The 72,089-nt window shown below is 23.2% G+C and overlaps 11 protein-coding genes across 11 annotated transcripts in view; 7 read left to right on the top strand and 4 right to left on the bottom strand.

Annotated features, from left to right (window-relative positions):
- The window catches only part of LOC128956432 (short-chain dehydrogenase/reductase family 16C member 6-like), an 18,498-nt gene extending 11,976 nt beyond the window's left edge, over nucleotides 1-6,522 (top strand). The window contains exons 2-4 of the mRNA XM_054302173.1: nucleotides 32-306; nucleotides 1,160-1,276; nucleotides 6,388-6,522. Coding sequence (XP_054158148.1) covers nucleotides 32-306; nucleotides 1,160-1,276; nucleotides 6,388-6,478 — 483 coding nt within the window. The 3' untranslated portion in view covers nucleotides 6,479-6,522. The remainder of the gene's footprint in view (nucleotides 1-31; nucleotides 307-1,159; nucleotides 1,277-6,387) is intronic.
- Nucleotides 6,523-14,669: 8,147 nt separating this feature from the next.
- On the bottom strand, nucleotides 14,670-16,331 carry LOC128955416 (flotillin-1-like). Its single transcript, XM_054301084.1, has 4 exons — nucleotides 16,202-16,331; nucleotides 16,012-16,090; nucleotides 15,268-15,922; nucleotides 14,670-15,185 (listed from the first exon to the last, which is right to left on the bottom strand). Exons 1-4 carry the CDS (start codon nucleotides 16,251-16,253, stop codon nucleotides 14,700-14,702), a joined length of 1,272 nt encoding a protein of 423 aa, XP_054157059.1. The 5' UTR covers nucleotides 16,254-16,331; the 3' UTR covers nucleotides 14,670-14,699.
- Nucleotides 16,332-17,143: 812 nt separating this feature from the next.
- LOC128955371 (peptidyl-tRNA hydrolase 2, mitochondrial-like) lies at nucleotides 17,144-18,280 on the top strand. The gene has a single exon (XM_054301036.1). The coding sequence runs from the start codon at nucleotides 17,208-17,210 to the stop codon at nucleotides 18,000-18,002; it is 795 nt and encodes a 264-aa protein (XP_054157011.1). The 5' UTR covers nucleotides 17,144-17,207; the 3' UTR covers nucleotides 18,003-18,280.
- Nucleotides 18,281-19,591: 1,311 nt separating this feature from the next.
- LOC128954963 (putative mitogen-activated protein kinase kinase kinase 7-like) lies at nucleotides 19,592-20,935 on the top strand. Its single transcript, XM_054300584.1, has 3 exons — nucleotides 19,592-19,709; nucleotides 20,075-20,618; nucleotides 20,692-20,935. The coding sequence occupies exons 2-3, from the start codon at nucleotides 20,191-20,193 to the stop codon at nucleotides 20,933-20,935; spliced, it is 672 nt and encodes a 223-aa protein (XP_054156559.1). The 5' UTR covers nucleotides 19,592-19,709; nucleotides 20,075-20,190.
- Nucleotides 20,936-21,727: 792 nt separating this feature from the next.
- LOC128954889 (acylamino-acid-releasing enzyme-like) lies at nucleotides 21,728-25,036 on the bottom strand. The gene is made up of 6 exons (XM_054300494.1): nucleotides 24,900-25,036; nucleotides 24,766-24,806; nucleotides 24,383-24,678; nucleotides 23,915-24,286; nucleotides 22,800-23,842; nucleotides 21,728-22,381 (listed from the first exon to the last, which is right to left on the bottom strand). The coding sequence occupies exons 1-6, from the start codon at nucleotides 24,937-24,939 to the stop codon at nucleotides 21,744-21,746; spliced, it is 2,430 nt and encodes an 809-aa protein (XP_054156469.1). The 5' UTR covers nucleotides 24,940-25,036; the 3' UTR covers nucleotides 21,728-21,743.
- Nucleotides 25,037-27,632: 2,596 nt separating this feature from the next.
- LOC128955308 (splicing factor 3B subunit 6-like) lies at nucleotides 27,633-28,918 on the bottom strand. The gene is made up of 4 exons (XM_054300970.1): nucleotides 28,660-28,918; nucleotides 28,419-28,537; nucleotides 28,124-28,262; nucleotides 27,633-27,829 (listed from the first exon to the last, which is right to left on the bottom strand). Exons 1-4 carry the CDS (start codon nucleotides 28,690-28,692, stop codon nucleotides 27,755-27,757), a joined length of 366 nt encoding a protein of 121 aa, XP_054156945.1. The 5' UTR covers nucleotides 28,693-28,918; the 3' UTR covers nucleotides 27,633-27,754.
- Nucleotides 28,919-31,052: 2,134 nt separating this feature from the next.
- On the top strand, nucleotides 31,053-39,964 carry LOC128954962 (E3 ubiquitin-protein ligase LRSAM1-like). The gene is made up of 8 exons (XM_054300582.1): nucleotides 31,053-31,178; nucleotides 31,518-31,760; nucleotides 32,275-32,727; nucleotides 35,090-35,131; nucleotides 35,291-35,543; nucleotides 35,984-36,243; nucleotides 37,678-38,511; nucleotides 39,845-39,964. The coding sequence occupies exons 1-8, from the start codon at nucleotides 31,056-31,058 to the stop codon at nucleotides 39,962-39,964; spliced, it is 2,328 nt and encodes a 775-aa protein (XP_054156557.1). The 5' UTR covers nucleotides 31,053-31,055.
- A 12,644-nt stretch (nucleotides 39,965-52,608) lies between these two features.
- Nucleotides 52,609-54,188, top strand: LOC128955418 (uncharacterized). Its single transcript, XM_054301085.1, has 4 exons — nucleotides 52,609-52,701; nucleotides 52,960-53,056; nucleotides 53,130-53,488; nucleotides 53,579-54,188. Exons 1-4 carry the CDS (start codon nucleotides 52,698-52,700, stop codon nucleotides 53,986-53,988), a joined length of 870 nt encoding a protein of 289 aa, XP_054157060.1. The 5' UTR covers nucleotides 52,609-52,697; the 3' UTR covers nucleotides 53,989-54,188.
- A 762-nt stretch (nucleotides 54,189-54,950) lies between these two features.
- Nucleotides 54,951-56,093, top strand: LOC128955470 (uncharacterized). The gene is made up of 3 exons (XM_054301144.1): nucleotides 54,951-55,120; nucleotides 55,194-55,594; nucleotides 55,705-56,093. The coding sequence occupies exons 1-3, from the start codon at nucleotides 55,062-55,064 to the stop codon at nucleotides 55,950-55,952; spliced, it is 708 nt and encodes a 235-aa protein (XP_054157119.1). The 5' UTR covers nucleotides 54,951-55,061; the 3' UTR covers nucleotides 55,953-56,093.
- A 1,149-nt stretch (nucleotides 56,094-57,242) lies between these two features.
- On the top strand, nucleotides 57,243-58,311 carry LOC128955472 (uncharacterized). The gene is made up of 3 exons (XM_054301147.1): nucleotides 57,243-57,413; nucleotides 57,509-57,891; nucleotides 57,978-58,311. The coding sequence occupies exons 1-3, from the start codon at nucleotides 57,355-57,357 to the stop codon at nucleotides 58,241-58,243; spliced, it is 708 nt and encodes a 235-aa protein (XP_054157122.1). The 5' UTR covers nucleotides 57,243-57,354; the 3' UTR covers nucleotides 58,244-58,311.
- Nucleotides 58,312-69,610: 11,299 nt separating this feature from the next.
- The window catches only part of LOC128956219 (chorion peroxidase-like), a gene marked incomplete at its 5' end in the record, with an annotated part of 4,142 nt that continues 1,663 nt past the window's right edge, over nucleotides 69,611-72,089 (bottom strand). Inside the window, 1 exon segment of the mRNA XM_054301909.1 lies at nucleotides 69,611-69,638. Within this exon segment, the coding sequence (XP_054157884.1) occupies nucleotides 69,611-69,638 (28 nt within the window).

The raw sequence follows: 72,089 nt of genomic DNA, 5'->3' as shown, positions 1-72,089 counted from the left end.
TAATTAATTTTTTTGTATTTGATTTGTATAGACAATCAAAGCGTTTTTACCCGATATGATGACCAGCACCCGTAACGGCAACAACAACAACAACAAAGGTTACGGCCACTTGGTATCGGTAGCCTCGGTTGCCGGCCTAAGCGGTACTGTCCGTCTGACCGACTATTGTGCCTCAAAATTTGCGGCCGTAGGTCTGGACGAGTCCCTGAGGCTGGAGCTCCAGTGCGACGGCTATACGGGTATTAAGTCGACAGTTGTTTGTCCCTATTTTATCAACACTGGTATGTTTGACGGTGTCAGCTCCAGGTATGTCCTCTCAAAATAAATAAATAAATTTTTTTTAACATTATTTTTGTAAATTACTATTTGTTTAAATATATTTACATTATTATATATATATACTGTAGTATTGGGGGTGAAAAATATATACAGATTTCAATATTTTTTAATAACTAATAATATCAGTAATAATAGTATTTTAATAGTATTTTAATATTATTATATTAAATGTTAATATGTTTTATATATATCATCAGTAAAAAAAATTTTAACATTATTTTTTAAAAATTATTTGTTTGAACTAATATTTACTTTAGTATATAGTATTGGGGGTGAAAAATATATACAGATTTCAATATTTATTTTTTATTATAATAACAACTATAATATCAGTAATAATCAGTATTTTCTAATTGTATTTAATATTATTATATTAAATGTTGATATGTTTTATATATATTATCAGTAAAAAAATTTTAACATTATTTTTGTTAATTATTTGTTTGATATTTATTTTAGTATATAGTATTGCGGGTGAAAAATATATACAGATTTCAATTTATTTTTTTATTATTATAAAAACTAATAATACTATCGGTACTAATCGTATTTAATATTATATTAAATGTTAATATGTTTTATATCAAAAAAAAAAAATTATATATATCTATAAAAATTATCTATATATTTTGAAAAACATGTTTGAATTGAATGATAAATTTATATTTTAGTTTTTTTTAGATAAAAAAAACTATATTATATAAATGTGTTATAGATTTTTATTTAGCTAATTATTACTAATGATGTATTTGTTTTTTTTGTCTAATATTTTTTCAGATTTTTTGTTATTATAACAATTATTATATTTTTATTTATACAGTATAATACCTATACTGGAGCCCACCTACGTGGCCGATGAGATAATGTCGGCCATACTAACCAATCAGGAGGTGCTGGTTATACCCAAACTATTTTATACATTGTTGAGCTTGAAATCGTATGTATTAACTAATATTATTAATAAAATTAGATTTTATATATATATATATATATATATATAATATAAACATTATTTAAAAAAACACTTTTATCGCTAATTATTTGCTGCTAAATATTTTTGCAAAAAAATAAATCACAAAATTGTTGTCATTATAATAATAAAAACTTATTATTAGTTGCAATATATGTGCGCAAACTTTGCCTATCATTTACAATATAAATGTTATGTTATATGTTATGTTGTTATGCAATGTCAAGCATTTATGTATCGCTTATAATAATAATAATAATAATAATTATTATTATTATTATTATTATTGCTATAAAAGTAAAAAAAATTTTGCGCTTAATTAACGCTTTGAAAAAAATATCTTAATTTTGTTGATATATCAATATATAAATATTTATATAAATTTAAAAATTACTTTAATATGTTTTTTTACTTTTTATATACAAAAAATATATATATATACAAAAATAATTTTGTTAAAAATGTAATATACAGTATATAATATCATATTTAACATAGTTTTGAAAATTGATTTTTTTTATTATAAATTATTTTGTTGTTGTTGTTGTGTTATTTGATATATATATATATATATATATATATATATAATGTTATTTTTAAATGAAAAATTTTGTTGGAAAAACATATTTTTCCAGTAATTTTAATATTATTAAATTAAGTATCAAATATACTGTATATATATATATATAATATAATATAAAATATATTATCAACTAAAATATCAATTTTATGGTGTGTAAATTATAGTGTAATGTTGCAAATATTATTATTAATAATTGTTATTATATATCATTATATACTTAATATATATATACTGTATATATATATACAGTACTTTCCACTTTGATATATAATATGATAATAAATTTTTATAATATTTTTATACATTTTATTTCTGTAGTAAAAAATAAACAAAATAACAATTTTTAAGTGAATTTAGTTTTTTTTATTAGAAAAATGAAAATAATTTTCTAGTGATAAATTGTAAACAAATTTTTTTTAATAAACAAAAAATTTATATTACATTAGATAAATATTACAATAATTTATAGTAATATTTTTGATGATTTAGCTGAAAATTATGAAAAATATGTTAATAAGTTTTTTATTATTATAATATATTTTTTAAAACTATTTATAATGCTATAAGTATCCCATAATTTATTATTTTTTTTTTTGAAAAAATTATATAAAACTTAAAATGTAAGTAAAGTACTGAAGATAATAATAATAGTAAAAAACTGTATATTTTTTGTGAAAATTAAATTTTATTTTTTTTAAATAACTTTTACATGTTATAACATTTATGATATCAAAAAAAAATATATATATATTATTCAATATATAAAATTATATCAATTTTTTACAATTATGCAAAAAAAATATATTTTATAGAAAACTAATACTTAGAAAACCCAATTTTTTTTATTTGATAATATATTTAACTTAAAGTTTTTTTAAATTTATAAAAATCAATAATAATAAAATAATAAATAAATTTTATAATATTAACTTGTCAATTTTTTGTTATTGTTGGTTAAGTTTATCATATAGTTTTTAAAAAAATTTGCAAAAAAATATATTATTGAATATTATATACATTAATAATAATACAAAAAATATTATATATTAATATACATGTATATCAGGGTTAAGTAAGGGGGGGGGGGGGGGGGGTAAGGCCAAAATACCCCCCCCCCCCTAAGATCGAGAAATTGGGATTTTACCCCCCCCAGACTTTTTGACCAAATTGAAAAAATTGTCGCTTAAAAACGAGGAGAAATGACCCCCCCTCCCTAAAATTTCGGCGCCTTCGGCGCCGAAAATTTTTTTGAAATTTATAAAAATTTTAATTTTAGTTGATACTATTTTAGTAAGTGTTTTTATGTTTTTAATATTTATAAAAATCTAATTATTGATTAAAAATAGTTAAAATAACGTTAAGTCATCAAAAAATAACATTATTTTAATTAAAATAAACTAAAAAATTAAAAATTACCTATTTGTTGAAAAGAGTAATCATATTACAATTTAAATATAAGTTTAAGAAGTTAATAAAACAATAAATACTTATGTTTTTATTAATAATTTTTAAATTTTAAATAAAAAATTTAAAAATATTTTCAATTTTGTACTTAATATAATTAAACTTTAACGAAATTTGAGTTAAATAAGTAGTATTCAGTCAGTATTTGTATAAAAATAAAAATATATAACAAACTATTAACATTAAGTATTGTTTAAAAAATTAATTATGTTAAAAGTTAAAAATTATTAAAATACTAAAAATAACTCATAGTGTATCATTAATGCTTTTATCAACTATTTTTAAATCTTAAATACATTATTTTATTTTTTTTGTTAAAATTTAAGTTTTTATTAATTTTAAAAAATTTTTTTAAAAAATATTTATTTTTTGTTAAAATTTAAATTTTTGTTAATTTTTAAGTTTTTTAAGTTTTTTTTATATTTTTGGAAATTTTACTATTTTCCCGGGAATTTATGCGGGAACTTGTGGGAATTTTATCCTACCAACCAATGTGATGATTTAGGCATCATCAGCTCCTCTAGCGTTACCAATTGCACACTACAAAATATACTTTGTAGTGGCAAGCCTATTATTAACCATTTAAATTATAAAAATTTATTAATTTTGATTATGTTCTATTTGTTTTCGACTAATTTTGTATAAACTATAAGTTACCTAATATTATATCGAATTATATAAATTGTAAATTGACACATTATTATAAGTCGAAAATAACTTAATTAATTATAAATAGTTAAAATATACTGTAACTAATTATACATGTGTTTTATCGACATATGCTATTTATTTTGAATAAAAATTAGAGTTTAAAACTGAAACATTTGACTACTTATTATTAGTTAAGTGCAAGCTTTAGGTGTAACAGAGTTGGGCTATAATTCCGTAATTTTGCGGACGAGTCCTTCCGAGTTCCGATACAAAGCTTCCGTTAAAAACTAGAGTCGACTCTCAAAAAGGGTTTTGTTTTAAAGTATATTTTAAAAACCATACGATTCAATAACAAGTTAGTACCCAAACCAGTCTCTATTGTCTTAACCCTATATAAAACCTATGCATAGTTTCTTTAAAGTATATTTTAAAGAGCTATTTGACGGGTAAACGCTTATTTCCCGTCACAATATAATTAAACTTTAACGAAATTTGAGTTAAATAAGTAGTATTCAGTCAGTATTTGTATAAAAATAAAAATATATAACAAACTATAAACATTAAGTATTGTTTAAAAAATTAATTATGTTAAAAGTTAAAAATTATTAAAATACTAAAAATAACTCATAGTGTATCATTAATGCTTTTATCAACTATTTTTAAATCTTAAATACATTATTTTATTTTTTTTGTTAAAATTTAAGTTTTTATTAATTTTAAAAAATTTTTTTAAAAAATATTTATTTTTTGTTAAAATTTAAATTTTTGTTAATTTTTAAGTTTTTTAAGTTTTTTTTTATATTTTTGGAAATTTTACCTATTTTCCCGGGAATTTATGCGGGAACTTGTGGGAATTTTATTGAATTTACATGGGAATATTCGGGAACTTAAGGAATTTTTAGGGAATTTTCTCTAGACCCCCCCCCCCCCCCCCTTGATTTTGGATTTTTGAAAAAATTGCCGTTTAAAAATGCAATAAAAATCTTACCCCACCCAATACCCCCCCCCCCCAAGATTTTTTGAGAATTTTGTAAATTTTACCCCGGTCTACCCCCCCCCCCCCTAATCCAAAACCTTGCTTAACCCTGATGTATATATATATATATACGGTATATATAACTCATTTAATATGAATATCACATACAAAAAAATAGTTAATTTTTTTTATATATATATAAAAAACATTTATTTATTTTTTCTACACCAAACATCAACTATCACTTATGCCTAATATATATATATAATATATATAGTAATATACACTATGGGGTATAAAAAACTAATATAATTTAAAACTAATATAAAATCAATTTAACTCTTAAAAAATAAAGTTTTATGAGTAGTTTTTATAGTTTATAAAACATTGAAATATCATTAACTTTAAATACATATCTATTTAAATAAAAACTATTTTTTTTGGTTTTCAAATCTAATACTGTTTTATAGTTTAATAAAGTTTTTATTTACTTAAATATAATTTTCAATTTAAAACTATTGTTTAAAACTATAAATTATTATACAATATATAACTGTATAATAATTTATGTTTTAAATTATTAATATATTTTTCATAATAAAAATATTTCATAATCAGATAATACAAGTTATAATTATTACAATAATTTATTATATTTTAATTGTAGAAACAGTTTTAAAAAAATAATATGTTTCTAACTTTATAATGAAAATTAATTACTTTATATATATATGATATATAATTTATATTAATAATTAAAACTAATATAATAATAATTATTATTATATGATTAATTGACCAAATAATTTGTTTATATACAGTATATATATATATATATATATCATATATCATATATGTGTGGCTTATGTTTGCGCTTTTTGTGAAATGCTTTTGTATTAAACAAATTAATATTAATTAACTATTTGTTTTTTATTTAAATAATAAATTAATATATCTAACATTTTAATTTAATTAACACACATGTTATACATGTAATAATTTATCTCATTGTATAGTATTGTTTTAAAAAATAATAATATAATACTTTAGTAACTTTATATATATATAGTTAAACTTTATTTTTTTCAAAAAAAAAATTGTTTTAATATATAAAAAAATATTATAGACTTGAAAAAATAAAAATAAAATAGTTTAGTAACTAAAAACTTAATATTAAAAAATAATAATAAATACAATGAGATATTTATATATCTATGTATACATTGCATGTCTATTTGAGGCTATTATAAAAAAAACATTGCATTTTTCTTATATCATATTATCTATTAATCTAATATTATTTATATATTATTTCTATATCTATCTATATTTTTTTTATTTACTATAAGTTTTAGATATATATAATATATATATATATATAACACAAAAAAAACTTTTTTATAGTTTACTTCCAACGAAAGCCTCATTTATTACATTGAATAACACATTTGGTTTCACAAAAACGATGACTGAATTTAAAGGCCATTCAAAATGAATATATTTTGAGATATATATATATACAGTATATATATATCCGATCAAAATAAATTTAATATATATATATATAAAGAAATAAAATAAATACGATATTACATATACACAAACATAATAATAATAATAAGACAATGTTTTTTATATTATAGCCAATATATATATATATATATATATATATATATGTTATAGTTTTGGTGGTATATTATTATTATTATTATTATTATTATTTTGGTGTCCACTTAAATATATCCGGATATTATTGTTTACGTGTGTTTTACTTGAAATTAGATTTTATATATCTATATATATATATTATATTTATCTATACATATATAAACTTTTTTTATTTTGTTTGGCATTATAAAGCTCATGGATCTAAATAGCTGGTAGTGGTGGTGGTCTAAAAAACATATATATATATAGTAAATACATATAAATTTTATATTACATACAATGCCTACATATAATTGCATGGATTATCATATAAAAAAAATATATTGTTTCTACAATTTTTTTTTGGTGATATATATTAAACTTTGGGACACATTATCTGGTTTTATATGAGTATTTGTTTTTATGTTGCAAATAAAAATACGCAATATATATATATATATCACCCACAAAAAAATGTGACACAATTTCCGGTAAAATACATTTGTTAATATTGTATATATATATATATATATATATATATATATACAATATTAACAAATTATCCAAACATTGGGGGACTAAACAATAATGGGATTGTACTGTATAATAGTCTAGTATATATTAATTGAATATTTATTATTATTTTTGGTCAATATAAAATTTATTAAATATAATAATAATAAATTATCAATGTCCTAATTTTTATTAAAAACAAAAAAAACAATCAGCAAATAAAATGATGATAATGATAATAATAGTAATAAAATAAAAATTACAAATATATATATTAATATATATATGTAATAATATATATATAAATCAATTTTTAATTCAATTTATATATATATATATATTTAATTAAATTGATTTCAACATACCGATAGAAAATTGTGAAAACATTTTTATATTATTATTATTATTATTATTATATAATCAGTTAAATATATTACATATGATATATATACTGTATTATTTTAATCAATAGTTTTTTTATATTTAAATTTTTTAGTTTTAGTTTTGTTGTTGAGACTAAATCCCATGGATTATGCCATTCACATAAATTGCCTGAATTTACAGTACAATAAAAATTGTGGCCATATTTTACATATCCTATTATATATATATATATCTCTTTTATATAAAAATTTATATATATATATATATATATATATATATATTATCCACAAAAAATTGCAATAAAACTACGTGTGTGTATGTGTGTGTATGTGTGTGTATGTGTGTGTATGTGTGTGTATGTGTGTGTATGTGTGTGTATGTGTGTGTATGTGTGTGTATGTGTGTGTATGTGTGTGTATGTATGTGTATGTGTGTGTATGTGTGTGTATGTGTGTGTATGTGTGTGTATGTGTGTGTATGTGTGTGTATGTGTGTGTATGTGTGTGTATGTGTGTGTATGTATGTGTGTGTATGTATGTGTATGTATGTGTATGTATGTGTATGTATGTGTATGTATGTGTATGTATGTGTTTGTGTTGTCCATTGTTTCTAGCACATGTAGTAATGGTCAGTAAAAAATAGTAATAGTAAATAAAAAAACAAAATAATAAAACATTTTTTTATATAAAAAACATTTTTAAAAATGTATATTGTAATTGTTTTTGTTTGTTTTTTTTAGTTTATAATAATGGATAAAATGTTATTCAATTTAATATATATATATATATATATATATATATATATATATTGTCTATATATACATTGCATGTCTATTTGAGACTATTAAGAAAACGTTATATTATTTTTTTATATTATCTATTAATCTAATATTATATATATATATATATTATAAGTTTTATATATAAAAACACTTTAGTATAAAGTTTTTTTTTGAGCAAATTTTATACTTTTGTTACAATAATTGTATGATTAGAAAATGTATTTTATTTTGTATGAAATTTAATAGATATATAATATATATATAATTTGATAACAAATTTAATCACTATTGTTATTAAAAAATTGTTTTTAATGAAAAACAAAATTAGTTATATAATTATAATTGTTATTGAATTAAATGATAATATAATTTATCTAACAATTGATGTTTTGAAAATATTATTAAATGATATCACATTATATAAATTGATATATTTATATATATTTGTTAATTGATATTAGAGTTTACTATTATAATCAAATAGACTTAAATATATTTATGATATTTATAATGATATTTCAAATTGTGATATAATAGTGAAATTATTTTTTTAAGATTATATAAATCATTTGATTTTTTAAAAAAAATGTTTTAATACGTAATTCAATACTTTATAGAGTTATATAAATCTATAAATTATATATAAATTTAAAAATTATTATTAAATTTATTTACTAAAATAAATATAAATTATATATTTATATAATATAACATGGGATATAATTTATATATATATATATTGTTATATGTAAATTGAGATTTATTATTTTATTATTTACATAAAACTTTTAGTCAACTGTTCATTTTATTTATAAAATATTTAATAAATAAATAAATAATTTTTTTTTAAAAATAAAATATTTCTAAAAACTTTTGAATAATTGAATTGAATTAAATAAAAATATTAAATAAAAAATATTTATACATAGTATAAAACTTTTTTTTTAATTTTTCAGTAAATAGTAATATTGTATTTTTATTATTATTATTATTATTAACTAAAAAATATTCAAATAGTTTTTAAATAATAAATATACAGTAAATATATTAAAAATATCTATGAATTTAATATTTCTATTTAAATAAAAATAATATGTTTTATATATAAATATATATTTTATTCAAATATAATTGCTTAACATATTTTTAGTATTGTTTATATAGTATACTGTATTAAGATTATGAGATTATATTTATATATATACATAAAAAAAATTAATTAAAAAGATATAATACTGTTATATACTATTATATAATATTAATAATATTATGTATAATACAGTATCTATAAACTGTTTTAATTCAATTAATAATACATTAAAATATTTTATTAATATTTAAGTTTAGAAATATTTAGGAAATTTCAAAAATTTTTGTTTCAAAAAATTATAAATTAAAGTTGTTTTATTGAAAAATGTGTTACTTATATATATACAGTATTTTTGACAATAAATATTTGTTTAAATTTTAATAATAAACTATATCTACAGTATATAATGTTTATTTATTATATAAGTAAGTAATATATTATATATATATATATTGTTTGCAATCATATATAGATTTTATAGTTTTTAGACAACATTTTAAGTGATTTTTGAAAAATATATTTTTCAATATAAAGTTGTTGTTAAATATATTGAGAAACATTTTTTTTTTATATTTGATACTATAATATATATATATATATAGTATACATATTTGATATTATTATTTTATCGATTTATATACAGTATATACTGTATATCAATATATATTTTTTTGATTTAAAATAATACTTTAATACAATAATAATAAAACAATAAATGATTAGATATTTTTGATATATGGTTATTGTTATTTAAATATTATTATTTTATGTTAAAATAAAAAAAAACATGATATTACATGGATGATATATTATATGTATTAAATTTAAATAAAGTTTACATATATATATATATATATATTTATGTAAAAAAATTTATTATGATTTTGTTTAAATGCTAATCAATTTTAATTTTTTTTTGTCGATAACAATATATTCAATCATAATTCAATATATAACAAAAAAAATAGATAAAAATATTTATCAATAAATAATATAATATAATATATATAAATACTTTTTTTTTTAAAAATTAATTTTATGACAATGACAACAATATTTGTTTTGTTTTTATTAATCGAGCAGGGTAAAATTAAAATATTTTTAAAAGTTATTTATGTAGATTAATATTTTTTATTATATTTAATTTAATTATTATTTTTTATTTATTTATCCCAATCCCTCCCCACCCCCACCCCAAAAAAAATCCCATAACACTTACCCACACTAATAACTACCCAAACTCCTAATCCTATACACCCCCATATATACCCCGCACACATAAATATCAAAATAAATAGGTTAATACCACGCGCGTGCAGCAATCAGGCACAGTTACTATTGACAACGCACGTGTCGATGACCGATTTTAAGGGACGGGTGCCGTCCACCGATAATTTAATGGCCAATAATCGGGATGATGATGATGACCTGGATAATAATTTAGTACCAAATAATAGTAGACAACTAAAGCGTCCGATTTGTCCGATAGATATTTGCAATGATAATAGTGTCCGAAAATTATAAAATAATTAAATTAATTAATTAATTAATTAAAAGCTAATATATAAATAGTAATATATATAAAGTATATATAAATTAATCTCAATTTTTTATATAATTACTAACAATTATTGCTAATTTTTAAGCAATATTTTTAACAAAATAATCAGATTTTTTTTATATATACAGTATATACTCATTATATTAGAATATGTTTTTTACTTATTATTATTATTTTTATATTTAATTATTTTAGATTTGTTTTAATTTTTTTATTTTAATCAATAATCAATTTGTTTATTAATAATTATTTAATAATTTACTAGAATTTTTACTATACATGTATAGTATATATATAAAAATTTTGCAGCTAAAAATTTAATTTATTTTATATATATATTGAAATATATATTAATATTTTATGTTGACATTCAAAGTGTGATTGAAAATTTATTTGACATTTTATTTTATAAATTTTAAATATTAACATATAGTACAGTAATATACATATAATATTAGATTATTTTATATTGAATATATCATAAAACTATATATATATAACAAAATAAAAATGTATGTAATGTTTATGTTGAACACTGTATATTATATTATGGAAAAAAAATTGAATTTAATAATAATAATAATAAAAATAATATATAAATATATATTTGAATATCATGTGTCAGTTCAATATTATCAATATTTTAATATATATTTTATTTTTTACTGGGAAACAAAAATGTCAACAATATTTTTTAACAATGTTTCAATTGATATAAATATATATATCAGTATATATTAATATTTAAATATTTTTTTTTAGACACTATATCTATTGATATGTCATGAAATATAGTAATGCAATATAAAATATAGTATATAAAGTAAATAAAATAAATTATATTATAAAATGGTTTAGTATATGGTTTTAAGCGAAAATAAATATTTAAATTAAATAAATAATATATATATATAATATGTAATATCAATTATTATCATGTTAAAATTAACTAGGTAAGTTATTAGTTTTTTTTTGAGAAAAAATAATTTAATATTATTGTGATTTTTTAATACTAATACAAATAATAATAATAAGTAGTTTTTTTAATATAATAAAATTTTAATAAATGCAATTATCCAATAAATTTAATATAAATATTTTTTTTAAAAAATAAATAAAATATATACATTAATAATGTATTTTAAATATTATTATTATTACTATAATTTGTTTTAATGGTTTAATAGTTGTGAAACAATTGTAATAACAATTAATAAATTTTTTTAAGCATCTTATTATTATTATTATTATTATAGATAATTATTATACTAACCATAATCACTATTTCAAAAATAATAATAATAATAATAATTGTTTTGAAAAAAAGCTTACGATTTTAGTCGTAGAGATTATTATTATATTATATTTTTATTTGATTTAGTTTTAATGGTTTATATCACACAATATATTCATTTAATAATACAGTGAATAATAAAAATAATAATATAATAAAATAATATTTTTCTACTCTAATCATAAACTTTAAGCAAAAAAATATTTTTATTAAATATATATATATATATATCATATATAAATAATTTTTATATTAAATCTTTATCTATCTATCTATTTGTCTAAAAAAATAATAGTTATTTGTAAAGCTATAGAGTAATAATAATACCAATAATAATAATATTAAAATAATAATAATAATATTAAAGTATTAAAATAATCATAAAACAAAATATTAGTTTTGAACAATAAATTTATTATTATTATTATTATTATTAAATCTATATATAATATTATAATGTATTATATATACACTGTATATAAATTGTGTGGTTTATTGAGTGTGAATTAATAATTAATAAATTTATAATAATAATAATAATAAAAAATCTGTTTTATTAAGATTATTATTATTATTAATAATATCTTTCTATTCAATAAATAACAAAATATAATAATAATAACAATAATGTAATAAATGGATAATCATAGACACACCCAAATTGCACGCATCCTAACCATACATATATACACTATTAATACTGTCATAATCATCATCATCATCACCACAATCACTACCACCACCTAAAAAAAAACCTAACTGTCCGCACCCAACTAGTGTATAATTATACTAAATTAACTAAAATATATTGTATATATATATATATATATATAAAATAATAACTATTAATTAGCAATGTTATAATTTTTTATGTACAGTATCTAATTAATGATAACAAATATTTATTATTATTATAATTATTTATCTATTTTTAAAAAAAAAAACAAATTTCTACTATAAATAATAATACATGTATATTATATTTATTTATTTATTTTTATATTACATTTTTAAAATAATAATTAGTATTAAGTAAGTTTAGCTATAATTTTGTTATTATTATTATTATTATTATTTAATTTATTTTGTATAATAAAATCATTAAGTTTTATTGACTTGTATTAATTTTTTTTAAACAATATGATATATATAAATTTATTTTTAAAATATTATATTTAATTTATTATTATTATTATTATTTTATTAATTAAATATATATATAGATTATTGCCATCGCAAGCGTTTAGCCAAATGTATGGCACACTGGGCGGCAATACCTGTATGAATGGATTTCATGGCCACCACAACCACACCGACAAACAAACTGATAGTGTGGTCGGCGACAGCACCGGTAGATCAGCATAAAGACAACCACACACACACCCACCCCACCTAAGCTTCAACACATCATTGTCATCGTATATACTGTTAATTATTATGAGTGTGCGGTTAACATTATTCATCCCTATCCCTACACATCAATAGATGTATTACACTTGATTATACACACATAGATACACATACACATACACATACACATACACATACACATACACATACACATACACATACACATACACATACACATACACATACACATACACATACACATACACATACACATACACATACACATACACATACACATACACATACACATACACATACACATACACATACACATACACATACACATACACATACACATACACATACAATTAGCATATTATAATATTACCTGAATTAAAGTACAATAATATTGGGATCTCATTAAAATAAAAATTATTATTATTATTATTGGTATTTTTTTTAATTAATTTCAATAATTTAGGTTTAAGTTATAAATTTTAAAAAAACAACATCAGCTAATTTAATTTTTTAAACATAACTCTCTCTCTCTCTATATATATATATATATATTTGATGTAATAATTAGATTATAAGTAATAGTATGTAAATTATAATTATTACATAAAATTATATAACTCTAATAACTTATGTTTATCTAATATGAAATATTAATTTTAAACATTTATTTTATAAAAAATAGGAAATGTTTTTTTTAATATATAAAATTATTTTTATATAATATACTATTTTCTGGTCTAAATTATTGTATTGTTTTTTGTAAAAAAAAAATTGTAATGCAATAATAAATTGTATTACACAATAAGTTATTAAATTTTTTTAAAAAAAAAGTTTATAACTTTAACAAAATCTAATTATAATAATATTCAAATTAAAATTTGATTTTAAATAAAAAAAATAATAATATTATAAACGTTTCAAACAATTTGTTTGTTAATTAAATTTTTTTATATATATATAACATTTACGTATATAAAGTATATAACCGTTTATTATAATAGACTTATAATATATAATTATAATATATATATATATATTTATAGCACCTGGTATCTAACCAAAAAAAAAGTTATATCATTTATGTTGCACTGGTAGTAGTAGTAGTAGTACCGGTAGTATATTGTTTTGACATAACAGTGCTATCGACGGTATTAGTATTCATCGGCACAGTTGCTGTTAGCAAACAAATAGTAGCCGAAAAAAAATTGGACATAAAAATTGTCGACAATAGACACACCATCATTGATAGCCATCTAATTATTGTTGAGTATATGGTTTTGTGGACAACCAGTTGTTTAGTAGCACCTGTAGTAGTACTAGTAGTGGTAACAGTGTTGGCCATAGCAGCTGACCTGCGATTGTGGGCATCGGTAAGCACCTGGAGTGCACTGGCCGTTGCTTCGGCAACCCGTATAATAGCATTACTACGGCTGGCGGCCATAGTTTCCGTCAGCAGTTTATCGGCTTCGGCCTGTTTACGGACAGTCGACTCCAGTTCCCATTGTTTTCGGCTCAACTCTCGCTGCCATAGCTTGATCTCCATATCCTTTTCAATGAGTTTAGACTATATATAGATAAATAAAATAATAGTTAATATACTGTATATATATAGCACAGGTATGCTGTAAATTACACGACAAACAAACCTCCCATTCCTCGGCAACAACCCGTTGCTGCCGTTTAGCCCTAACCAACCGATAGACACTGTCGACCATTGCTCGCCTGGCCATCAATTTGGCCTCGCATTCGGCTTTTCGTAGCTCAAACTCCCGGTGCACTTGAATGACATTCGTGAGTCGGGTATAGTAATCACGGGCGCACTGTTCCCGCTGGACAGCCTCGGCACTGATGGCCTGTAGTTTAGCTCGACTATCGGCCAATCGGGCCTCACATTTGACGCGTGCAATGACCGGCTCACCTAACGATCTAATATAACCGACATTATTGTCGTCTCCGATATCGGTAACCATCAGCGACTGTACGGTAAATCCTAACTGTTTGAAATCCGGGGCCACTCGCTGTCTGACCGATTCGCCGAACTGGTGGCGTCTAAAACATAAATCTTCGACACTGTGCCCGCCGACGGCTGACCTCACGTGTGCGTCCAGTATCTCACTGACCAGTTGTCTGATTTCATCCGCCGATTTGCTGCCGCCTAACAGATGCTGGCCATCACTGCCGCCGATACCGTCGATGATGTCCACTTTGATCAGTGCCGTAACTCTAACGGTAACTGGTATGGCCTGTTGGGTATAGGTGGGTGCTGTCTCAATGGTCACGACTATAGGTGACAGTGATATACTATAGTGAAATGGGTGGGTGTGGGGGTGGGGTTTATTAGTTAGTAACTAACTGTGCTATATATATAGTTAACTTTTAAACACCATTACCGGCTAACCGTTTCAATTAATGGCCAAACAAATACACGACCGGCCAGTGAAACACGTGGTGGCCTACGATTACGGCAACCTATTTATAATAGTAATAATAATAATAATTTAGCATGCTAAAATAATAAATTAGCTAGCAACAAAATAAATCATTAGATAATATATATATATATATAGTGGAGACATATACCTCCTGTAACTACCAGTGCTTGGTTTGGCCGACACTTATATAGGATAACCATATTTTTATAAATATTTTTTATAGCAATTACTATAATCACAATATAAGTATTATTATAATTTAGTTTACAGTTTAAATGTCAATATATTTATAATGTTTCCTATGTATGCTTATATAATACCAGTGCTATTTACACACCTCCACCTATTATACAGTACTACAGTGTATTAAATACCTACCAGTGCTTTAAAAATGTGATGTTTAGGTTTTAAGTGTTGCCATCAATCGACTAGTTTTTCATTTAATTTATTGTATTTATTATTATATTGTTGTTGTTTTATATACGGTATTTAATAAGCAGTACTTAAAATAATAAAACAATTTAAAAAAAAAAAAATATTTATAATCATCTCATAATTATTTGTTAAAAAAATTTTGTTGTTTGTGTGTATATCAAACATATGTTACTTAATTTATTTATAAAAAATTAATTTTAATAAAAATTTAATTTTATTAAAATTATTATTATTTACTTATTGCCTGTATACATTAATATACTATATTAATATAATATAATTAGTATACTAATTGTATCCAGCTGGTTTAAAAAAATTAAATTTTTAAATAATATACAATAATAAAAACTACATTATCCAGGTAAATTTATTCAATATATATATATATATTGTTTTCTAATTTTAATTAAAATAAAAAATCTAACTTGATTAAATTATTTATTTTAAACAAAATTTAATACCTTTAATATAATTTTTTTTTGAGCAGGTGCATACTAAAAAATAAATCACACACACCCTCCAAGCCATCCCTCCAAACCCCCACACGTGTGTGTGTGTGTGTGTGGGAACACAATTTAATAAGGGCACATATAGTCTACTCTAACCCCCGCAACCCCATCCACCCCCCCCCCCCCCAATCACCCATACTTACCGGGCAACTAGTCTACTACTACTACTACTACTACTGCTAACCGGGTGTTTGCGGTGGACATACATATATGACTACAAGTACTACTACTACCACTGCTTCAGCAGCAGCGGCGGCGGCTACTACTACACCGTGGCGGCCAAACCCCGAACTGATGACCCAATTAACCGATATGGGTATCAGTGCGGTAGCGGCCAAAAAAGCACTGTACTATACGGATAACCAATCGATAGAATTGGCCACCAATTGGATATTTGACGGCAACAGAAGCGGTACTCACGATTTGGACACACCGTTAGAACTGGAATTGGGTGTCGAAACTGTGGTCACACCTACTGCTACTACTACTACTGCCAGCAGTGCCGCCGCAGCCGCCGGTAGTCGAGGAGGAATCGGTATACGCGGCGAACCAGTGGGCGCTCCGTCCGCTGCCGACAGCGATTCACGGACTGCTACTACCATCGGCTCCGGTGGTGGAGGTGTAGGAGGAGGAGGTGGTGGTCAAGAGGTCTACAAAATGGTATTCATTGTAAACTCATCCCTACAGATGGGTGTCGGCAAAATTGCTGCACAGGTAGCTCATGCAGCACTCGGTATGCATGGGCTACTCCTACAGGACGAACCCAAGTTCGGTGTATCCTTAATCCGATGGTCAGAGTTTGGCGAAACCAAGATTGTACTCAAAGGCGAATCCACTCAACATCTGGTCGAACTGGAAAAACGGGCCTTGAGTTCGGGTTTACCAACATATCTGGTCCAGGATGCGGGTAAAACACAGGTCAATGCCGGCTCTACGACTGTCCTCTGTCTGTACGGTAGTACCGATACGGTTGACTCGGTGTCCGGCGATTTGCGGCTTCTGTGAGACCGCGAGTGAGAGAGAGAGAGAGAGAGAGAGATAAGTCTCGGCCAACCTTACCGTAGGAAAGGGTTGTTTTTTTTATTGTGTATGTTATCCCCAAACTAGAGTGTTGTTTAGGTTTTGTTTATAGTTTCGGTTATTTAATGATAGAGAGAGAGAGAGAGAGGAAAGAGAGAGAGAGAGAGAGAGGAAAGAGAGATAGAGAGAGAGAGAGAGAGAGAGTCCGAATATATATATAACACTCTATGTCTATACAGTTATCCATTTATTAAAAAATAATTACCGACAAAATACAAAATTAATATTTATTTTTAGTTATTTATTTATAATAATTATTATTATAAAAAATTTTGTAAAATATTGTTTGTTTTGTTAGTTTCGGTAATTATTAGTTTTTAATTATTGATATTATTATAAATGTAACTTAAATTTGTAATAATTTTTTATTTTTAAATTATTTAATATTAATATAAAATTTATATATTATATATAATTCATTAATCCATTTAATAATAGACAGTATTTTTTATATGTATTGAATTTTGTTTGAATTTTGATTTTATACATTCATATAATCATTTAAATAATAGTTATTATTATTATTATTAAGTTATTGTTTGTTTATTTAAAAATAATTTTCAATTGTTTATATACAACAAAATGTTTATATAAATTGTTTATTAATTATAATAATTATTATTATTGTTAGTAATTTAACTAAAAAAACATGTAAATCTCATAGTAATTGACAGCTAATTAATTAATATTTTTATTATAACTACCGGTAATTACTGTATTTTAATTGAATTGTGATATATATCTATAAAAAAATTAATACTAAATTTTTTGTGTGTATATATATATACAGTAATTGTAACGTTTTTATTGTTTTGCTAACTAATTGTATTAATCGGTATTTATTAATATTTTGAATTAAAAAACTTATTATTAAATAAAATGTTTTAGTTAAAAAAAAATAATTTTTATTGTCTAATAATATTAAATTTTTTCAAACTTACTAAAATTAATTTAATTAATTTATTTAATAATAAATTTAAATATCAATATATATTTAACTAGAGTTAGTTATATATTATGCAATATAATCTTCAATATGATAATAACTATAGATATATTTTAATCAAAATTTTTTTATGTTTTCAAAAAAATACATAATAAATATCAAATATATATAAAATAATAATAATAATAGTAAACACAATAAAAAAAAAAGATAATTGCTATGTAATTATAATTAAAATTATTGTATTTTTTGTAGTACGCCATTACTAACTAACAAAAATTATTTTAATTAAATTAATAAATAAATAAATATATCAAATGTTTATAATTGTGTTATTTTTAAAAACAATGTGTATAATTGTTTTATAAACTTAACTGGATAAATTAAATTAAAATATATTTATTTTTAAAAAAAATCAAATTTTAATATGTAATATATCATGAGTAAGTTTTTTTTATTTATTTAAAAATATATAATTAAAGCATAAATATCAATAAATAAAATTAATTTTAATATTTTTTAAAAAATAGATGATAATTTTAATTTGGAATTAACTAGTTATAATTATTCTAATTTTAATCAAATAAAACTATTTGGTTCGGGTGCTTTTGGCAATGTTTATAAGGTTCAGGAAAAAACTAGCAATAAACAATTTGCTATTAAAATTATCAACAACAACAACAATGGCAAATGATAATAATTTTTTAAAAAAATATATATTTAAATTTATTTTTATTATTGCAAAAATTATAATTTATTAATAAACTAAATATTTATTTATTAATATCTTATTATTTAACTTATTAATAGATTATTATTTAATATATTAATAAATTAATATTTAGTTTATTAATAAATTAATATTTAGTTTATTAATAAATTAAATAATAATAAATAAATTAATTAATATTTAGTTTATTGATTAATTAATATTTAGTTTATTGATAAATTAAATAATAATAAATAAATAAATTATTATTTAATTTATTAGTTATTATTTAATTTATTAGTTATTATTTAATTTATTAATAAATTATTTTTATTATTTCAGATAAAACTATTGAATCAAAATGTAAAGAGTTTGAACTATTGTTGAAACTTCGGTCACCATATGTTGTCCACTGTTATAATGCATGGTTTGATTGTACTAATAGACTATACATACAAATGGAATTATGTTCGCAAAATCTTCAAAATATTATTGCAGTTAAGGGACAGGTATTTGATAGACAACCAGAAACACCAATGGATTGTATAGAATATTACATTAGTAGCCAATTGATGGTTGAATTGACGGAATGTGTTGAATATTTGCATACAAGTCGACCACCGGTTATTCATCGGGATCTTAAACCGTCAAACATACTGATCATTGATAGGCCAGTAATTGGCAATAAATTTCTAAAATTAGGTGATTTTGGTTTAGCTACCGATCATAATCGTAATGCTGATCAAATATCGGACAGTCATTCAGTAGGGAAAGGTACTTCCGAATATATGGCCCCTGAAGTCTATAGACGAATATATAATGTAAAATGTGATATCTATAGTTTGGCAATTATCTATCAGGATATGTTTGATATTGATATAGATGAGTAAGTTATGTATATAACCCAATAATTAATAATAATTAATAATAATTAATAATAATTAATAATTTGTTTTTAGTTACAATAACTATCGAAATAGTTCATTATATGACTATGTAGAAAATTTATCAAGCTTAATCATTTCGATGATGTGTCCTGTATATTCACAACGACCCAGTTGTACTGATATTCTTAACAAGTCTAGCGATTGGCTAATCGATAGAAACTTTATTGAACAAAATACATCAAATCTAAAACAGACTATCAAACGAATTGGTAGGAAACAATTTTTTGGCAACTATTTGTTTTATAAAACAATGTAATTAATTAATTTTTATTTTTTTAATTTAAAATATAATTTATATATATATTTATATATTTTTTACTAATAATTTTATTTATTTTTTTTTAAAAGGAGAAACAAAACAATTAAAAATAATATTGCTACAAAAATTACTATTAGTATCATTTCCGATATTAATTATGATTATGAACATAGACAAACTAATAGAGCATGTCAATACGATTCTAATAATAAATGTGTTAGTGTATATAATGGTCAATGTCATTGTCAGCATAGTAAACTATTAAAAGAAACTAATCAAGCTAGATATGATGATTTTAATCATTATGATGATTTTATAATTGATGAATCATCTAGAATAGAATGTTATAGAATTGACAATGACCATGAATCATTTGAAAATCTAATGTCTATCATGCATGAAGATCGAATTTCAATGGAATTTTTCGAAGATAATTCAGCTAGATGCTATTATTGTTCGACTAAAAAGTTTATTACTAATAATAATCAATACAATTGTGATTTGTCTAAAAATATTATGTTTGGCTAAATAAATAAAATAAAAAAATTAATTTTCTTAAAAATTTTTTTAATACAAATATATGTCTTATAAATAACAAATAAATTTATTTTCTAATAATTATTTATATTTAAAATGAATTAATTTTATTAACTTTATTATTATTATTATTAATTTTTTATTGTTGAAAATACATTTAAATTGTATAAAATATTTATATTATCAATAAAAAAAAATAAGACAAAAATTTCAATTATTTTTTTTTTTTGAAATTTATATAACAATTATCGCTATTATAAGTAAAACATTAATTCAAATGTTTGAGTATCCAAACAGCTGTATGTATGAACACATCCGAGTCGACATCAACCTTACCGAGTGAATGACAATCATCGTATAGGTGGCACCGGGTGGTCACACCACGGGCTCGCAATAGCTGATACCAACGCATACCCTGCGTGTACGGTACCCGTCGATCGCGGCGTCCGAGTAGCAAAAGTGTCGGCGCACGTACACTGGCCACCCATCGAATCGGTGATCGATCGAACATTACACGCAACTGGTCACCGGTTGGCGGCTGTTTAGCAAAATCGTGGTCACCGTCGGCAGCGGCGGCGGCGGCGGTGTCGGTACCAAACGATTCGCAGTAACACCAGTCGGGAATATCGCTGATATCTTTCATAACCGATATATCGATGACGGGATTTCTGGTAACACACGACCGGAAATTCCAGTCATTCGAGTATTGACCGCTTAGATGAGTGACCAGAAAACCGCCGTGAGATCCGCCAAATAGGACGAGACCATTGATGTCGACTAGCGATTGTTTTTCGTCGGATAAGTATTCCAGACATTTGATACAATCTTTGACATCATTGTCGCCGACATTACCGGTCAGGTCGTCGACATACTGTCGATCAACTCCTAGAGATCCTCTATAGTTGACTGAATAATAATAATAATAATAAAAATTTTTGTTTTTAATTATAACATCAATTATCTCTCTATCACACACTCACTCACTAACTCACTAACTCACTAACTCACTAACTCACTCACTCACTCACTCACCCACTCTTTCTCTCTCACTCTGACTCTCTCTCTCTCAATCTCTCTCTCTCTCTCACTCTGACTCTCTCTCTGACTCTCTCTCTCTCAATCTCTCTCTCTCTCTCACTCTGACTCTCTCTCTCTCTCTCTCTCTCCCTCACTCTCTCTCTCTCTCTCACTGACTCTCTCTCTCACTCTGACTCTCTCTCTCTCTCTCACACTCTCTCTCTCTCCCTCTCTCACTGACTCTCTCTCTCTCTCACTCTGACTCTCACTCACTCTGACTCTCACTCACTCACTCTCGAGGACAGACCTAATAATGTCTTGAATCCAAGTCTGGCGAATAGTAACGGATATATTGCAAAACAATTATAGATCACAGAATGAGGGCCGCCGTGCGGCCAAAGTATAGTCGGCGCGGGTTTCGTTGCCACTGCAATAGGACTGACCAGAATAGCGGTAATCAATTTGGACGGATCGTCAGCACTGGGCAGCCAGTAGTTGTTGTACGTTAACTCAGTGGCCAACGATTTTCTATTATCCGATTCATCGGTCAATTCTAGCCATTGGACGGTAACTGAATTTTTAACGCCAACATTGAGTCGGCCGACAAATACATTGGGCCTAACGTTGACCGCCGAACCGACAACAACCGAGATATCATGGCTTAGGTCAATGAGTTCGGCCGATGGCAGCGGAAATTGAATTGGCGTCCACTGTTTGGTAGCGATATCTACCAAACAGAGTACTAAGTTTAGTTCGGTTAAACAGTTGACCACTAAATGTTTGCCCGATTCGAAGAAGCATTTTACGGGCAGTGCGTTCAAAAATAGTGCCGCCAATTGATCGCTATATCGACGATTACCGTCGTCATCGGTGTCCGTGACTATCTCGCGTTTACCGTTGTCGTCGATTATAGTTTCGATCGATTCGGTTAGAAAATCGTAGCGCCGTAATCGAGTGGCCGTATGATGTGGACCGCCGCTGTCGTTCTCCAAGTAGACAAACGATTGGCCGTCGGGTGCGATACGCGGATCTTTGACACACAGTTTATTCAGACCGCAAATCAGTTCAGGTTTTGCATCAATAGTAGTTCCGTCAGTAGTAGTAGTGGCCGTCAGATCAACAGTAAATATACCGCTCAACCGATTCGGACAATAGGTTAGACCCAATCGTCGCGGCTGTTCAACCCATCCGACAAATCCGATCCTATCGTCGCCAGTGTTTCCGATCCAAAATGGCTGACCCAGAGAATAGCCGTCCATTTGGATGACACGTATCTTATAGTCGGCATCCGTGTCCAGAATGGCTACAACCGTATGACTGACCCCATCGTACAGTTCTCCCCAGTCGTCTCTGTGGACAATAAAAAAATAATTAGAGGAGTTAGAGGACAGGTATTAATTAATAAGAGATCCCAAAAAAAACCTGTAGACAAACTCCTGACCCCTGGTATCGGTAGACACTTTACTGCCGGCGGCGGAATCGTCACTCTTAGGCTTCGCCGCCAACTTCTTGTAGAACGACTGGGCTTTCGGCGGCTTATATTGAGCCGTATATAGTAGTCGGCGACCAGTTGGCGACCATTGAAAACTTGTAAACTCTTGGCCGGAAACAATTGACAAATGTTCGTCCACTTCGTTCAGATCCAATGACTTCAGTCTAGTCGACTGATCCCAGATTTCAAGCCATTGTTTCGGTTTTGTCGGCGATTGTGGATCTTTGGCACCGTTGCGTATAACTGCCCGAAGACGACGACGACTACTCGGGTCGCCACTAGTGGCCAATACGGTCGCCGCTCTAAACACAACAACAAAATAATTATCGGTTATAAACAACATGTGTCCGCACGCGTGTATACTGACTACAAGTGCTAGTAGTAGTAGTAGTTCTTACTCATTGGTCACGTCTACGGGTTGGCCGATAGCTGGTGTCAATCGTTTACAGTGTTGGCCATCGGCTGTCAATTTCAATAAATGTTGGGTCGCGTGTCGGGTCGGTTCCATGCGATCCAAATCACGTACTTTCCAGTCAATAGTCAACGATAGTTGTTGTTGTTGTTGTTGTCGGTTGAGACTACTATTATCGGTCGGCTGCTGCTGCTGACCATCACCTGCTAGGCTGCTAAGCCGACCGGCAACGGGAATCGGTTTGCTTGCCTCCGACCGATACAAATCGGCCAATTGGTCCAACTATTTAACAGATCGGTAAAAATTTTTGGTCAACAATTCATATATATATATATATATATATAGGATATATATGATATAAACTATTACCTCAAGAGTACGTCCATCGGCAGTGATTACCGAAGTAGTGTCTAATCAATCAATCAATCAAATGAGAGGACATCACAATATGAAATCACGCGGGAGTGTTGGCCAACATAACCAACCGCTATAAACACACTTACCGTTAACATATTGGTCGCCGATAACTGCAGTGGTGGACATTGTCGTTTTACCGATTGTTTTTAACCGCCCGAATGGCCAGTACTTAATAGACGCGAAATAATTTTCGGTAAATAATAATAACTTAAACAAACAGTGTATTCAATAATAATAATAATAATAATAATAATAATAATAATAATAATAATAATGTTTTGTTTTTTTTTGTTTGTTATTACAGTTTATTACAGTATTATTATTATTATTATATTATAATACTATTGCAATGCAAACAATAGATTTGCCAATAGATTAATGGTATTAATTAATTAATTATAATTTAATTATTAATAGTAACTACAAGTATATACAATATGTAGTAGTGATTGATATTAATTAATGTATATATATTTTTTTAAAATTTATATTAATATATAATTTTTTTTATAAATATTTATATTTTAAAAAAAATATCCACTTATAATTTGATATAATTTTTTTTTATTTAAAAAAAAAGTTATTATCATTTAGTTATAAATTATAAATATATGTTTATAACTATTTTTGTTTGTTTGGTTTTATTAAAATGTTGAACAAAAAAAAATATTTTTTTTAATAAAAAAAAGTTATCACTAAAAAATGTCTAATGACCAGGGTTTTAAAAATGGCAGGCATAAACAATAGATGCCAATTTTGCCAAATGCCTGCCCTGCGTCTGCCATGCCCTGGGCATCTATTTTCAGGTGGTGACACCTATAATTTTAATTTTATATTATTAATTTATTTATAAAACATTGTTTTTATAATATATTTGCTTGTATTTTTGTTTTGTATACCTTTAATTAAAAGGTAATATCAATGAAAATAAGTAAATTAATTGTAAATTTAATTAACACGTTAAAACACTAAATTACATTATTTTTATAAATATAGTAGCTTTTTAGCAATTTAAATTGGCAGGCAAATAAAATAGATGCCCAAAATGCCAGGCATTTATGGCATCTATATGGGCATTTCCAGGGCAGGCATTTATTTTCTTAAAACCCTGCTAATGACTTGAGTCTATATATAAGTCTATAGACACCAATATATCACTAACCAATCAGACAGGCGTTGATTTTACCTCTACATCTGACGTCACTTTATACACAATAAAGCTACACTAGCTTTGACAGTGCTAAGTATTAAAAAAAGAGTGGCCAACTAAACAAAATTAAACTACTGTAATATAAAATGAAAAATTTTATAAAGAAATAAATAAACATATATTAAGTAATGTAGATAACAACAATAATAAAACTATATATAAAATAATTGAAAATAACATTATTTTTATATTAAAACTTAAATAATATGCAAATAGTAAATATAAAAATAAAAATTACTTTTTTACATATAATTTAAATTATTCAAAAATAGTTTATAAAATATATGTATTAAATAATAAAATTTTATATGTTCTATTAATATGCCATCATAATGTCTATTTTTAACTATAAACAAAATTTAAAATATTTATTATCAGATCTTAAGTTAATTTTACTTTTCAATTATAAATAATTATGTAAATTGCATTTTTAAAAATACTTTTGTTATTTCTTAATAATTGTCAATTATTTTACTTTTAAACTAAATGATTTCTATAAAATTTTATAGTAAAATTTTTTAATTAATAATGATTTATTATCTTATTAACAATTATATATTTTAAATCTAATTTTAAGAAACGTAAATTAATGTTCTTTGATAAAAATGTGATTTTTTACAAAAATATCAAAAAACTTAAAAACTAAAATTAAAATATTAATATTTTTTAAAATAAATAAAATATTTGATTAAAATTACATTATATAATAAATTATAATTCAGCATCATAGTTTATTTAAAATTTAATAGAAATGATTTTTTCCGATTTTTATATTTTTTCTGATTTTTTTATTTTTTTTTATTTTAAAGGTAATGTTTTCCTATTATTGTTATAATAGTTATTAGATTTTTTTTAGATTATTATTATTAAAATTTGTATGTCTTTATTAATTTCTTAATAATTTTTTAATTATGATTACTATTTATTAATACAGTTTATTTTTTATTGGTTTTGGTAATGCTATTTTGTTTATGTCTAATTCAACGCTACCCTTACTATTACATGATATACTGATAGACACACAAAAAATAAGTTTTTAATCACTGTATGTATAATAAGTTTTAATAAATATTTTTTTTTTTTGATAAATAATTCATTGAATTGATATCACAATATTATAAACTAATAATAAAGACTTTATTTATTATAAAAATTTTTATTTATTATATTTATAGATAATATTTCACTTTGACTTATAAATTATATATTTAAAAAAAATGTTTTTATTTTATTAGTTAAAAAAAATGATATAAATATAATGGTTCATGGATAAATTTTGATAAAACAGAACAATATTTAGAAATAAATTTATAACAATTAAAAAAAATTATTATTATTTATTTATTAATTTAATTTAATAATAATATATAGTAAATGATGATGATAAAAATTTTTAATATATATATATATATATATATATAATTAGACATATATTGTAATATTATTATGATTTCATATCAGTAATAAAATTATAATATTAATAATGAAATTATTTATTTTTTAAAAAAATACAATCAAATGAAATAATTAGTTAATAATTAAAAGTTTTCTTTTATTATTATTATTATTACAATAATAAATAAATATATATATATATATAATGATAATGTTGTTGTCAATGGATGTGTTTCTTGTAGACACACACATTAATTCATCAATTGGTGGACCAATTGTTGTGATATAATAATATCGATCAATGAAAGAGTGGTATTAAAAAACTAATAATAATTTTTAGGTGACATTAAATTTTTTCTTCACTTCTTCCATCTCTTCAAACTTTTTGTCGGTGTTTAGCTGTTTGAACGCCTGTTTAGTAGTAAAATAATAATAATAATATTGTTTAATACTATTGGATCAACTAATTGATTGATTGATTGATTGATTGGTAGTTCAATAATAATAATAAAAAAATTGTTAAACACTATAACTACTAGTAATTTAGTAATGTTTAGACACATTATTATTATTATTATCTCAAACAACAAACAACAAAAAAATAACAGATAATTAATTTCAATCAATCAATCAATCAATTGGTGGCCAATAATAATAACATCATATAAACACTGATGATATCACCCGAAAAACAAAAATAAATACCCGATTGGTCTGATAGTAGAGTACAACCAGATATCTATTGCAGACATTAAACCCGGATAAGTGGTCGCAAGCATTCTTGGCGTCGAAGATATCTTCATAGACAACAAATGCCGTACCTTTTGTTTCCTGTGTATTACCGCTGATTGAATGAATGAGTGGCCAGACATAACAAAAAATAGACAATAAAAAAAAACATAAATTTAGTTAACAATCAATCAATCAGTTAATAGACCAATTGGTGGCCACGAAACTAGCGATCGGCCGACGGGACCGACCGACCGATCGATACACTTACAGTCTTATCTGACGAATGGCACCGAATTTGCCGAAAATATCGTACATTTCTTCGCCGGTAATCTTGTACGGCAAGTTTCGGACGTATAGTATACGATTGACTTCGGGCGGCAGCCGAACCTGTCGTCGGCCAGCGGCGGAGGCGTCGGTAGTGGACATGAAATAGGATAAAATAGAGGATCAAATTGATGGCCAACCCGTATCGGGTGGTGGCCAGTGATTTATGGCCACAACAAACTTACGTTAGACTTCTTTTGCAGCGCTTGCATAGCCATCTTTGTAATGGACGCACCGGTAGGTCAGTGAGAGGACTGTCCACTAAACGGTAATAATAATACGGGAGACTAATCGGCGGCTACTATACAGTGGTCAACAAAATAGTAATAATAATAAACAAAACGTGTGTCAAAACAAACAACACATACAACACTAGCGTATTGTTTGGAATACTAATAGTTAACACTATTTAATACATAAACTAAACGTTAAGCTAGTGTTGTACTGTTGTACTATTGCTATTATAATGTACAGGTTTTATGATACATGATATGCACTACATATCTTAAACACATAGATTACTATTCAATATAACAAACACACATATATTGTGTTTACTGTGTATGTGTGTGTATAGCTAAGCTCCGCCCACTCTATAGCGTTTAATGTTATAACATGTGTCCGATGTATGTATAGTACACTGAGTTTATATCTCTATCTATCTATATATGTGTGTAGATGTCGTTACGGGTTATATAAGTTAAATATATTTATTATTATTTAATATAATTTAATAATTATTTTCTATTTTTTAAAAATTTATTATATTTTTTTATATATACATCAAATTGTCCTAGATGATATTTATTTTTTAAATAACAATTTTGTTTTTTTTATAATTATCAATTTATTTATTTATTATTATTAATAGACAAATTTATTTTTTTAACTATAATTTCTAAACATTATTATTATTTATGTCATTTATGTTTAGCTAAAATTTAGGTTATGTTAAAATTAAAGTATTAAATAATGTAAAATTATCAGAAATTTTTTTTATGTTTTTAAAATGTTTATTATAAATTTTATCAATATAAAATAAATATTGTAAAATTATATTTTTTTGGATATGAATAATAATAATAAATGCTAATGTTATTAATTTTTAACTATTTAAAAAAAAAATTTGTTTAAAAATATACTATTTAAAAAAAATTATGCAATATTTAGATTAAAATTATTAATTAACTTTTTTATTTCTAGAAAATTTAACTAAAATAAAAAAACATTTAATTAATATATGGAATATACAGTAGAATATATATATACAGTACATTATATATACAGTATATACAATGTGGGGAAAATTTCTCGGGAATATTTCCTAAATATTTTTTTGAGAGAAAATTTTATATACATATAGATATACAACGCCTACCACAACAACAACAACAATATTATTAGGCGTGGTTCACATATTACGTTCGCACTTGAGGGGAGGGGGGGGGTTAGCTAAAGCGAACTTTTGCGAACGAGGGGTAGGGGAGGGGTAGAGACTTTAAGAACGTTCGCATTTAGATAATATCTTATTTCTTGTGGTGGGGGGGGAGGGGTAGCTGTTAAGGATAAGCGAACGTAATTATTTTTTTAAATGACTACATGCGAACAATTGCGAACATAGGGGGGAGGGAGGGGGTCTAGATTTCTTAAAAAGTGCGAACGTAATATGTGAACAACGCCTTATCAATATATACATTGCATTTTGTTTTGGCAAACACTGGTATACGCAATGTTATGTGTGTTAAGTGACAACAAAAATATATATAATTAGTTTTTTTTGTGTGAATTTTTTTTTTATAAGACAACCCAACACTTGGTATTTATTTATATATATATATAACATAACTGTTATGTCATATCATATATATATATATATGTGATATATATTTTGATCATACATTTGAATAACACATTTGTTTAGTATATATATATATTCCTATACTATATATATATATATATATATATATTTACAACACATTTGTGTTGAAAAATTTTTTTGAGATAAAATAAGTGTCTCATTGATGGATATAATAGATATAATACTCAAATACATTGTAGTTATGATAACTTGAAAAATATTTTTGTTGTATCATATGTTTTGTTGAAATGAAAATTTTTTTTTTTTTAGTTAATTAAATATTTGTCGTCAAATATATATATAAAAAATTTCAAAAAACTATTTTACAGTAAAAAATAAATACAAACAAACATATCATATGTGAACTAAAAAAATTTTTAGTTTTTTTGTGTAATAATTCAAAACTACTAAAAAAATAATAAAATAAATAAAACTTTTAATTAATAATAATATTTTACATTTAATTTTTTTCAATATTAAATAAATTCAACATCAATGTAACAAAAAAAGTTTATTATTTTTTTAAATAATTATTAACTAGATCATATTTATTATTATTATTTTTTTAAAAAAATAACCAAGTGCAATAATAATAATAATTATGTAATAAATATTTTTTTTAAACGCCTTAAATAAATAAACAATTTATTATTAATATTAACATTTAAAACAAAATAAATTGAAAAAATTTATTTATTTAAAAAAATAAAAACTAAAAATTAAATGTCATTCTTGAAGAAACTGATCCAAAAAAGCCAAACCAAAGATAACAACCTAACCATTGATGTCGACGACAACAATAGCAATGATTATATTAGACGTAAAGTCGATAAACGGCTAGTTTTGGTAATTATTTTATTATTATTTTCTCACTAAATATTTTAGACCTAAAAAAATAAAATAAAATAAAATTATTTGAAAATAAATATTTAAAAAATCTTATTACAAAATATTAACAAAAAAAAAGTTTTTCTATTTTTTAAATAACTATTTTTATATTTAGACAAAAAAAATTATTTGTAATAAAACAAAAAATCTTATTATAAGATATTAACAAAAAAAAGTTGTTATTATTTTTCATTATAAATATAACTATTTTTATATTAATCGGACTGATCTTCAACTACTACTACTCCTACTACTTGTACTTTACTGTATACTAATGATATGATAATGAACTACCAGAGCCAGTCAGACCCGGAGCCCATACTCGACCTAAACGGTTGCCAATTGGCTTGTATTACACCGACAATAATAACGACAATCAAAATCTATGGTAAAACTGATTGCCGTTTCGATGATAACCTATTGACCGAGTTTGGCGGCACCGGTAGCTTACAGTACATGTCCGCTGTCCGATCGTTACACTTGTCCAACAATCGTCTGGCCAGTATCGGCAAAAATATTGCTCAACTCAAACAGTTAAAAGTTTGTTAATTTTATTTTTTTTATTATTAAAAAATATATATTTTAATTATTTTTGAAAACAAAATTAAGCATGTTAATTTATATATGTATATTATTATTATTATTATTAGATATTTTTAATTTTTTATTATATAATGTAATTTTATTATTATTAAATTAATTAGCATGCTAAATAATTGTTTTTAAATGTTTTTTTCTATCTAACACTTTAATTTTAGTTATATATTTAAATACTATTTTTTTAGTGCAATTTATTATTATTTTTTTGTTTTAGTTTTAAAAAATCAATTGATAATTATTTCAATATATAATTACTATTACTACTAATTTTTTTATCAACAAATAAGTTATTTATTTAAGATTATTAAAAAAAATATTCATATTTTTCAATATGTTTTTTTGAATGAATTGATACCAAAAAATAAATAAATTATTTTTTTTAACATATATTTAAATAATTATTTTTTTTTGTCATTTTCATTATACAACTACCGGTACTACTAATAAAAAACAGGAACTATATCTAAGTCATAACCAGTTAAGCCAATTGCCCGATACATTGGCCGAACTAACGGCACTGAAAATACTGTCCATACGCGACAACCGTTTCGCTGAACTACCCGATTGTATTACCCGATTAGCGGGTCTGACTTGTCTGGACATTGGCGACAATCACCTACGGGAACTACCCGGGTCATTGTTACGGCTGAGGCAATTGAAATCGTTGCAATTGGACGGCTGTCCCATGGAATCGCCCGATCCCGGTGTCTGTCATCGGGGATTGCAGGCCATCCGTGCATATCTGGCCAACAACAACAAAATGCATAGTAATAGCAATGAACATATCGATTATTATGGTAACGGTAGTACCGGTGCTGATGATGATGACAATGATGACAACCTATTACTGCCATCACCTGATGATACCAATGGTAGTGATACTACAGATATAGTCGATTCAATAGACGTATGTTTTTATTATTATTTTTATTATTATTATTATCCATTATATTCATATATATATATATAAAGTTTTATTTAGTTTATTGGTGTCTATTATACTTATAATTAAATTTTATTTATATATCTATACAATACAACAAACAATAAAAACTTTTTCTAAAAGTTTTTTTTGTTAGATAAAAAAATAATTAGTAAATATATTGATATATTTTTTTTTAAAAAAAATAATAATAAAACTTTATTATTATTATTTTTTTTGTGATAGTCAATATACATGTACGATATTATTATTATTATTATTTTTATTTGTTTGCTATTGATTTTTTGTGTGTATAATATTTAAACGATAATATAAATTATATATATATATATATATACGGCATATAATAATAATTGCATACGAGTTATGATATTTAATGAAATTTAACTTTTAATAGCAATAAATTTATTATTATACAGTAATATACTGTATTTGCAATTTGCAATTTGCTATTTATTATTATTATTATTATTACTATTGTTATTATCATTATCATTAGTATTGTTATTATTATTATTTAGATGAATAAAAAAAATCGATATATATTGTATTAATAAATTATATTCAATACATTAAATATTAGTAAGTATACCAGTACCAATTACTAACTGATATATACTGTATATATATATATATAATTTTAATAATATATAAACTTAAAATTTATATTAGTGTGTGTGTAAAAACTCATTTATTATTAATTTTTATTATTATTTCATAATATAATTAAATATATATATATATATTATAAATATAGAAGTATTGAAATATTGCCTAACAATATAATTTTTAATCAATAATATTTATTTAATATATTTTTTGTTTAGTACAGTATATATACTGTATATACTATTTAGATACCATATATTAATAATTACCATATATTAATAATAGAAAAAAATAATCTATTTTTTAAAAAACTATATTAATTATTAAGTTATATATTTTTTTTGGCAAATTGAATGTAAATTATCAAATAAATCTACACTAATATTATAATACATAATATTATTATTAATATTATTAATACATTTATACTGTACTAACCAAAAGTATTGTTGTATTATATTATGTTTTTTTTGTTGGTTGAAATCTGATCCACAAAATCCCACTAAAAATAGTTATGAAATACAAAATTAAGTGACACTTTCAGTATAGTAGTAGTAGTAGTAGTAGTAGTAGTAGTAGTAGTAGTGATGAGTGAAATATAAAGATATATATATATACATTATATTAACATTTTCTATACATAGTTTGCTATTATTATAATTATTATCATTATATATATATATATATAAGTTATATATATATATTAAATATAGTTGTAATATATTTTAATTTATTTATAATTTTTGTTTTATTTTTTTTAAAACTAAAATCAATTATTTGTTGGCAAACATAACTATTAGTATAGTATTATTATAAAACTTACTATGAAATGGAGCGCATCCTTAATAAATAAATATAAATATATTAAAAATAATTTATTTATATTTATTTTGTTAAAAAAAGTGTTTCAATCAGCACTGGATTAGTGCTATATTTATAGACTAAAACCCCGACACAACTTTCCCCAACAAAAAAAAATAAATATCTATTTTTTTAGATAGAGAGAGAAAGAGAGAGAGAGAGAGAGAGAGAGAGAGAAAGAGAGAGAGAGAGAGAAAGAAAGAGAGAGAGAGAGAGAGAGGATATTAGACACTATACTTAAGTTATTTATTTTGTTATCTTTACTAAATTTTTTGAGTTTTTTTTTAAAAAGTTGTTTAACTTATATAAGTGACAAAATGTGTATTAAATAACACATGTATTATATAACACAAACACATATGTGTGTTAACTAATGTATACAAAAAAAAATTTGTTACAAAATATATGTATATAAAAATAAATACATGTTTATAGCAAATATAATATATATATAATATTTGCATATTTATAAAAAAAAATTATAATCAAATACTAATTTTTTTTTATAAATAAATAAATAAATTATTAAGCAAGCATGCATACTTAATTTTTTTGTTAAAATAAATTATACTAATTTTTTTATAATTATTTTTTTTGATATTAATAATTACAATTTTTTTGTTGTCGAAAAATATTAATAATATTTATGATACTATTTTTTATTTTTCTATTATTATTATTATTTGAAAAATAATTTTTATAAATTATTATAAATTATATATTAGATATTTACACAATAATTATTATCACAATTATTATTATTATTGTATATATATTTTTCACATTATATTTTAATTATTTTTTTTAAATTATATTTGCACTCAATATATATATATATATATATACTAAATCATAGGCTCAATCACCAATCGATTACAAAAATTATCACATTTTAAAGGCACGTATTATTAATAATTAATTAATAATAATATAAAATCAATGCAATTATTAGATAATTTTTTATATATAAAAAAAATTATAATAAAACTTTTATCTAAAATATTTCTATATAATAATAATAATATTTATTTTGTTGTGTAAAATAAACTTTTTTTAGGACCAAAAGAAAAAAGCATTACTCGATTGGGAAAAACAATTTCATACCAATATTGAGACTAACGGTGCTCTGGGAGGCGGTAGTGGTGTCAGTGCCGGTGTCGGTGGTACTACCGATCAGTACATTACCGACAAAAAGCGTGGACTGTTATCCCAGTTATGGTTAGACGATAGGCAACGATCGGCTGATATTCATAGCCGCCAGCGCCAGAAGGACAGGGATCGCCAGTCGCTATTGAATAGTATATGTGAGCGTATGTATCCCACATAATGTATTTAATTAGCTAATTAAATAATTATAAATTAATTAAGCTAGGTGAAAAAATACTTTTAAAAATTAATTTTTAAAAAAATCAACAAAAAAAGTTTAGTTTACTTATTGATATAACAAAAAAGTTATAATTTTTAAAATAAATTGTTTGTTATTTATTTTTTTCAAATTTAATAATATATATATAGATATAAATGTGTTATTAATTTATAGAATTTTTTTTTGCTATAAATTATATTTTTCTGAATATATTTTTTACATTTATATATAAAATTAATTTTTTGTTAGTTTAAACATTATTTAAAATGTGAAATCAGTTTTGATAGTCAAATATTATTAAACAAAAAATTTTTTGGGGGGGTTATATTAGTTAAAAATTTAAAAATAATTATAAAAATAATTTTTTAATTATAATTTAATTAGTTGACAGACATTCCAAACAATTGTTGGACAGTTTGAACAATTGGGAGGACAGACACCGCAATCAATTGGATGCCATGGAAAGGGATGAACGACAACTAATGGATCATATGTTGAGATACGATAGCGAAATAGTGGTCAAAAAGGGTACAATATTGTTGGCAATGGAGGAAATGTTGCTCAGAGAGTCCAAGGCATTGGCACTGACCGATGAACTTCGGGAATATAATCAAACGGAACGACGCAAACATATCGGTGAACAGGTATGTGTAAAAAATTAATGGACAGGTAGTTACTGGTAGTGGTAGTGTTAGTGGTAGTGGTGGTAGTGGTGGTAGTGGTGGTAGTGGTGGTAGTGGTGGTAGTGGTGGTAGTGGTGGTAGTGGTGGTAGTGGTGGTAGTGGTGGTAGTGGTGGTAGTGGTGGTAGTGGTGGTAGTGGTGGTAGTGGTGGTAGTGGTGTTTACTTATTAAAAAAATTATAAATATTTAAAAAACAAATAATTTTTTTATAGTATAGTCATTAAAACTAATTATTATTAAAAATATAAAGTATTTATTTTTTTTATTTAAAAAAATTTGATACTAAATTAGAATTACCCCGGTTAAATAGGAATTATATTTTTAAAAAAAAAATTATGGTATAGTTATTAAAACCATTTAGTATTATTAAAAATATACAATAAGTTTATTGTATTTATTAATATATATTTTTATAATTTAAAAATTAGAAGTATTTAAAAAAATAATAATTTTTTTAGTGGTATAGTCATTAAAACTAATTATTATTAAATTAACAATAAATTTATTGTATAATATATTGTATTTATTTTTTTATTTAAAAAAAATTGATACTAAATTTATTTACTATTAAGCTATTTTTAAAAAATAATATTTACTAAAATTATTTTTATAGTTTTTACTAAAATTTTGTTGGGATTTTACAGTTTATAATCTTAATAAAAGTTATCATTAGTTAATAATTTATTTATATATAGAGTATTACTATAAACCAAAAATTTTATTTATTTTATGATTTTAAAAAAAAAATAATTATTTAAATAAGTAAGATATCATTTGTTCAAGCTCAATTAAAATTGTATTTTTATATTTATTATATCCATATAATACTACATTATTAAAGATTTACAGTTTATTTATAATTTTTTAAACAAAACAACTATAAAGAAAATTTTAATAAAATAAAATATTAAACATAAATTAATTAATAATTATTATTATAGTTAATTAAATATATATATATAAATAACTAAACTAATACTTAAAAAATATAACATAATATTTAATAATTATATCATCAATTGTTATCCAAAAAAAATTTTAAACAAAAATTTCAATTATTATAAAACTATAGTTTTACTATAATTATGATTTAAATAGTTTATAATAATTTTACATTAATTTTATTTTTTTTTTAATAAATAATAATTAAAAACAATTATAATTACGATATTAAATTAAAAAATATTTTTATATATATATAAAAATGTTAGTCTAGTATTACCGGTACTAATAATAATTGCTAATTATTTTAAAAATAAGTACACTATATATGATATTACAGTTTAATAATTATTTTTTTTAATAACATTATATATATATAAAAAAAATATTTTGTTTAATAAAATTTAAAAAATAAAACTAAATTTTTAAATATTTTTTTGTTTTTAATTTTAAGGAACATTTACAACGCCAGGCATTTGAAGCCCTCCAACACTCCCGGGACTACCGTAGCCGACAGTTGACCGCACAGATAGCCGTAGTCGAACAGGAATTGCTACAGTTGACCACTGCCGAGATGGCCAAAAAAGATGACCGATTGGACACGATATTGACGGATATTGGCCAACAAAGGCGCCAATTGGCCGCAGTTTTAGCTAAATTGTTGGCACAGAAGCGGGCGAGAGATCAACAGTTAAGGGATCGGGTGTTGGAAATCGAGAGAAGACGGTTCGAGTCGACAACGACGGGTGTATCGGAGGCCACGGCGTCGGCGGCGGCCAATGACCAGGAGTTTTGGTTACGACAATACCAGTGCCTAATGGAAAGACAGCCGTTTAGCGTACAGATGAAACAGTTGAACATCGGTGGCTGCGACGATAGGTTAGTCCAATTGTTGACGACTGTCCACTCGGATTGCGATCGTATCGGCGATTTTGTTACACTATTCGCGGATATAACGTACGACCGATTGTACGGCATGTCGGCCGAAGATATACTCGCGCTGGGCGTCAATGACTACGATTTGTGTCAATTGATTCGGGATAAGTTAGACGAGTTAGGAATATCATGTACTACCGGTGCCGCTGATATGGCTACCGGTCAGCCATCGGCACCAGTAGTTGACGATTTGTTGTCGGCCAGCGAACTATTGATAGAACCGACAGCACCGACTGAATCCGACTTAACTGTCGGTACTGTCGGCGCCGATAAGACCCTGTCATCGATAGGACAGTTGGCTAATGTCAAGATCTGGCGCCAGACTGAATGTGTTATATGTTTTGAACTAATGGTATGTTATTTGTTTAGACAATTGGGTGAAGGGATGGGGTTTTGTGTGTGTATGTGTGTGTATGTGTGTGTGTATGTGTGTGTATGTGTGTGTATGTGTGTGTATGTGTGTGTATGTGTGTGTATGTGTGTGTATGTGTGTGTATGTGTGTGTATGTGTGTGTATGTGTGTGTGTGTATGTCTGTGTATGTGTGTATATGTGTGTGTATGTGTGTGTAAGTGTGTGTATGTGTGTGTATGTGTGTGTGTATGTGTGTGTATGTGTGTGTATGTGTGTGTATGTGTGTGTATGTGTGTGTATGTGTGTGTATATGTGTGTATGTATGTGTGTGTGTATGTGTGTGTATGTGTGTGTATGTGTGTGTATGTGTGTGTATGTGTGTGTATGTGTGTGTATGTGTGTGTATATGTGTGTATGTATGTGTGTGTGTGTATGTGTGTGTGTATGTGTGTGTGTGTTTGTATGTATTATATGTGTGTGTTTAGATAACTGTTCAAAATAGGGATAACCCGGATTAAATAATTTAATTTTGTTTATTATAGTAAAAAACTAGTGTTAGAAATAAATAAATAAATCATTAATTATTTTTATCATTAATTTTTCCAAACAATTTCTAACAATTTTTTTTGGTAACCATTATTAGTTTTAAATATTTTTTTTTTAGCAAATACTGTATTACTAATAATTATTATAATTAAAAACTTAAAATTATTTTTTAACAAAATAATTTTATAAAATACAAATTTAGTTTTAAAATAGTTTAATTATTTATTTAAATTAATATATATACAATAGTAGTTGATGAATACAAAAAATAACCTGTATTAATTTTATTTAAAAAAACAATATTTAGTAATATAATTAATTTTTTTTTTATAAAATCATGATCAGCAATACTCTAATTTTAATAATTTAACTAAATTATAAAAATTATTATTAAAAGTACTTAAATTAAAGTTTTACAGTTTTTAATAATTATAATAATAATAATAATTTTATTAAATATTATTACTAAAGTTAAAAAATAAATTAAACATAAAATAACATTTTTATTACATTATACTAATAGTAAATATTTTTTTTAATTAAAATTATTTTTGTTTTAAATATTAAAATATTATATTTAAGATTAAATTAAAATTATAATTATAATTATTTATCTATTTTTTTCCTACATTTAATTACTAATATACTAATAGTAAATATTTTTTTATTTATTTATAATATTTTTAATTTATTTTTGTTATTGTTAAAAATAAATCTATTTATTATAATATTATAATTATAATTATATATTTATTTATTTATTAATTTTTTTCCTACAATTTACAGTGCAATGTGGTATTCCTGCCCTGTGGTCATGTATGTTCATGTAATACCTGTGCTCTATTGGTGTCTACCTGTCCATTGTGTCGGGTGTTTATCGATGACAAATTGAATGTCAATTTCTAAAAAAAAAATATTAATTATTTTTTTCAAGAAAAAAATAATAACAATAATACAATTTACAATAAAAAAAAATATTTTTATGACTCAATAATTATTTATGCATTTTTAATATATACAGTATATATATTTTTGTGATTATTATAATTAATTAATTAATTAATATATCTATTAATTTATAGTTTTTAAAAAAAATAATGATTATATAATATCTAACATATCACATAATTTATAAACTATATACACAATTATTATTATTAGTATTATTATTATAAATATATTATCATATTGTGGTTATAATATTAATAATATATATTAGTATAAAATTTTTAATATGATATATAAAGTTTAGATATTTTTTGTTTTGTTTTTTTTTGAAACATAAATTGCAATATTTTACTTTATTATTGTATATATATAAAAAAAATTTGTATAAAATATATATATATTTGTTTGTTTGTTTGAAAAACGATTAATTTATAAAAATAAAAATAATTATAACAAAAAATGAATTCATTTAAATTATTAATATTTTTTTAAAAACAAGATTAAAATAATTACTTTTTAATTAATTAATTAATTTAGTTATAATATAAAACTATAATATAATATTATATCACATAAAATTAAAAATTAATTAATAAAACAAATTGAACTGTCTAATAGTTTAAAATTAGGTATCAATAAATGACACTGGTTAATGTTTTTTATTTTATTACAGTTTTTTAAACAAACATAAATATTAATAATTTAAACTACTAATAATAATAATAAACTAATAATAATAATAAACTAATAATAATAATAAACTAATAATAATAATAAACTAATAATAATTTCAATATAATAATTAATATTGTACATAACTAACTTTAGAAACAAATTTAAAAAAAAAAATAAAATATTAATAAAATTATAGCCAAATTATTAGTAATTAATTTTTTTAATTGTTGAATACACAGTTAATAAACAATATTACTTTATGATTATATATAAAAATATATTTGTTTGTTTTAAAAAACATTGATTTATAAAAAATTAATAAATTTATATAAATAAAAACAATTAATTCAATTAAATTTTGAATTTTGAATGTCTAATAATTTTTGATTAAATTTTTTATTATTAACTAATTAATTAATTTTATATAATATGAAAAATAGAGTAAAATGAAAAATAATAATATTAATTATATTATAATAATACACATAAAATTAAATTTAAAAAAATATAATTAAGTAAAGTTAACTTTCTAATAGTTTAAACTAAATTAAGTTTCAATAAATGACATTGATTAATTATTTTTATTTAATTACAGTTTAAAAAATCAGTTTTACAATGATATAATGAAATAAATATAATAATAAATTAATTTTAAAAATTTTGATATAATTTTCCAAATGTTTAGAAAATAATATTAGAAAATTAAAAAAAAAACAAAACTAAACTTGTATTTATTAACTTAAAAAAGTATTATTAAGTTAATAATTTTTATAAACATTTTTTTTAAAAAAATACATATTAATAACATAATCTAAAGTTTCATAATAAAGATAATTAATTAATTTATACAAAATAATAATATCCTAAACAGGTATTACTTAATTAATTTTTATTTTGTTTAATAAGATAATTGATTGAAATAAAAACTCTAATAATATAGTTTATTAATTTAATTATTCAAATGTTAGTTAAAATTATAATAAAATTAAATAATTAAAATTTATTAATTTACTATGTCTATATTTAAAAAAAAATTTTTAAATAATAATAAAATAGTTAAATAAAACTATTATATTAAAGTTTTATTAGTGTTTACTAACTATTTAATTTTAAAGTTTCTATAAAACATATACATTAATAATTTATTAGTTAATTACAGTTTTTTTATACAATTTAAATAATAAATTTTTAAAAAATAACTAATAATTTTTGTCTAATGTCTAATCGTTAAGTAATTTCATTCATAAAAATTTCAAATCAATAGTTTAATATATATATATATAATAATATATATAAATATTATAAATAATAAATTTTGACAATAATAATAATTAAAAAAAAAATTATAAATTAAATCTAATAAAAAAATTATTTATTTTTATTGTCAAAATAATTTAAGATATAAAACAAATACAAATGTTGATTTTAAATATGTATATTAATATTATACTATTATATATAAATATGTATATTAATCAATTGAAACATTATAGCAAATAAATTAAAAAATTTTTTTTACTTTTTTTCCATTTTATATATAAAATTAAAAAAAATAATAGTCTGCATATTAATAGGCTATTTTATCTATAAAAAAACTTTTATAAACATACACAATATAATTGTTACAGTTTTTTAAATAGTTATACAGTTTATTATATATATATAATTTTAAAATTATATTTCTTTTAAAGTTTTATTAATTATAGTAGTATATTGTTATATAATATATATAATGTTTAAATAATTAAATGTTTCAACAACAAAAAAATAAATAAAAATAATTGCAAACCATTTTTTTAAAATTAAATCAATTAATCTTATTTATTATATACGTTAAAAAACAGTTTAATAATAACTATTGAACGATTAGGTAACAGTATAGAGAAATAGGATAATCATTTGGACAACGGGTTTGAGCGGCTCCGGTAAACTTTGCTGATCGATAGCCCGGAGCCAATTCAACAGTGGCCTCAATACCAGGTCAGTGATGGCCTGTTTGATAGTCGTTATCATTGTTGACGACGACGACGACGATGAGGACGACATACTATCTGTATATCGTTTGTTACGTAAACCATTATCTACGGCCTCCTCGGCGGACATGTGGTCACCGATGTCGGTGTCAATGCCGTACTGTTGAACCATACGTTTGATTAGCAGCCGCTGATAGGGTCGGCTATCATCGGCTGCTAAATCGCCGTTTTGGCCAACGATACCATTGATTGATCCGCTTTTATTATCGCCGGTATTGGTGGCGATGGTCAGCACCGGCGGTATTATCGATAGACTACTACGACTAATGGCTATTAATGCCAACAATTGACCGACAATTTGATATAACATTATATATATAATAATAATAATTATGTGTATAATTAAAAAATAAATTTATCTAAAATATATTTATGTTATAAAAATAAATTATTATATTATTTAAAAATTTATAATATTTTTTTGATTGATTTAACAAAATGTTGTTTTCAATTGTATTGTTTGAAACTAAAATAATTAAAAAAAAACTTATTTATCATAAATAAAATTATGTTTAATAAAATCATATATAAAATACATATGTTTTTTGAAGTTATTTTTTATTTATTTTTTAAAATAAATTATTATTTACAATTAAAATATATTTGTAAATAATCTATTGGATCATCAAAAATGGTGTGATTTATTAATAAATTATTATTAAAAATAAATGTTATGATAATAAAAATTTATACAAAAGTTTTAAAAAAAAAATATTTTAAGTAATTAAATCATTTTCTATATTATTAAAAGTATGTATTATTACAAATAAATTTAATTAAAAAAAAATAAATCAAAAAAAATAAATCAAAATTTAAACAAATAATCTATAAATTATGTTTAATAGTTACCAAAATATTTATTATAACTTATAACAGTATAATAATGTATTGATAGTATATTATTTATATTAAAATTTAAAAAAATAATAATTATTATTATTAATATTATTAATATTATTAATATTATTAATATTATTAATATTATTAATATTATTAATATTATTAATATTATTAATATTATTAATATTATTAATATTATTAATATTATTAATATTATTAATATTATTAATATTATTAATATTATTAATATTATTAATATTATTAATATTATTATAATTATTAATAATTATTATTATAATAATAATATGTTATAATTAATAATTAAATATATATACAACAAACATGTTAAAAATAATAAATATTTTACATTAAGTAAAAATTAATTTTATTGTAAAAAATAAAAGTTTCATTACATTTACTATTATCTATTATCTATTATAAATATATATATATTAAATATCTATTATGTTATTTCAACAACAAAAAATTATTAATCAAATTATTAAAACTTATTTGAAAAAAAACAAACCAAACATATTATACGGTAGAAAAAAAAATTATATAATACTATAACAATATTAATACAAAAATTCATACAACAAATAGATACAAAAAAAATAAAAATAAAATTATATTAATAATAACAAAAGCTTATTTATTATTATTTGTTTTAATTTATTATTCAATTACATAACGAATTATTTAAAACTTATTAGAAAAAACAAACAAACATATTATATAAATAATTATATAAAAAATTATATAATACTATAACAATATTAATACAATAAATTCATACAACAAATAGAGAAAAATAAAATTATATTAATTAACAAAAAAAATTTGTTTTAATTAAAAATTTTATGTTTATTATAATTATGATCATCACTACCATCATCATCATCACCATCACTATGACTATCATCATCTACTTGGCTGACAATAGCGTCCAATAAGGATATTAACAGATTAAGTACTGGTCTAACCAATGATGGCAATACTGACTGATCGATACCCCGGAGCGCTTCGACCGCCGGTTTCAATACTAGGCCAACAAATTTCTGTTTGATATTATTTAATGATAGGATGTCTCGTTTTTTACGTAAACCATTGGTAACTACTCTACTATCGGGCGATAATACCTTTACAATGGATATGTAGTCTCCGGCCAAACCGTCATCGTTGACATCATCATTGACCATAGGTTTTACGGGTCGTCCATTGGAGGGACTGGCCTTACGGGACAACCAGTTGTTTGGCTGATCACTGGCGGCCACACTATCGGCAATATTGGCAGCAGCGGTGGTCATCATCAGCACCGGTACCAACACGAGTATGATTGTCGCCAACAACAACAGTATAGTTTGATTAAACATTTTTTTTTGTTATTTTTGGGAAAAAACTTTTTTAAAAAACTATTTATTTTTTATATATTAATTAAAAAATTTGAGATTTCTATTAATAAAAATTATTTAATGATTGTGTTCAGTGATTGTGTAAATTGTTTTTAAATAATACTAATAATAATAATTTTTAAGTTAATAATATTTTTTATAATATTACAACAAATTCAACAAAACATATGTTTGTTTAAAAAAAATTAAGTTAACTATAAATAAAATTTTGTTGATTTGATATAAATATTTTTAAAACTGTTTTATTTTTTTAACATATAATTTGAATTTAATAATCTGATTATTTTGTTTTTTTTTATTTTTGTTGAATAAAATAAAATATCATTATATATATGTTACATTATTTTATGTTATGATAAAAATTTTTTATTTGATTGTCATTATATTTTTTTTGATAATCAAATATGTTTTTTGAATTTATAATTTAATTGTAATTTTATTTTTGTTTATTTTTTTTGTTTGTCTAAATTATAGTAATAATTAACAAACAGATTGTGTAAATTTTATATACAATATATATATATAAATCGTATCATAATTTTTGTAAAAATTAAAAAATATATAGACTTAGAAACTATATATATATAGATAACAATAGATATATAATATTATAAATAGATAAATATTTATTTATTTACTGTAAATAACAATCAAAATTATACACAATTTTTAAAAAAATATAGCATTTAACTAATAAATTGTTATTTTAAAAAAAACAATTACAAAAATATCTAAAAAAAATTATAGTTTACATGTATTTAATACAACTACTTATATCGTATATATATACTGTATATATATCTATAACTTGAATACATAAATCAATTCAATTTATTTAACAATTAATAATAATAATTAATAGTAAACTTTATTTTTATTAATTAATTATAACAATTGATATCCAGTCCCCCCCCCGACACCTAATCCCCCCTAACACCACCACCAATAGGTATCCAATGACTATTATTATTGTTACTACCGGGGGTTGCTTTAAGCACCGGTAGTAGTATATTGTTGGACAACTTGTTGTTATCGGCACCGGGTTTTAGACCAAGTTTTGGTCCGTCAACTAAAGCCATGGCCATCGAAGTAGTCGTCGCCGTCGCCGGTGGTCTTGAAATTAGGACAACTTTTTTCGTATAGTTTGTAGTTTTATCGGCACTAAGCAGCTGAGGATAGTCGGGTGCCAGAGCCTGAACGCCCATCTGGGCTGCCGTTAGTAAACTGTAGCCAATATTGTTGACTATGGCCGGCATAGTGGACATGGATGCCAGTCCTTTAATATCGTTGATATTGTTTGGCCTCAACAGGTCGGCCACACGCAGTATAGGTGTCGGTGCCATCAGTATTGGTGTCGAATATTTCGGTCGTTTTTTTAGATAATTATATTTACTATTAGTAGTGGGAGTAGTATTACCCGTGCTTTTGCCACCACTACCACCACCTACACCACCACTACCTCCCTGTCCATTATATCGATGTCTACTAGTGGTAGGACCGGTATGTTTTAGTGATGGCCTATTATTATTAGCATTATCGCTATTATCACTGTTTTGCATCATTGACTGGGATTCGGGAGCCGAAAATTTTTTCGGTAAACTACTGCTGCGGTAATCATTGCTGGCATCGTAACCACCACTACCACTACCATCACTGGCGGCGGCGGCGGCGGCATCAGTAGCTACTGGTGTCGTAAAATAGCTAGTATGCCTACCCCGACCATTATGATCGACACTGTATACATATTTTGATGGACTATCAGCCGCAGCGGCTGCGGCACCGGTAGATGACTGTCCATCTTCTCGCTGATCATCCGATTCTTGTTGTTGTTGTTGTCTAAACTTTTGGTAATATTGTTGTTGTTGTCGATGTTGTTCAACAACACGTGGATCAACACGTTTCATGTGATTATCATATTTTTCTCGACGATTATTATTATTATTATTATTAGTTGGTTTCGGTTTCGGTGTTTGTTGTCTACTATATTGCTGTCTATTGTTGTTGTTGTCGGCATAGATAGGCATAAATTGATGGCCATTATCATCGCCGCCGCCGCCGTTATTATTATTATTATAAGTATTATCATTATTATTAGTATTATCATCGATATTATCGCCAATATTATCATCAAATTTTACTAAATTAGTATTTTTTGTATTATTTTTACAATTATTATTATTACTATTAGTATTAGTATTTCTAACATTAGCATAATTATTATAATTATTATTATTATTATGATAATCATTATCATTGTTATAGTTGTTATCATTATTACTATTAAGTGATAATTGCTTAACCAATGATGGATATTGTGAATTATCATAATAATAATAATTATTATTATTATTAGTATTTTTATTATAGTGATTGTTTTCATAATTAGCATCATAAGCATCATTATCATCATCAGCATCACTATTGCTAAGCACTGGTATTTTTTTATGATGTTGATGACGGGTATTATGATAATTAGTGTCATCATTATTGGACTTTGTTGTCGGCACCGGTATCTGTCGTTGTTGTTGTTGTTGTATCTGTGATTTGATCCATAAGCTGTCCATTGGTTTCCAGAATACTTTATTATTATTATTATTATTATTATAAGGTTTCTTGGTTTTAGCTAACTGTCCTCTATTAGTAGTATCCTTATTATTATTATTATTACGATATACTATAGCATTGCCATTATGATATTGATGATAATAATTATGATTATTATTATTATTATTATTATGCAATGCTATACTATCGTTAAGCAATTGTTGCAATGAATTCATTGTTAGTAAATCAGCCGGGTCATTATTATTATTGATTTTATTATTATTATTATTGATTTTATTATTATTATTATTGATTTTATTATTTTTTAATTGATCATGGTTACTGATCCAGTTTTGCTAAAATATTTGTATTTTAAAATAATAATAAAATAAAATTATATTTTTTAAAACTTAAAAAATTTGAATTCTTTTAATTCTAATTTTAAATAATTTATTACAATTTTTATATACTAACTATAGTTTTATAGTTAAATTATTACAGTTTTTAATTATTTATTTATTTTTTTATGAATATTAATAATTAAAAAATATTAAATAATAAATATATATATATATATTTTTAAATAAATATTTAAAATAATTTATTATTAAAAAAATACTTAATAGTTTATTATTATTTAATTGCTTTAGATAATGTTATTGTTTAAGTAATAATATATTTTATAGTTATAATTAATTTATAAGTTATTTTCTATTTTTAAAAAAATACTACATTTTATTATAATTAATTAATAACTAATTAATAACTAAAAAAAATTAAAAAGTTAAAAATTACAAATAAATTTTAATTAGATAAGCAGATAGTTATCTGTTCAAAATTAATAATTTTTTAGAAATTATTTTAATACAATAAAGTTTAACTAAATTATTAAATTATAGTTTTTAATAGTAATTTTTAATAGTATTAGTTGAAAATAATTTAAATAATAGAAAATTATAAAATTAATAATTATAATAACAAAAACAAATGTTTTCATTTGTATTAGTTTTGTAAAACAAATTAGTTAAAAATAATTTAAAAAAAAATAGTTATCTATATTTAACAAGAATTTCGCAATAAAAAAAACAAACAAAAAAATATAAAAAAAATATTATTTTGAACTAAATTGTCAAAAAAAATTGTCAAAAAATTTTTGAAAACATATTTAAATATATAATACAGTATATAATATACAGACTATTAGTTGAAACAAATATATATATAATACTAATTATTATTATTATTATTTTTCTGATAACTAGTATATACTGTATATTAAGGGCGCTATCGGTAACACTATTTAAATAAAATCAATGGTTTTTTAACAAAAAAAAAGTTTATTGAATATTTAATGAATTATTTTTTATTTTATAAAAATATAATAACAATAAATAATTGATATATTTTGTTAAATACATTATTATTATTGCACATAATTTAACTGACACTAAATATCGTAATAATATATATATATTTAAAATTATTTTTTATTTTTCAATGTTTTTCAATAATTATATTATGGATGAGTTGTTTATCTATCAATTATGAGTTTAAAACTAATTTTTGTTTTTTTTTGTTGAAAATTATTTTTTAACACTTAATAAATATCATTATTATTATTATTATTAGTGAATTGAAAATTAATTAACATATAAATGTCAAGTATTTTAATAACTTTTAATTATTTTTTTGTTATAAATATAAATTATAATTATTTTATTATGTAAAAACACAATTAGCAATTTTTTATTAAAATTATTTTTTTAAAAAATAATTTAACATAAATTTAAATACCGGAAAATTATCAATAATTAATTGTATATAATTTTTTTATTGTTGATATTTTAGTAATAATAATAATAATAATATTAATAAAAGTAATAATAATATTAATAACAGTAATAATAATAATAATATGAATAAAAGTAATAATAATAAAACAAAAATAATAAGTATTTTATATTTCAAAATAATTTATTGTTATTATTATGAAAATTACAAAAAAAAAGTTTATAGTTAAAAATCTAAAGTGTATAAAAAAATTTTGTTTAATTAATTAATTTTTTATATTATAGTTTATAGATTTAATTGTTCACTAAATTTTCAATTAAATTAAATTATTATAAACTGTAATACAATAATATAATGACTATTGTAAGGTATATTATAAAAATAATATATTACGTTTAGTTAATCGTTTTAATTTATATTTATAGTTTTAAAATTAAAATTTTTATAAAAAATATATATATAGTTAACTTTTAAATCTAAATTATACTACACATAATTATAGTTTTTTTTTAATTATTTAAGCTAAATATTAATATATATTTTTCAATTAATACTATATTTATATTATAAAACAATGTATGAATTTAATTTATATATACTCATCAATATATATATATAATATTAATCTACAAATATATAAATTATATAATATATATATATGCCATTTTAATATACAATAGTTAATTGCTAAAATTTATTTATTTATTTTTTTAAAAAATATAAATATAACATATTTGACACGTTATCTATTTAATACAAATTATTTTATTTCTAATAACTGTATAATATTTTTTGTATTACAATAGTTACAGTTTTATAAATATAATTTGCAACTAAACAAATAAAAAATAAATAAATAAATAGTCATAAATTAGTTTAATTTAATATTATTAAATAATATATTGTATAATTTATTACATAACTTAATTTTTATATCTACTTAAAGATTTATATATAGTATATATATATATATGTGTTTTTAAAAAATAATTTTAAATATATATAATATATAAATTTAAAATATTTTTTTAAATAATTGTTTAATTGTTTATAATATTATATATATATATATATTAATATATATATGAAAAAACTAACCTTGTTAACAATTTCGGACTGTAATAAACGTATATCACCATGATATGGATTATTATAATAGTATCCTTTTAAAAAAAATAATTAAAAAAAATATTTTTATAAAAAAAATATGATTTTTATATGTAAAAAAAAAATAATATTATTTATAATTTTATATAATAATTTTTTTTATTATACTTACCGTTTGTATATCCTATGGAAATAAATAAACAACATAATAATAATAATAGAAAATTTAAATAATTTAAATAAATATTAATAAAATTTTTGTACATTTTATTTTATTATTATCAAAATAAAATTTTATTGAATAATCAAATAATAATTATTAATTATTATAATAACAAATTTGGACACAAAAAAAATCAATGTTATTGTTTAGCATTTGAAACAACAAATAAATGTTTTTACTCTTAAAAAAAATTATTATAATAAAATTATTGTCACAAAAATATATATTTTTGTAGAAAATATATTTTCAAAACATTTTTATTTTTCTGACACAAAAAATATTTTTTGCAAAAAATTTAAATGATATTCAAAAAAAACTATTAGTTTTGTTATAATATTAATAGACAATACATTATATATATATATATATATATATATATATAGATTTTTGTGTTGTAACGTTAAACGGCTCAATGATATTGACTTAAAAAGTATTTTTATTATTATATTATATATTATATAATACATTATTATTATAGACAATACAATACTGATTGATGTTTATTCACAAAAAAATAATAATTTAAAATTGTTTTTTCAACTTAACTTAGTTTTTATTATTTATTTTTTTAAAAAAGCGTTAAATGCTTATTGTGTTTATATACTGTATGTATATTAAGTAATTTATAGCATATTAGTTAAAAATAGTTTATTTTATTTATTTTTATATTTTTTGGATAATTATTAGTTTCGTTATTATTATTATTATAACTCAAGTGATGATTGTTTTACTTTCAACAACAAAATAAACTTTATATATATATAGATATCATATTATCTAAGCTCTGCTAAGTTTTTATTAAATCATATTAACTAACAAATAATAATAATAATAATAATTACATAATAACTTATTAGGGAAACAATTAATTTGTTGAAAATTTATATATATATATATATATATATATAATACAATAGTATTGTATTATTTTTGTTTTAAATATAAAAACTAAAGATTTTTTGGTTTTAATAGTCTTAGACAAAATAAAATATTATTATTTTTTTTCTAAAAATTTAAATAATAAATTATATACAATTTTTTTATAATTATTCAATTAAAAATTATTGTAAATTTAATAAAAATAGTTTTTATTATAACTATTATTTTTTTCCACTGAATTATGTACACTATATCATTAAATCAATTAAATAAAATAGTATTGTATTTAATTAAAATAAAAAATTTTGATATCATATTATTTAATAGTATATTAATATTTTATGTTTTATTAACCAAAAAAAATTAAATGTTTTTAAATGTTAAAATTTTTCTAATTAGTAATTATTATTAATAATTTTTTATTAAATAAATGATTCATTGATTTATTTTATATGATATTTAATAATAATATACTAAACACAGTATAAATTATATTATAATAACATTTGCTAAAAATTAAGTATTTTTCCTAATATTTAAAATTATTATAAAATAAATTTTTTCCCCATTTATATTGAATTTAAATATTAATGTTAATATATTATAGATGAGTATAAATAAAATTCATAGGTTTTTTTTTAAAATAATAATAATTTTTAACAATATTTTAATAGTTTTTTGAATATGTTTCAATACAATACAATATATTGAATATTAAAAATTAAATATATTATTAAAACAAAATATTAAAAATATTTATTGAAAAAAAATCAATTATTCATTAGTATTGATATTTAAAATTTTTTAAGCAAAATAATAGTTATTGCTAAAAAAGTTTATATATATATATATACAGTACAATATATATAATTATTTTTGAGTTAATATTAAATTGTTATATTTGACTAATTATTGAAAAACTTATTAACTATTAGTGTTATTACTACTATTGTGTTATATATATTAGTGATGATATACTGTAGATTAAACTGAGTAAAACAACATTAAAATATAATTTACATATAAAAGTTTATAATTAAAATTATATATATATATATATACAGTATAAGTAGCCAAACGTTTAGATATAATAAAAAAATAAAATAATAAGGCATTTGTTTTTTTTAAAAAAAGATTTTTAATTGACTATCATTTTTGTTTTACTTGAAAAAAACGTTTTAAAAATGCGTAAGTTTAATTTAATTAATAAAATATATATATATATATTTAATTATATATAATTAATAACTAAATTTAATTTCAATTAAAATTAGTTAATTATTAATTATATTTAATTGTATTAATAAAATATTAAATTAAATTATTAAGCAAATTAGTAATATATTATATATATATAATTGAAAAATTAAATTTATTAATTATTATTACTATACTATTATAATTGTGTTTTATATATTAATCCATTTTTTATTTATATATCAATAGCCCTATCAATAGCCAGTGTTGGATCAGGTGTTAGAGATATGAATCCCAAATATCTATTGCTACCAATGGTAGCCCTGTTTTCGTTGCATCTGATCGGGTATGTCCTCCACCACCACCTCCTACTCCAACAACATGTCATCAATAATTAAATATCTAATTATTATATTTAGTGTACTATATCTGGGAATACCGTTATTGAACAGAGATCTGGAGGCACCTCTGGCCGGTATGACTACCACTTCAACTACGGTAACGGACAGTCCGATTTCAATACTAGCCGACAACAGTTCAGTGGACAGTAGTCACAAACAATCGGCAAACTCAACATCGACACCGACACCATTGCCTCCTAAGCCAACTATTGATGAAAAAGGCTACTATTGTCTGTTCAAAAGCCGATGGCTTATAGCCTCCTATCTTATTGTTTGGTTGGTATCCCTATTGATTGAGACACTGGTTATCGGTTTTTCGTTGAGCGGTGTCGACAGTGTCGACCTGTTTCTCAAGTTTCTCTTGAAGATCAAACTGGGTATACATATATCGATACCATATATATAAATATACGTAAATAACACTTCCATCCCGTTCCCCACTGATATATATATATATATATATATAGGACTGTTGGCAATCGAGCTACTGGTGCTACTGATCAACACAATAATGATCGGACTGGAAATGGGTTACATTGCCTCACTGGACAACCGTTGTCCGACTGTCCTCATCGGCAAAGCTATAGCCGATGTGACCATCTTTTCCTGGATGTCCTACAGTATAATAGTCGTACTGATGGGCTGTCATCTGATGCAACAATGGTATAACCAACGAATCGATGCATCACTGGGCGATATACCGACGGCTGTCAACTATGGTGGCGGTGATGGGGGCGGTGGTGGACACCGTGTGTCGGCTTCCGAAAAGTATGTCCTGTATAAGCCTCGCAACTATAACCTTACCGGTTATAATACACCCCCGGCAACGCCCACCAGTTTGTATACAAGTCAGGCTACGCTTACTGAGCGCATGTAGATTATGTTGATTTTAATAGTATTTTTGACAACCCTCCCCACCCCACCCTTGGAGGTGATGATGATGATTAAGGGGGGGAGTATTTGAATAAAATATATTTGAAATTTTTGTTAATTGATATTTAAAAATTATTATATTGTAAAAATTGTATGATTTCCCCGCAACTCACCCCCTATCTACCCCCCTACACACACCCACTAAAATTTATATATGAATCCATATATTATAATAATTATTTGATGTAAATTTTTCTTATATTAAATCAAAAAAATTGTTTTGTATTGAATTTATTAGAAATATAAAATAATTGTTTAATTGTTTAATAAAAATAATAATAATAAACTTTGCTATTAATAAAAAATATTATTTTATGGGGGGGGGTTAATCAATAAAACAAAATAGTCACCCCATTAGACATCATATATATATATATCGTGTGTGTGTGTGTGTGTGTGTCGGCACTGGTATTGGTGATGACCACCAGTTTTTTTTAATACTTGACTATACTATGATGATATGCTTAATATACATCTATATTTTAATAATACAACTAAACGTTACAATAGTCAAGTGGGGGTAAAATTTTTAAATAAATTATTTGGTGTATATATATATAACAGTCAACTACCCCCCACAAAAAATAGTCACCCCCCACAAAAAATAGTCACCCCCTATATATGTGTCATATATTAAAAAAATGTATCTAGATGATTCATACAATAAAATATATATTTTTTGAAACATTATAATAAACTTTGTCTATATTTATTAGTCATCATTTAGACACACAATTAGACATTTTTTTATGGTGTGACCAATAAGTTTAACTATAATATATATATAATATATATATAGTATATATTAGTATAAATATATATTTAGCACATGTACTGTATAAAACCTATAGTAATTACAGTACAGTTTATATATATATACTGTATATATTATATATAATTACATGTGAAAAACAATTAACGGTAATTGTATCTAAAAATTGTGATTTTTTTGTGGTTTTATTTTTTTGTTACTAATTGCCGACAATTGACAACAACAACAACACCGGGATTAAAAAAATGCCAAATTTTAAGATACAGGTGCCGATAGGCTTGTCATTGATAATTCACGTAATCGGGTAAATGATTGATTGATAATAATTATTAATTAAATAATTAAATTTTTTGGGGGGTTGTTTGGGGGGTAACCAGTGTACTGATATTGGTCTGTTCGTTGACGTCGACAATTAACAAGGACCTGGCCTCCCGAGCCCAAGCCACTGGACCTCCCGTACCCGTACCTAATGTCGAGGAACCGGTAGCCGGTAACCTGGCGGCCAATATAACAACAACAACCACAACCACGGCCAACACTACCGCAAATCAATCGACAACATTACCGCCACCATCGACACTGCATACAGGAAAACCTGTTAGACAACAGTGTCTGACCACTGTATTGGCCTGTATTGGCGCCTATATGTTGGTATGGCTGACCTCAATAGTAGTCGAGTCGGTAATCTATGGCTATTCCATGTCCGCCGCCGACGCCGCAGACGCCGCCGAACTAATGAATTGCCGACAGTTTCGGCTAATGCTTATCAATAAATTTGGTAATTAATATCAACAACAAAAAATTAATTAATTATCAATAATATTTCCTCCCTTCTCCCTTTCCCCACCCCTACCCCCCCCCCAATAACAACAACAACAAAAATTATAGGTATACTAGTAGTGGAAATGTTGGCACTGATTATCGTAACGGAAGTCGTCGGCAATCGGATTGGCTATTATGACTCGGCTGATCCCGATGATGACCCCGGGTGTCGACAGTTGCCGATGACCGCTAAATTGATCCAATTGACTGTGGCCTGGTGGTCAATGTTCGGTACGGGAGCCATTATGATAATTATATACAAATTGTATACCAATTATATGGATACTGTGATTGATTATTATAGATATTATTGAATACTATATATATATAAACCTGTCCTCTAACCCTAACCCTAACACCCTGACCCCCTATCCCATACCCCTAACCTTTAAATATTAAGTTAATATATTGAATATATAATTCAATGAAACTGTTTGTTTTTTTTGTTGTTGCTAATTGACTACTATTTATATGATAGCATTTTAAATGTTAATTAATTTATTTTTTTGTTTTTTTTTGAATAAATAATTATTATAATGACACTGATACTATTGACTAAAAAAATATAGTATTATAGATATATTACTATTATATATATATATAATATATATCATATATGACTCCTTATATTTATATAATTTGATTTTCCTATTGTTTTATTGTGTGTTTAATTAATTAATAATTTTGAAATTAATTTGTTTGAATCATTTAATTTAATTATTAATTTAGTTATTTATCATTATAATTTAATTTACATTTTAATATATAATATTTATTTATAAATTTTTTTTAAAAAGAGAGATGCTATTAACAAAAAAATATATTAATTATAATTTAATATTATCATATATGCTCTACAAATATAACCAATAAAATATAAATAAATATATAATTAATTTTTTTTATTATAAATAACTAATCACTTTTGTTGCATTTTTTATGACTACTATTTTTTTTAAAATTTATAAAAAATATTTTAAGCAAATTAAAAATAATAAATAATACTTTTTTTTAATATTATGTATTTATAATATGTATTTATAATATTTACTTTTATATCCTATGATGATATGCTTAATAACATAAATATATATTAATATTTTTAATAATAGTTAACTACAACTATTAACGTTACAATAGTCAAATGGGGGCTAAAATTTTTGTATAAATTATTTGATGTTACTATATTACTACTAAATATAACAGTCAACTACCCCTCCCTCACAAAAAAAAATATTAGTCACCCCTCCCCCCCAATATATGTGTCATATATATATATATATATATATATTAAAAATGTATCTAGATGATTCATACAATAAAATATACATTTTTTGAAACATTATAATAAACTTTGTCTATATTTATTAGTCATCATTTAGGCACACAATTAGCCATTTTTTGTTGGTGTGACCAATAAGTTTAACTATAATATAATATATATATATATATATATATATATACGGTATATATATATATTAGGCTATATATATACATTTAGATAGATATCAATATATAAGTAAAAAATATATTTAGCACATGTAGTTATTATATTTTTAAAAAAAACCTATAGTAACTAAAATACATTTATATATATTATATGTGAAAAAAAAATCAATTCAATTGTATTTAAAAATTTTTGATTTTTTTGTGGTTTTATTTTGTGTTACTAATTGCCGACAATTGACAACAACAACAACACCGGGAGGGAAAAAAATGTCAAATTTTAAGATACAGGTGCCGATAGGCTTGTCATTGATAATTCACATAATCTGGTAAATAATTTGACTGATTTGAATGATAATAATTAATTAATTAATTAATTAAATTTTTTGGGGTTTGGTTGGTTGGTTGTGGGGGGGGTAACCAGTCTACTGGTATTGGTGTTTTCGTTGACGTCGACAATTCACGAAAACCTCCTGTCCTGCCGACCCATACCTAACTTAGAGGAACAGTTAGCCGCCAGTAACCAGTCGGCCGTCTTCAATAGCACCGTCACCAACACTACTGCCAACACTACCGCAAATCAATCACCGCCGCCATCGACACCGCATACAGGAAAACCTGTTATTATACAACAGTGTATGACCACTGTATTGACCTGTATTGGCGGCTATATGTTTGTATGGCTGACCTCAATAGTAGTCGAGTCGGTAATCTATGGCTATTCCATGTCCGCCGCCGTCGCCGCCGCCGACGACACCGAACTTATGAATTGCCGAAAGTTTCGGCTAATGCTTATCAATAAATTTGGTAATTAATTATCAATTATTTAATTAATTATCAATAATATTTCATCCCTCCCACCCCTACCCCCCCTCAACAATAAAATATTATAGGTATACTATTACTGGAAATGTTGGCACTGTTTGTCGTAACGATAGCCGTCGGCAATGGGGTTGGCTTTTCTGAGTTGGCGGCCAATGATGATGACAATCCACTTTCTGAGTGTCGACAGTGGCCGATGACCGCAAAATTGGTCCAATTGACTGTGGCCTGGTGGTCAATGTTGGGTACGGTAGCCATTATGATAATGTTATACAAATTGTATACCAATTATATGGGTACTCTAGTTGAGTATTATAGAAATTATTTAGCCAAATAAATCTATATACCTGTCCTCTAACCCTAACCCCTACCCCCATACCCCCATACCCTTACATATTAACTATATATATATAATTCAATGAAACTGTTTTTGTTTGTTTGTTTTTTGTTGCTAATTGACTACTATTTATATGATAGCATTTTAAATGTTAATTAATTAATTTTGTTTGTTTGAATAAATAATTATTATTATAATGACACTGATACTATTGACTATAAATAAATATAGTATTATAGATATATTACTACTATCATATATATATATATATCATATATGACTCCTTATATTTATATAATTTGATTTTCCTATTGTTTTTTTTGTTGTATTAATTAATTTTGAAATTAATTTGTTTTGAATCATTTAATAATTTTGTTACAATAAATTTGTGTGTGTTTTTTGATTTAATTGATTTATTATTATAGTATATTTTAATTTATATTTTAATATATGGTATTTATTTATTAATTAATTTTTTTAAAGAGAGATACTATTAACTAAAATATATTTATTAATAGAAAAAATTAATATTTAATAATTAATTAATTATAATTTAATATTTTCCTATATGTTTCAATAAACTTAATAAATAAATTTATAATTAACGTTTTTTTTGTTTATAAATAACTAAAAACTTTTGTTGCATTTTTCATGACTACTATTAATTTTTTTTAAATTTAAATTTTTATCTTTTAAGCAAATAAAAAAAAATTAAATAGATACATAATTTTCAATAATTTAACAAATTTTATTATCATTATGCTATTTATGTTATCAATAAATGTTAATCAATTAATTTATTATTATTTTTTTTTGTAGTTAAGGGCACATAAAAAAATGTTAATCAATGGTTGTTATCAAATAAATTTATATTAATTTAATACATTATACTATATATTATATTATTTAATACTATATTTATAACAAATTATGAAAAACATTAATTTATATACTAATAGTTTTTTTTAAATATTATAATTATTATTATTTAACATTAGAGTCACAAAAAAATATTATGTTATTTTTGTTGTCGTTTTTTTTTAAAAATAGTAATATCTATTTAAATTTTTTCAAAAAAAAAAATATATTAAATTTTGCAATTGATTAACAAATTATTGGGTCAATTAATTATTTTGCAAAATAAAAAACCTTTAGGTGTTATCATATTATTATTATATTTATTTTTGAATCTTATAAATTGATAATCATAAATTAAAAATTATATATTTATCACTTATTTTAAAAAAAATGTATTATTAAACTAAACAAAATTTAAAATTATGCTGAAAATTATGCTGAAAATCATTAACACTAAATATACAGTAATAACTCAATATTGTAACTTTATAAATTATTTTTTAAATATATTATTATTTTATTATATATATTTTTTATAAGCTTTAAGCAATTAATTTTGTAAAAATATTAGAAATATGTTACTAAATAATTAAATTTAATTTTTTTTTAAATAAACTAAATATTTATATTAAAAAAATATGTTTGAAATTAAAAAATTTAAAGTAAATTAAACTAATTAATTATGAAACTTATAACTAGCAAAATATTATAAAAACTAAAAATATTTAATATATATAATTAAATTATATAAGTTTATAATAAATAAATAAATAAAATAATAAATAATATTTTTCTAAATAATTATTTCAATAATTTTAGTAATAACTTAATTAGTATTGTAAAAAAAATTTATTACTATATTATATCAACATTATTATTATTATGACTAAATTATTATTTAGATTAGCATTTATTTTGTTATTATTACTATTATAATTTAAACATTAATTTGTATTATTTATTTTAATATTATTATTATTATTATAGTTGAATAACTTTATTATTTTTTACATTTATAAAATAATTTAAGCTATACACATTCAATAAACTTAATGAATATATTAAAATAATAATTATTATTAATATTATAACAAATAATTTACAATAACCAACAACTAATAAACTTATAAAAAATAATAATAATAATAATATATTTTTTTGTTATATCATTATTCATACACTGGTATGTATTGCCAACACAACGATAATGATAATGATTAATCAATTATTATAAATAATAATAATTAATATTTAACTATTATTATAATCATATAAACTACTTATTATATTGTAATACACACACAAACACACAAATTTAAATTAAATTAAATTAAACAAATAATTTTATTAACTAATTATTAATTATAATATAACAAACAAACAAACAAACAAAAATACAGTAGAAATTATTATATATATATATTTAATTAAAAAATATTTATATAAAAAAAATAATATAATTGTATTTTTAATTTTATAACTTATATATAAATAATAGTAAGTTATAGCTCAGGTATATATATCCAGGTAATGGTATATTATAAGCTATTAATCAGCCAAACAGCAGCCCAGACAACAACCGGTCAACAGTGCCAGACAACAACAATCGCCATCAGCACCACCGGTATTACCGCCACCACCACGTCCTCCGTGATGGTCATCCAAGTGACAGTGTTTGTCCCGATGATGGCGTTCCTCGATAATGACTGTAGTCTGCGGCGGCGGTACTGATGGATGTCCACCACCGCAACCACTACCATATTCACCGTACGGATACTGGTGTTGTTGTTGAGGCTGTCCATAGACTGGCTGCGGCTGGTGCTGCCAACCGGGTGCTGGTTGTTGTTGTTGTATATAGACTGGCTGTTGTTGTGGCTGGTATTGAACTGACTGTCCCCACGGCGGGGGCGGCGATGCTGCTGATGATGATGGCAGTGGTTGTTGATGTTGTTGTGTCACATATCCCGGTCCATCCCTGAGCTGTGTAGGCAACTGTTGATATATAGTATCGGATTTAGTATACGGTGGCGGTAGGCCAGGCTCGGCAACTATGGGTGCCGGTTGCATAGTGTATATATATATATAGGGAGGGGTGGGTGATAGGGTAAGTTAGGTGTATTAATAAATAGTTGGTTACTATAATAATAATAATTAAATTTAAAAACCAATTATTATTAGTATTTAATTACACTTTTGTTTTATTTCAAAACAACAACAAAAAAACTTTTTTTTCAAAACTATTTATTATTATTTAATTAATATTTTTTAATAAAAAAACTTTATATCATAAATATAATTATTAATTAATTAATTAATTAATTAACTTGATAATTTGTGTGTGTGTGTGTGTGTTTCAACTTGGTTAAACTTGACATTCAAAAAAATAATATAAAAATTATAATAAAAATTATAATAATAAATGTTGTATTAATTATAATTAAATTGAATCCCAAATTTACAACAAAAAATATGTATTAAACTTTCAAACAATTTTTTAGTTTATGATTTGTAATATTAAATAATTTTTTTTTATATATTAAATATATTCAATATGCAACTCATTATAACTTATAATAATAATAATAATAATAATTAATATTTAGTTAGAAGTTATGCGATTTATTTTATATTATATTTTATTAGTTAAATGATGTGACAATTTTTTTTGTTGATTATTATTGAAATATACATACAGTGTATTGGCAACAAAAAAATCATAAATTTTTTCAAAGTTATTAGTAATAAAACTATTTTCTTTACGACAATATAATGTAATAATAATTATTGTTTTTTTTATTGTTGTCTATGTTTAGGTATGTCTCACAAAAAAAAATTACTAAAAAAATAAGTTATAATCAAAATAATATACGCATTAATATAATAGTAGTAATAATTATTAGTAATTTTTTTTAATGAAATTTCAATATTATAGACATTTTTTTATAATCACTACGAAATAACAATTATTTATTTCATTTTTTTTAAATACAATAATATTTAATAAATTTTATATATTAATAATTAATAAATTAAAATAAAATTATTACATACGTATAAAAATACTTATTTACATAAAAAAAAAGTTTGCAAATATATATACAGTATATACTATTGTGTATATATATTATGTATTATTGCATAAAATTAATTACAATTATTATATTATTTTTTTTGTGTGTAAATACTGTAACTCTTGCAGTATATACTGTAATAAACTGTATATATATTTAGAGATATATATTATAAATAAGTAAAATATAAAATACTTTCTGTCTGTCTGTCTCTCTCTTTCTATCTCTCTGTCTCTCTATCTATCTCTCTGTCTATCTCTCATTCTGTCTCTCTGTCTCTCTCTCTCTCTCTCTCTCTTTCTGTCTCTCTGTCTCTGTCTCTGTCTCTCTCTTTCTATCTCTCTGTCTCTCTATCTATCTCTCTGTCTATCTCTCATTCTGTCTCTCTGTCTCTCTCTCTCTCTCTCTCTCTTTCTGTCTCTCTGTCTCTGTCTCTCTCTTTCTATCTCTCTGTCTCTCTCTTTCTGTCTCTCTGTCTCTCCGTCTCTCTCTCTCTGTCTCTCTCTCTCTGTCTCTCTCTCTCTGTCTCTCTATCTATCTCTCTGTCTCTCTCTTTCTGTCTCTCTGTCTCTCCGTCTCTCTCTCTCTCTGTCTCTCTCTGTCTCTCTCTGTCTCTCTCTCTCTCTCTCTCTCTMTCTCTCTCTCTCTCTGTCTCTCTCTTTCTGTCTCTCTGTCTCTCTCTCTATCTATCTCTCTGTCTCTCTCTTTCAATCAATCAATACCAACAACACCCGTCCCAATGGTTTAGAGACCAACATATAAGACAAACAGTGGTCATAACAGGCGGATAACAACAACAACAGCCGCCACCGCCACCTCCTAAACAGCACCACTCGATAAACGACTCATCGGTATAGTCATCGTCGACGGTCTGGCGGTCATACTTATCGGCGGCGGCATCTGTAATGTCCTCATCAATGGTAGTCATCAACTGTACAGTTCCGTAGGACTGGCCGTTTGGGTCGCACTGTTGCCGATGTAATGCCAGTGACTTGTTGTCGATATCACTACTACTACTACTGTCTATAATGTATTGCTGTTTAGGTAGTGGTGGTAATGATGGTGATGGTTGACTGTCTATTATTATGGTTACAATAGGTGTAGTAGCAGCACCTGGATCTGGTATGGATATCGGTGCTTGATATAAAATGCTTGCATTATTATTATTATTATTATCTACTTGATCATTTAAGCTAGTAGTTAGTTGATCTTGCACAATTATTATAGGATTATTATTATTACTATTACTATTATTAGACATCGTTTTTAATTTAAATTTAATTTATATATATTTTTTGTATATATTTTTTTTTGATTCAATAATTTTATAATAATATTTAATATTTATTGTGGTTTTTAAATGTTTGTTATTAATTAAAAAATAAAAATAAAATTAATAATTATAATAATGTGTGCATCTATCAAAATTAATTTTAAAAAAATTATTATTATTAAAATATATTTGAATAATAATTAAATGACAAATGTGTTGACAAAATGTGTTTTATATAAAAAAACAAAAAAAAATATATATTTTTTTAATAATAAATATTATTATTGTTTTTTTTTTTGTAGTTTTTTTTAGATTTTTTTTAATTGCTATTTGAAAATTTAAATATATATATATTTTTTAATTATTATTATTATTATTAATAAACATGAATATTTTAGTTATAAAAAAAAATCTTATATATATATAGTGGCAGCACCTGGATCTGGTAATGATACCGGTGCTTGATATAAAATGCTTGTATTATTATTATTATTATATACTTGATCATTTAAAGGTAGTATTTAAGTTAGTTGATCTATTGCATAATAATTATTAAATAATTATTAATATATTATTAGTATTATTATTATTATTATTTGCATTATAATTAGATTATATATTATTTTTTATGGTTTGTTAATTTTTTGTCATAAATTATATTAGTATAAAATAGTCTAAAAAAATGACGTTATTTATGACTTGTATATATTTATTAGAATAAAACTTTTTGATTATATAAGTAATGTCTAAAAACGAAAATTTTAATATTTACTGTAGTTTTCGATATAGTTTAACGAAAATATTAATTTAAACAATTATTTATATAATTTATATAATTTTTTTCCCGTTATTTTTAATCATTATATAATAAGCGTTCAAATCTATCTGTTGTTATATACTTATCAAACATTTCCTATAAATTTTTTCAATAAATATCATTCAAATGGGGTCCGTAAATAGTAAGGACTCGGGTACTCCCGCTTAAGGCCGACAAACAAAAGACCAAAATGGCAGACAAACGGAAACAATTGTTGGCCAAACTGGCAAAACTCAGAACCGCATCCATTGCTCGATATGGCCATCGCGTGGATGACATTGTCGTTGAGGCCGTTAATCAACCAAACACTCCCACTCTTGATGTGACCGTCGCGGCCATCAAACGACGGGTCAAACGACGACTGAATACGAGCTACAAGTGGTTCATAAATGGTATTTAAAGGCATTATTCTGAAGTCGACTCTAGAGGAGGACGAGTTCTTTCGTGGCCATAGAGTCCATCAGTTGGACGACGGCTCGCAACTAATCGTTCTTTGGTTTTCAACTGAATTGGAAAAATAGTTTTATGTTTTTGAATTTATTTTCATTATTATTTGTTTTCATAGTTTGCTATAGTTTTGTTTCAGTTATTATTTTTGTATCAATTTTTTTGTATATATATATATATATATATATATATATATACAGTATATTTAATATGTTTTTCTCATTTAATCTCAAACAACAATTTTAACCAAATATTTGATTCATTTGTAAATAAAATTATTTTTTTGTTTCTATAATTAAATAAATTCTATATATATATATATATATATATATATATAATAATAATAATTATATAAAAAAATAAATAAATAATAAACAATATAATTGTTTTTTATTATAATTTAATATAATTTTTTATTAAAATAAAATATAATAATGATAAAATAGATGAATCAATTAATCTAATTATGCCCAAACTGGCAAAACTCAGAACCGCATCCATTGCTCGATATGGCCAACGTGTGGATGACATTGTCGTTGAGGCCGTTAATCAACCAAACACTCCCACTCTTGATATGACTGTCGCTGTCATCAAACGGCGTGTCAAACGCTTGAACACGGCGTACAAGTGGTTTATAATTGTGTTTAAGAGAACTATCCTTAAGTCTATCCTCGAAGAAGATGACTTTTTCGGTGGACATCGAGTTCAAGAGTCCGATAAACACGAAAATGGTAGACAAACGCAAGAAATTGTTGAAAAAATTGAGGAATAATTTGATCGCAAGATACGGCCTACGCGTGGATGATATTGTTGTTGAAGCCATAAACCAACCGAACAATCTGGATCTTTACAGTCGCTGCCATCAAACGCCGTGTCAAACGCCTGAACACAGCTTACAAGTGGTTCATAATTGTGTTTAAGAAAACTATCCTTAAGTGTTCCCTCGAAGAGTATGACTTTTTCCGTGGACATGGGGTCCATGAGTTGGACGACGGCTCGCAACTGATGGTTATGTGATGGTCAACTCAGTCGGAGATTTTTGTGCCTTAATTAATATTGATTGTATCCATGTCCAATAATAATACTAGTTTTTCTTTGCTATTAAAGCCATTGTCCAGCTATACATCGTGTACAGGTGTGGTCAGTTATTAGTCCGTTGTTTTTTCAAAAATTGGTTTTGTAGACATAATAAAAACAAATCTAGATTACTTTATAATTTAAAAATGTTTGTATGAAATTTGTGTTACGCAATCAATTAAATTTAATGTAGCTTTTGTGTCAATTGAGCTATCCTCTGTTGAAGACTAACATCAAAAATCGGTTTCAATTCAATCAATCGGTCGAAACATTAAATTTAATTGTTTGAATGACACAAAAATTTGATACAAACATATATATAGTAGTACATGAACAAAAATTGTCATATAATTTTACATATTATATTATATCAATTAATAATAATAATAACAACAAACAAATTGAGTGATCAATAGATAACAACACAACAAACAGATAATTATGTTTAGTAATCATCAACAAAATACTGTCATATTTTTAATCATTTTTATAAGTTAATATATATTATACATAAAGGGAAGTGATGCGCGACTATTATATTATATATGAAATAAATATTTAAAATAATTTTATTAATTTTAATTTTATTTATATAATAATAAAACTAATAACTTTCTCACACATATCTGTATATATTATATGACGGGACAAACATCATCAGCGACCGCAAAGTCGATTTTATTATTGCAATAATAATAAACATTTAAATTATATTAATTATATTTTGATATTATTTTCTAATTTCCTATTAATTATATATTTATTAATATTATGTTTTGTTGTTTAAAATGAATTATAATTTATTATTAATTATGTAAATAATTTAAATTACTTATTATTTGTTTAAAATACTGTAACTACTAAATACATGTATTTCATTGAATATCTCATTATATTTATCAATAAGTTAGCAATAGCTAGTCTAGGAATGACTTGAACGTAAACAGTTGTACTAATTATTTAAGTGTAGTGCTTGAATAGTAGGGGGATCTATCCCATCTTACCCCCCCCCCCCCAACCTGTGGTCGAGATTTTTATGTTTTACTACCTCTGGCCTAAAGCCAAAAAGTTAGGCGGCCCCCTACCAATTTTCGGCCAATTTTTTTTTGATTAGTGTAGTTTAAAATTAAATAAATACTTAAAAAAATTTTTAAAATAAATAAATAGCTTATCTTAACAAAATAAATAGATAAAAATACTCAATTACATCAATTTAACATTATTTACACTAATTGTGGCATTCCACTAGTTCCCTAATAAATTCCCACCAATTTTCAAGAATTTTTTTTCATTTATGTAAAATGTGATATAAAACAAAAATATAAATACTAATTGAGTTTTAATATAAATAAATAGCTTATTTTTAGTAAAAAAATTGTTTAAAACTAAAAAATTATTTAAAGTTGTGGCATCTCTAGGGTGGATAGTCTCTTAATAAATTCCCTCCAATTATAAAAAAAATATTGATTTTGTTATTTTATATTTATAATAATTGTTTATGCTTCTTAATAAACATATTAATCTGTATTTTTTTATATTTTATAATAATTAATAATTAAATTAACTAAATTACAATTTAATTTTTTAATACAATATAGTACAATATAAGTAATTTTAACATCATTTAAAATAATTAATTAAATAGTAGACAAATAATTATAGTAATTGTTTATATCTTATATATATTATGTAAAACTTCATTTTTTTATTATTGTAAAAATAATATGATTGAAAATATATTCTATGAATCAAGAAATTAAGTTTCCTTTTTTTAGAAATTTATGTGAGAATTTATTAAGAATTTAATGGGAATTTGATGATAATTAATTGGGAATTTACTGAGTATTTACTAAGAACTTATTAGGAATTTATAGGGAATTTTCTGTAAATTTATAAGGAATTTACTGTAAATTAATAGGGAATTTGGTGAGAATTTATTGGGAATTTACTCAAATTTGGGAAAAATTGTCGTTTAAAAATGCAATAAAAATTGTTCACCCCCAAGTTTTTTCAAAAATTTTGACATTTTACCCAACCCTATACTCCCGCCCCCTGAGATCGAAAATCTTTCGCAACCCTTATCTTAATATATATTTATAATTATATATATATATATATTTAAATTTATTATTTAAAAAATACATATAAATTCAATTCAATAGTTATATCTAACTATATATCTATGTATTTGTTTAATACAAATTTGAAAAATAAAAAAATTATTAATTAATTAATTAATTTTTGTCAAACATTACCTAATATACTGTATATTAATTATTATGTGTAAAACTATTTTATAGTTTTTGATAATTTAAATAAATAAATCAATTTAATAATTATTTTAAAAAACATTATTTACATATTTGATAAAATGATATTATTATTATTTTATATATTATATTATTTGAATATAATTATTAAAAATCTGATTGTTTTTTTTTTGATAAATATAAATCATATCATATATACTATATTTTATAATATATAATTATAATTAATAAATTTTATGAATAAATGGATATTAAAAAAATATTTATTTAAATTTTAATTTATAAAAATCAATAAGATAAATTATTACTAAACAAAAAATAAAATTTAATGTTTTCTATTTAATTAATTAATTTTAATTACATTTATAAATTATTTTTTTAAAAAAATTAGATACAATTATATTTTACAACAATATATATATATATATATAAATAATTACTATATAGATAAATTTTCAAACACATTTTTTAGAAAAATTTAGTTTACTGAAATCTATATGTGTGTGTGTATGTATGTCTGTCTGTTGATTTTCATATTGCGAATTTTGAAATTCTGGTTTCAGTTTCGGTTATAACATAATAAATAAAGTATAGGGGATAAATATTAAAATTTTGATATCTCTTCGGGAACATAGAGAAAATGGCGGCCAAAGTAAAAAAATTTTAGGTAAAAATTTTTGAATATAGATTTGTATAAAGCATCAAAAACAGCCATAAGAAATCAGCATTAAAATTTTGTGTATGGTAATGTATGTCAATGTATGTCATTGTATGGTAATGTATGGTAATGTATGGTAATGTATGGTAATGTATGGTAATGTATGGTAATGTATGGTAATGTATGGTAATGTATGGTAATGTATGGTAATGTATGGTAATGTATGGTAATGTATGGTAATGTATGGTAATGTATGGTAATGTATGGTAATGTATGGTAATGTATGGTAATGTATGGTAATGTATGGTAATGTATGGTAATAATACATACAAAACAAAACTATTATCTTAAACAATTAGCTTGATTAATTAAAATAAATACGAGAATTATATTAATAAAAAAATAAACCGTTATTTATAAAAAAAACAGTTATTAAAATTTTATTGACCGTTAGATTTAGCCGTCAGTTTATAATCTGTTTTCTGTTAAGACAGTCGATTTGATAATTGATATAAACTTTTATACATATTTATTGTAATTATGGGGTGCAGTCAAAGCAAAGATAGTGGTTCTCCAGCGAAAGATAATAAACTTAAAAAGAAAGAAGAAAAACGGGGCTAAATTGTTGGCCAAATTGGCAAAATTAATGGCCAAATCGCAGGCCTGTTACGGTCCTAAAGTTGAGGACATTATTGTCGAGGCTGTGATCGAGGGCCAAATCAGCCGACAATTAATCAAATGGTTGCGGTAGTCAAACAAAAAAGTAAAGCGATTGAATACAAAGTACAAGTGGTTTGTAATTGTATACAAGGGTACGATAGTTAAGTCAACACTGCTGGAGGATGACTACTATCGCGGCAGTCAAACCCATTTGATGGACGATGGTATCACCAATTTTATGGTTGTTTGGTTATCCAATCAGAACTGTTTGGAGAAAATTTTCTCAAAAGAAATATAAAAATTATTTGTTTGTTTTTTTTCTTTATATTTCTTTAAATTTAAATTTGTGAAAAAAAATATTGTTTGTTTGTTTGTTATTATTTATTTCTTATTTGAAAAAAGTAAAATATATTAATTTTTGTAAATTTAATTTTATAAGTAATAAAAAGTTATTAACTAAAAAAAAAATAATAATAAATAATTGTAGAAAAAAAACTAATAATAAACTAAATATATAATTTTTTATTTATAAATTTATTAATAAATCAATATATATATAATATTATAAAATAATAAATAATTAAAATATTTAATAAAAATAATATATACAAATATATTAATATAAATTTAATTGTAATTAATTATTTTTAAATGCATTTATTTAGATTTTTATTGTATTTTTATTGTAATATAAATATTATATTCATAACTATAGTCTATTTTATATACAAATATTATATAATTAACATTTAGTTTGTATCAAAAATAATAATAATAATAATAATAACCGTTAAATAATAATTGAGAAAAAAATTTTATAAAAAATATGTTTAATTTTAATTATTTATTTAAATATTTAAATATTATTCAATACCTGAAAATACAACAATAATATTATAAATAATATTAGATTTTATTTTCATTGTTATTATTGATTAATTTTTATTTTTATTTATTTATAACTTTTAACGTTTTAATATTGCACTTAACAATACAATAATAACAAAAATATATATATATTACATAACAAAATGTTATGCAAAAATATATATATGTACCGATCGTGTTGTCGATGTTGGCCAGGGATGCAATGATAATGATCTGCAAACCAATTGCCAGACAACAGTTGGTTACGATTACTGTTTGCTATTTGTTTGACACTTATTGTATGTCATTATCACTGCCGTCGCCATCAGTGATGATGGTATGGATAACACACTAAATAATCTGCAAAAATATTAGCAAATATTATTTTTACTTTTTTTTTAAATTTATATATATATATTTGTTTAGTTTAACTTAAAAAGATTAGTGAAATTAATATTAAAAAAATAACTGAAACTAACCGATTGGTTACTATAGTAGACCTGAATTTATACATATTTTAATATATTTATATAGTATTAAACAAAATTCAGACAAAAAAAGTTCAAATTTAAATATTACTAAAAATAGTCTAATAATATAGTCTATAATATAATATTTGCAATATATATATATATATATTGTTTTAGTTTAACTTTATAATTATTATTATTATTATTATTAGTTAAATAATAAAAATAAATAAACTAAAAACTAACCGATGATATGCTATAGTAGACAATGAATTTTTATAAATATATTTTTTATTACTTATAGTATTATTAAACCTAAAAATTCAAATTTAAATACTACTGAAAGTAATGTTTTATTAATTTTTTTATTTTATTAATAATAAAAAACAAACAAACAAAAAATACAAATAATGGGAAAAATTTTTGTTTCCTTATAATCAAAATGGCAGTCATCGACATTAACTCCGATTGTTTGGTAGTGTCCGCCGATTTCATAGTCAATGTAATACTACTGTTATCACGGGTTAGACCATTGAGTTTGTTAGCTATTTGTTGGATATTTGTATCCGAAATTTGATGGCCAATAAATTTATTGTTTAAAACAAATAGTAATAATAATAACTGTTTTATATACAGTATATATACAATTGTTATATAAAATGCCTATTAATAGGTGGGAGAGGGAGGGTAACTGTCATTACTAATAGCCCCCCCTCGCTTTTTTAGTTAGTTATTATAGTTACTGTTAGACTACATCTACACTGTTTGTTAGACACACTATATTACATGTGAGGCCCGGGCATTAAAAAAAATATCCAGAACCTCAATATATATATGATTTAGTGTATATGTAGTGTTAATAGTAGTACAGTATATACTGTAATATATATATATATATATATATATATATATATATACTGTATATGTTATACAACACTATATGCGCGATATACAGTATACAGCAGTGTTTGCTATTATAATACAAAGTTTGTATTACAAACCGTATTATATATGTATAATAATAATAATAATAATAATAATAATATAATATAATAATAATAATAATAATAATAATAATAATACTACTACTACTACTACTACTACTACTACTACTACTACTACTACTACTACTACTACTACTACTACTACTACTACTACTACTACTACTACTACTACTACTACTACTACTACTACTACTACTACTACTACTACTACTACTACTACTACTACTACTACTACTACTACTACTACTACTACTACTACTACTACTGCTGCTGCTGCTACTACTACTACTGCTGCTACTACTACTACTGCTGCTGCTACTGCTGCTACTACTACTACTACTACTACTACTACTACTACTACTACTACTACTACT

The sequence above is a fragment of the Oppia nitens genome, unplaced genomic scaffold (assembly GCF_028296485.1).
Source record: "Oppia nitens isolate AA-2021 unplaced genomic scaffold, nextdenovo-longstitch-racon4-pilon3 scaffold2_pilon_pilon_pilon, whole genome shotgun sequence".
NCBI lineage: Eukaryota > Metazoa > Arthropoda > Arachnida > Sarcoptiformes > Oppiidae > Oppia > Oppia nitens.
Note: the sequence above shows the minus strand (reverse complement) of the source record. Positions and strands in the feature narration are given on the sequence as shown.

What these genes read in the sequence shown, in the direction of transcription:
- LOC128955308 (XM_054300970.1), bottom strand. Translation starts at nt 28,692, where the DNA reads ATGGCTATGCAAGCGCTGCAAAAGAAGTCTAAC. An exon ending in CGCTGCAAAAGAAGTCTAAC is followed by an intron (nt 28,538 to 28,659) that starts GTAAGTTTGTTG and finishes GGCCGACGACAG; the next exon opens with GTTCGGCTGCCGCCCGAAGT. An exon ending in TCTACTATCAGACCAATCGG is followed by an intron (nt 27,830 to 28,123) that starts GTATTTATTTTT and finishes ACTACTAAACAG; the next exon opens with GCGTTCAAACAGCTAAACAC.
- LOC128955418 (XM_054301085.1), top strand. An exon ending in TTTTCGTTGCATCTGATCGG is followed by an intron (nt 53,057 to 53,129) that starts GTATGTCCTCCA and finishes TATTATATTTAG; the next exon opens with TGTACTATATCTGGGAATAC. An exon ending in TCTCTTGAAGATCAAACTGG is followed by an intron (nt 53,489 to 53,578) that starts GTATACATATAT and finishes ATATATATATAG; the next exon opens with GACTGTTGGCAATCGAGCTA.
- LOC128955371 (XM_054301036.1), top strand. Translation starts at nt 17,208, where the DNA reads ATGACTACAAGTACTACTACTACCACTGCTTCAGCAGCAGCGGCGGCG.
- LOC128955472 (XM_054301147.1), top strand. Translation starts at nt 57,355, where the DNA reads ATGTCAAATTTTAAGATACAGGTGCCGATAGGCTTGTCATTGATAATT. An exon ending in TTGATAATTCACATAATCTG is followed by an intron (nt 57,414 to 57,508) that starts GTAAATAATTTG and finishes GGGGGTAACCAG; the next exon opens with TCTACTGGTATTGGTGTTTT. An exon ending in AATGCTTATCAATAAATTTG is followed by an intron (nt 57,892 to 57,977) that starts GTAATTAATTAT and finishes AAAATATTATAG; the next exon opens with GTATACTATTACTGGAAATG.
- LOC128954963 (XM_054300584.1), top strand. Translation starts at nt 20,191, where the DNA reads ATGGAATTATGTTCGCAAAATCTTCAAAATATTATTGCAGTTAAGGGA. An exon ending in TTTGATATTGATATAGATGA is followed by an intron (nt 20,619 to 20,691) that starts GTAAGTTATGTA and finishes ATTTGTTTTTAG; the next exon opens with TTACAATAACTATCGAAATA.
- LOC128954962 (XM_054300582.1), top strand. Translation starts at nt 31,056, where the DNA reads ATGTCATTCTTGAAGAAACTGATCCAAAAAAGCCAAACCAAAGATAAC. An exon ending in TCGATAAACGGCTAGTTTTG is followed by an intron (nt 31,179 to 31,517) that starts GTAATTATTTTA and finishes ATGAACTACCAG; the next exon opens with AGCCAGTCAGACCCGGAGCC. An exon ending in TTATATGTTTTGAACTAATG is followed by an intron (nt 38,512 to 39,844) that starts GTATGTTATTTG and finishes TACAATTTACAG; the next exon opens with TGCAATGTGGTATTCCTGCC.
- LOC128954889 (XM_054300494.1), bottom strand. Translation starts at nt 24,939, where the DNA reads ATGTCCACCACTGCAGTTATCGGCGACCAATATGTTAACG. An exon ending in GGTCAGGAGTTTGTCTACAG is followed by an intron (nt 23,843 to 23,914) that starts GTTTTTTTTGGG and finishes TATTGTCCACAG; the next exon opens with AGACGACTGGGGAGAACTGT. An exon ending in TGGATTCAAGACATTATTAG is followed by an intron (nt 22,382 to 22,799) that starts GTCTGTCCTCGA and finishes ATTATTATTCAG; the next exon opens with TCAACTATAGAGGATCTCTA.
- LOC128955416 (XM_054301084.1), bottom strand. Translation starts at nt 16,253, where the DNA reads ATGGTTATCCTATATAAGTGTCGGCCAAACCAAGCACTGGTAGTTACA. An exon ending in AGCACTGGTAGTTACAGGAG is followed by an intron (nt 16,091 to 16,201) that starts GTATATGTCTCC and finishes TATTATAAATAG; the next exon opens with GTTGCCGTAATCGTAGGCCA. An exon ending in TTGTTGCCGAGGAATGGGAG is followed by an intron (nt 15,186 to 15,267) that starts GTTTGTTTGTCG and finishes ATCTATATATAG; the next exon opens with TCTAAACTCATTGAAAAGGA.
- LOC128955470 (XM_054301144.1), top strand. Translation starts at nt 55,062, where the DNA reads ATGCCAAATTTTAAGATACAGGTGCCGATAGGCTTGTCATTGATAATT. An exon ending in TTGATAATTCACGTAATCGG is followed by an intron (nt 55,121 to 55,193) that starts GTAAATGATTGA and finishes GGGGGTAACCAG; the next exon opens with TGTACTGATATTGGTCTGTT. An exon ending in AATGCTTATCAATAAATTTG is followed by an intron (nt 55,595 to 55,704) that starts GTAATTAATATC and finishes CAAAAATTATAG; the next exon opens with GTATACTAGTAGTGGAAATG.